This window comes from Arachis ipaensis, chromosome B9, assembly GCF_059453495.1.
Source record: "Arachis ipaensis isolate K30076 ecotype BB chromosome B9, ASM5945349v1, whole genome shotgun sequence".
Lineage (NCBI taxonomy): Eukaryota > Viridiplantae > Streptophyta > Magnoliopsida > Fabales > Fabaceae > Arachis > Arachis ipaensis.
The window spans coordinates 58,090,735-58,162,823 of NC_142444.1; the positions used below are offsets into that span (position 1 = coordinate 58,090,735).

The 72,089-nt window shown below is 36.6% G+C and overlaps 1 protein-coding gene, 2 non-coding genes and 1 pseudogene across 6 annotated transcripts; 2 read left to right on the forward strand and 2 right to left on the reverse strand.

Annotated features, from left to right (window-relative positions):
- The first annotated feature begins 16,376 nt into the window (after window positions 1–16,376).
- Window positions 16,377–20,286, forward strand: LOC107618719 (MADS-box protein FBP24). Of its 4 annotated transcripts, none has more exons than XM_016320851.3 (8): window positions 16,377–17,167; window positions 17,451–17,520; window positions 17,637–17,722; window positions 18,107–18,169; window positions 18,940–19,239; window positions 19,378–19,414; window positions 19,564–19,728; window positions 20,060–20,286. In XM_016320851.3, exons 5-8 carry the CDS (start codon window positions 19,052–19,054, stop codon window positions 20,090–20,092), a joined length of 423 nt encoding a protein of 140 aa, XP_016176337.2. In that variant the 5' UTR covers window positions 16,377–17,167; window positions 17,451–17,520; window positions 17,637–17,722; window positions 18,107–18,169; window positions 18,940–19,051; the 3' UTR covers window positions 20,093–20,286. The 4 variants fall into 4 exon arrangements, with proteins under 4 accessions (XP_016176337.2, XP_016176338.2, XP_016176334.2 ...); XM_016320852.3 differs by having other exon boundaries at window positions 17,637–17,702; window positions 18,943–19,239; XM_016320848.3 differs by having other exon boundaries at window positions 16,383–17,167; window positions 18,943–19,239.
- Window positions 16,579–16,923, reverse strand: LOC148544766 (E3 ubiquitin-protein ligase PUB23 pseudogene; annotated as a pseudogene).
- Window positions 20,287–28,295: 8,009 nt separating the features above from the next.
- LOC148544767 (small nucleolar RNA R71) lies at window positions 28,296–28,399 on the forward strand. The gene has a single exon (XR_015901756.1). It is a non-coding gene; the product is annotated as a small nucleolar RNA R71 (small nucleolar RNA).
- Window positions 28,400–50,981: 22,582 nt separating this feature from the next.
- On the reverse strand, window positions 50,982–51,089 carry LOC148544768 (small nucleolar RNA R71). The gene has a single exon (XR_015900582.1). It is a non-coding gene; the product is annotated as a small nucleolar RNA R71 (small nucleolar RNA).
- Between the last annotated feature and the right edge of the window lie 21,000 nt (window positions 51,090–72,089).

Sequence of the window (72,089 nt, forward strand, 5' to 3'; positions counted from 1 at the left end):
ATTTAAACCTCGGGTCGTCTTCTCAAGGAATTGCAGGGAGGTATGTTCTTATTATTGGTTATGAGTTTGTAAATTGGGGAAATTTGGAGTTTGGGCAATGGGCACAGGTATATTTTCAAAGCAATAAAAATAAATAAATAACTGTAAAGCAAACTTTTGGCAAGGTATGAGAAATTGGAAGTCCAGTCTAGTTATCCTTATCAATGATGATGAAAATTGAATCTTAATTCCACTTAGTTAACCTTTGTTATAACAAGGGAAGGTCAAGCGACTAGTTAGTTAGATCTTTGAATCCTAGTTAATTCCTAAGACCAATTAACAATTATGCTGTTGAATTGGATAACTCCTGAGTTACTGATTTCTTAACCAAAACCAAAAGGGAGAATATCTAAATTAAATTAAAAGCATTCATGTAAATAAAGCAATCAAACTACGTCTAAACATAAATTCAAGTCATAACATGGAAAGGTTCATAAGCCAATTGGGCGACATATCTAATACAAGCATTGAAGCATCTGAAAGTAAAAAGAGAAATATAAAGTAAAAAGAATGTTGAACCTGGGATTTAGAGGCACTCCTAAAACTAAGAGAAATCCTAAATCCTAATCCTAAGAGAGAGGAGAGAACCTCTCTCTCTAAAAATTACATCTACTCCTAAAATTGTGAATATGAGAGCCTCTTTTTGAATGGATGCAATCCCTCTATTTTATAGCCTCTAATCTGAGTTTTCTGGGCCGCAAACTGGGTCAGAAACAGCCCAGAATTCGCTGGTCTCGAATTCAACCACGCTGGATTTCCGTCACTGCGACGCGGCCGCATGGAGCACGCGGTCGCGTCACCTAGCGTCAGGGAAACTATAACATATTATATATCAAATCGAAGCCCCGGACGTTAGCTTTTCAACGCAACTGGAACCGTGTCGTTTGGACTTCTGTAGCTAAAGTTATAGCCATTTGAATGCGAAGAGGTCAGGCTGGACAGCTTAGCAACTTCTTCATCTTCTTGTATTCCTTCCACTTTTCCATGCTTCCTTTCCATCCTCCAAGTCATTCCTGCCCTATAATATCTGAAAACACTTAACATACATATCAAGGCATCTAATGGTGATAAGAGAGGATTAATAATAAGAAAATATAATATCAAAGAAGCATATTTTCAATCAAAGCACATAATTAGGAAGGCAAATGTAAAACCATGCAAATAGTATGAATAAGTGGGTAAAGAGTAGATAAAAACCACTCAATTGAGCACAAGATAAACCATAAAATAGTAGTTTATCAGTACCACTCCCTCTCCTTTCCCTTAAGAGAAAACGGGAAGGCGGTCAGCAGAATAGAAGTCTCATCTGCACCATGACGCCTAACAGTAGAACAGGCTATCTGAAAATCCCTTAGGTGCTTTATAGGCTCCTGAGCAGGTAAGCCATGAAACTTAGGTATTAAGTTGATTAGCGCTGTCTTCAGTTCAAATTCTGCAGCCAGATTTGGGTGACGCGCTTGATACGGTTGCAGTGTAAAGTCTGGAGCTCCAGCTTCTTGGAGAGTAATCCTCCTGGGATCCGCCATATTACCTGCACGTGAATCAACCGAATTAGTAGATGAGGAGCTTGTTTCTTCCTCAAATGGCGGTTCAGATTCGCCCTCATATGAGACTGGTGAATTGATAGTAACCACTTCATGATAAACCCCAATTTTGTGGTTTATCTTGTGCTTATTTTAGGGGATTTTATCACCTCTTTCCCACATTTATTCAATGAAATAGCATGGTTTTGTAATTCTCCCTTAATTTGTGCTTAAGTGTAAAAACATGCTTTTTAGGCCCTTAATTTAGTGATTTTAATTCACTTTAATTCCATTCGATGCCTTGATGTGTTTGTTGAGTGACTTCAGGTTCATAAGGCAAGTATTGGATGGAAGAAATGAAGAGGAAAGCATACAAAGTGGAGAATGCATGAAGAAACAAGGATTTGGAGTAAAATCAACCCACGCGCACGCATGGAAAGTGAAGTTGCATGGTGACGCGTACGCGCACATGACGCGTATACGTGGATGGAAATTTTGCCAAGTGATGCGCACGCGTGACCCACGCGTACGCGTCATTACTCGCACGTGACTCACTTAAAGGCAAAATGCTAGGGGGATTTCTGAACTGCCAGGCCCAAATCCAACTTGTTTCTGAGGGTATTTCATGCAGAATTGAAGCTAGAGCAAGGGGGAGCAATTATTTGTAACTTAGCATCATGTAGGTTAGTTTCTAGAGAGAGAAGCTCCCTCTTCTCTCTAGAATTAGGGTTCTTAGGACATTTCCATCTTAGATCTAGGCTTAATTCCATGTTCTCATCTTATTTCCTTTACAATTTCTTGTTCTACTACCCTATTCTCCTTAGTTCTCTTGTCAATTTTACTTTTATGTCTCTTTTATGTTTATGAATGCTTATGTTGGATTTTGTTTACATTTAATAAAATTTAATGTTTGATGTTCTTTTATTGATGATTTGAGTTGTGATCTTACTTTTCTTGCAATTGGTAGTTGGTAGATTTTATTGATTCTTGCAATTTATGATTTTTACTTCTATTGCACTCTAGATGTTTGATGAAATGTTTTCTTTAGTTTTTGATTAGTTCTCTTAACTCTTGGCCTAGGCTAAGGGAATTGAGTGACCTTGAGTCATTGGGTCTCATTGAATTGATGATTTGAGAACCCTTGGTGATCAATTTGATACACATTGACACTAACCCACTACTAAGTCAATTAGAAGCTAGGTTGGGACTTATGGGTTGTTATCAAATCTATTTGACGTACTTCAAGCTTAGGAGTAGACGTTACGTACTTAAGGCTTTTGGAGGTAGACTTAATAGGTTGGCCCCTCCTAATTATCAATATTTGGTTTGTCGACAAGGATGGTGATCTCAATTTCCCATGTCTTGGCCAAGAGTTCTTTATTTTGCTTTCTTTAATTGCTTGTTTGATTTACTTTTCTTACCATTCACTTTTCTTGTCCTATTATAAATCAAACCCCCTTGTCCTTCATAGCCAATAATTGCCCACTTTATTGCAATTCCTTGTGAGACGACCCGAAGTCTAAATACTTTGGTTAATTCTTATTTGGGGTTTGTTCTTTGTGACAGCTAAATTTTTTATTGGGAGGATTATTTGTTGGTGTAGAACTATACTTGCAACGAGAATTCATTCATTTGAGAAAATTCTATACCATCAAAGAATTCAATCATCACTTCACCACTCTCAGAGGCTAACTGATACCGAGCTCGCCTAATACGTGAGAGTCTTTTTGATTTCAGGATCAAATGTGGCTAAGCTTGGATCAAGCAGTGAACGCGTCATTCAACGAAAGAAACATACAGCTCATGGTAATAAAATAAATAAAATAAGCAAAAAGTAAAAATATGTACACCAACTAATAATTTAGCACACTATTGCAACTCCGCGGCAACGGCGCCAAAAATTGACGTGGTGGAAATTAGTCGATTAAGAAATTAATATAAGAAATACGTTGCAAGTACAGTTCTTAACCAGCAAAAATTCGCTTATCAATTTAGAAGGGTTGTCACAAATTTAGAATAAAAATACTGGGAGTAGGAATCCTAGGTCGTCTCCCAACGAGTTGACAAAAGAGTGCTATTTTATTAGTCAGGAGTTTTTCAAGAAATTTTAAGAGTTTAGAGAACAGAAAAATAAGTGATTGTAAACTAAAGCAATGAAAATTAATGAGAGAATTTATATAATCAAAATAAAAGCATTGACCGGGAGAAGATTAATTGGAAGTTCTATCCTTGTCGGATTTTCTCAAGTGTAATATTAAAAGGTTGTTGTTCTACTTAGTCATCCCTTACTGAATAAAGAAAAGTCAAGTAACTAACTAACCGACTATATTCTCAAGTCCTAATCCTCTCCTAAGGAAGGATTAGAGTTAGAGGCTAGAGAACCAGCCAACAACTTCCAATTAAAATTAACACTTGATTATTCCAACTCAAGGGTTTCCTCTTAATCAACTCGCAAGTCAAGTTGGGAGTTTACTCCATTGACATGAATATCACTTCCACAGGCATATAAAGGGAATAAGAAGAAGACATGTTAATTTAAATAATAACTGAAAATTAATTAAAAATAAAAATAGTACTTTGCATTAATAAATCCCAAAATGCAACATCCTTATCTGAACAGGGTTAATAAGTAATCAAAAGAGTAAGGGAATAAGAAAGCAAACTAGAATAATAGCGACTTCAACGGAGGTAATGACTCTTCTCAATATCCAAAGCAAAAGCATCAAAAGCATAAGAACTAGAAATCTATGAATGTGAAGGAAACCTAGAGGAAGTAGTAATTTCTCTCTAAGATTCTAAACTAAAACTAAAACTATGCGTAATGGGTCTCGAGTCTTTGCTTGTCCCCTGGCTCTAGTCTGTGTTTCTGGGCCGAAAACTGGGTCCAAACTCGGCCCAAAATTGCCCCCAGCGTTTTCTACGATTTTTGCAGGTAGCACATGTCACGCGTACGCGTCAATCACGAGTATGCGTCGCTGGTCATCTTCGCGTGTCACGCGTATGCGTCAGGCACGCGCACGCATGAGCCATGCGTGCGCATCACTTCTCGCTGGTTGTCTCCTTTATTTCTTGTGCTCCTTCCACTTTTGCAAGCTTCCTCTCCATCCTCTAAGCCATTCCTGCCCTATGTAGCCTGAAAACACTTAACACATAGATCATGACATCGAATGGTAGAAAGGAGAATTAAAATACTCAATTTAAAGGTCTAGAAAGCAAGTTTTCAATCATAAAACAAAATCTGGGAAGAAATTGTAAAATCATGAAAATTATATGAATAAGTGTGCAAAGACTTGATAAAAACCATTCAATTTAGTACAAGATAAACCATAAAATAGTGGTTTATAACTTGGATAAAAAATTTTGGTGACATTTGAAAGCTAGATTTTGGAGGGTTTCAAAATGCTACTAACTTATTTTGAATATGACCTATCTCATCTAATTTTTGCCATTTAACTAAAACTATTTGATCGTAAATTATATTTTTGTAAACTGATCTTTAATTCTAGCATTGCAAATTAAATTTTTATTTAATTTGTACATAAATTTAAAATTTTAATAATCAAAATATGCAGTCGATTTTTATATTAATTACTTATCTTTCTATTACATTAATTTTAAATGATTAATTTCTTTTCTTTAAAAAATTAATTTAAAACTACTTTTTATTTTGTTATAGTGGACTATAATTTAAAAGAATAGATATGTTATTGTCGGATTGAATTTCAAATTATGCTGGACGATTATAATTTTTTGTTTCTTTAAAGGCCATATAAAGATTTTTATTCTCTTCCATTTAATAACATTCAAGAAGCCTTAATTTATAATTTTATACTTTATTGGATTTTGTTTTATTTTTAAAAAATTCATCCTAAACGATGCTTATTTTTTATTTTAAGTTTATTTATAAATACAAATATAAAAAGATCTTATACTGAAGGAAAAATTATAATTACTGAAATTTTGCACTTGATAAAAAAACAATTTAAAATGTTGTTTTGAATTATTAAATTTTAGGTTTGTTTTTGAAATATATTTTGCTAATGTTTTGTCGATTTTTAGCAAATCGATGTGGTTCGATTCTAATGGTCTGGGAGCGAAACCACTCCTCTTTTACAAGTACCAGTTTTCTATAAGTGTATCAAAGATTCTCGAATTAGACAAGTATGAAGATAGGAAAAAAAGTTCAAAAAATGCAAAAGGATAAAGAAGTGTAAAATAAAGGATTCGAAAGGTAAAATTGACTGAAATCAAAATGGCTTGCATTGAATTTTAAAGAAAGCAATTAAAATGCCTTCAATTGGATCAAAGGACTTTAGGCATAGAAATTAAAGGTACTGAAATGTAAATTGAACATGGAAATTAAACAATGCTTGAAAGATAAATTTTCTTGAAAAATAAAGTTTTGCAAGAATCATAAATGAAAAGTAAAGACAGTGGAAGGAACCCTACAGAAATCGAACTCGAACGCAGACTCAGGAATTCGCTGGGATATGAGTGTGCTTGAGTGTATTTCCGAAATGAAGTTCCAACCCCTATTTCCTAAAACTTACTAATATTTATAACCCACTTCCATAACCGACCATTAATTACACGACGCTGCCTTGTATGCGAATTCTTAAGTAACTATTTCCGCTCCTTTGCCCATGAGCGTTACCAGTAAATTCCTAACTCAGAGAAAGCCTTCGATTTCTCTACTCGTGTAACTGCTCGATTCACCTTTCGAAAAACTATTCGATTCTTCATTCGAGTAATTGTTCGATTTGTCAATGTATTGAAATTTAGTCAATGTCCAATAGTTTCCACTTGACGCTTGCACGTGCCTCTTTTCGGCCTCTACTTCCTTCCTGACCCTTCACCAGCATTTCGAATCAGCTTAGTCCTTTGAAAATAATTATTTCGAATGTTATATTCCCTAAATCTAAAACCTAAAATTGTGAATTATGAATGTTATATTCCCTTCTCTTGATTCCCCCATTCTCTGGCTTCTATTATGTGTTTCTTGAGTACAAGATGAATCATGAAATAGGGGTTTATCAGTCATCGATATACACTTCCGTGAATCTCCCAATATACTCATGGAATATGGCATTCATTGCTCACTGGTAAGTTACACCAACATTTTTCAAACCGAAAGGCATAACCACCCACCCATAAATGCCTAATGCCTCGGGACAATGGAAAGCCATTTTGGACACGTCATCTTCTACAATGAATATTTGGTTATAACCTGAGTAACCGTCCATAAAACTTAAAATTTCATTTTCCGCTTCGATCAACATATCTGCTATTGGCATGAAATACTCATCTTTCGGGGTGGCATTATTCAGATCCCTAAAATTAATGCACGCTCTAAATTTTCCATTTTTCTTCATTATGGGAACAATATTCGAAACCCATTCCACGTAACGTGCGGTTCGAATAAATTTTGCTTTAATCAACTGTTCAATTTCTTCCTTAATCTTTAGATTGATTTCTAGAGCAAAACGTCGGGGAGTTTGCTTCACAGGTCGAGCATTTGGTTTCAATGCTAATCGATGCTCTCCGAGAGAACGATCGAGACCAGGCATCTCATGATAATCCCAAGCAAAACAATCTTTAAATTCATGTAAAAGATAAAAAAGTTTAGTTCGAACAGGATCCGTAAGATGCTTACAGATATAAGTGATTCGAACATCATCAACAGATCCTAAATTAATTTCTTCTAAGGGATCTTGAGATTCAAACCCCGTTAAGTGATCATCATATTTTACTGGATATTTTTCAAAATCCAGAGGTTCTAAATCATATATGCAATCGAAAGAGAAATCAACAGATTCATTATGAGCAGAATGAACTTGATCATTTGCTTGGTTAACAATAGCTTCATTTTCAATACAATGGACTTCTGCTATTATATCAGCAGTTTGACCAATAATATCATTTGCATTACATAATAAAGAAAAACTTATACCATGACTAAATTCGATTGAAAACATCGAATTGTTACTACTAAAAGAAAATGTTACATCCCTAAATGATTCAACTTCATCAGAAGAATCAACTTTATTCTCTACTGAAGGGAAATTACTTATATAATTATTTAAAATTACCAGGTAATTTGAGACATCTTGAGCGTGTTCCATCGAATACCATCTCGAATCCATTCTAAGATGAACAATCCCAACTAGTTGGGGGCATATCTAGGTGTGGATAACGCAGCTTCACCGTCAGGCTTTCCAAAGAGAAATAGCAACCTTCACAGTTGAAAGAATTCAACACCCTGTCAACATTTAAAGGCTTCAATTTCGGACTATATACCCTAAAATCGACCTGTAGCTGTTGGACATACAAATTCGAATCAGCCTTGATAATTTCAGGTTTTCCATCTTTTGTCCAAAGGAGGACACTTTGATGCACAGTAGATGGCACAGCTCTAACTCCGTGAATCCAGTCTCGGCCCAATAAAGCATTATAACTTGCCCTTGATGGCACCACCACAAAAATGGTATTTCGCTCAGAAGATTCCACTTTCACCCCCAAAGTAACCAGACCTTTCGCAGGAGTCAGGAGTAGAAGTACCACTAAAGTCTGTCACAACAATGTTGGTGGGAACCAAATCATCAGGATGCTTACCAACTTTCATCAACATCCTCTCTGGTAAGAGACTTATTGCTGCTCCACCATCGATTAAAACTTTATTTACTTTAATTCCACTTAAAGTAGTAGTAATATGAAGTGGGTGAAGATGAGATTTTTGTTTTTCAAAAGGCCTCAGAAAACACCCTGGTTCATCCTCATATCGGATGAAAGAAAAAGCTTCTTCAACATCCATGTCATAATCTTCTTCAAGGTCGCCTTCATATTCACCTAAATATTCGATTGGAATAATTGAAATAGTTCCAACCATCTCATCATCTCCTTCCTCAAAATACTCCTCCTCCAAATCGGCATCCTTGTCTTTATCAGCTCCTGAAGTATGAGCTATCGCCTTGCCTTTCTCCAACTTCGCAGGGGAAGGAATACCCTTTGGGCATGTTTCTCCATCAAAGGGAAAAACTATTCAGGAGTGCACGGAAGGCGTTGCCCCCTTGCCTTTGTCAAACTAAGGGTTCTTATTTTGAGGTAAACTCCTTCTCCCTCTTCCCCTCCGGTATCCTTTGGCCCGACCACGTTGATAGGGATATTGGTTTCGAGGAGGCCTTCGATGTCTCCACCGTGGGTTTTACCGATATTGAGCATCTCGATTTTGGAATTCTTGACAATTCCGAATCCATTGAACTCCTATAGCCTGAGAACGGCTCATCGGTGCAATAGCATTCTGCAGAGGAGCCCTGGAACTTTATCCCTCTACTCGCCAAATTGGTTGTCTCTTATGAGCCTGCTCCTCTCTATGAGCCAATTATTTCTTCATCCTTTCTTTCTCAAAGATCGCTGCACCCTCAGTGTCAAATACAGCATTACATCGAGGACACAGAGATACGTCCCGATCTTTAATCTTTTGCTATATTAAAAAATCTAACAAACCATCCCCTGTTCGAGGATATACTGATCAGACTTGTGGCTCAAAATCACCTAGAGCCATATCAAAATCATAAGATATCCCAACTATATTTACTCCAAAATATGGTTCAACAAAACCAGCTTCAACATCAAAAGGATCAGCATCAACTTTCATTTCTTTTTTCCCATCATCAAACTTCAAACGTCCTTCCATAATAGCCTCCTGAATCAAGTCCTTGAAACGAACACAGCTGTTAGTCGAATGACTGGTTGCTTGGTGAAATTTACAATAAGGTTTTCCTTTTAAATCTTTCACCGAAAGTAAAGTTCTACCCTCAGGCAGAATTAATTATTTATCTCTAAGCAATACATCAAAAATCTGATCAGATTTTGAGATATCAAAACTATATTTCTTTCCACTCTTTAGTTTTGAATCATTCGACTTCTCATTACTAGGGAGCTTTTTAAGTAGAGAACAGACATATGGAGGACCTTTCTTAAGTTCAGCCAAATCAACCTCCGCTTCGAAATCGAACTCCTCATCCGAGGAATCCATGGCCACATAAGCAACCTTCTCCTTTCAAGTAAAAGGTTCATTCCTTAACTTCTGTTCATGCTTATATTTCTCCTTTTCCTTTTTCATAAGTTCGACCTGATGAACTCTTTCAGCCAAATGGGCTATGTCAGGTATATGCACATTAAGCAGTTTTCGACGCATATAGAATCCTAACCCTATAACTGCTATTTTCACTACTTCACTCTCAGGTAATGCACATAACACCTACTTCTAGCATTTTTGAAACGTATCATATAATCATCAATGGTTTCACCATCTTCTCGTTTCAAAGCAACTAGATCAGTAACTGCTACATTCAACTCCCCTCGGTAAAATTGGGCGTGAAAAGCAGTTTCCAACTGATTCCATGTCGTTATCGAATTTGGTCTGAGATTTGAAAACTAAGTAAACGCATTCTTCATTAACGAAGAAGGAAAAAACTTCATTTTTAAATTCTCGTCATTGGCTAGATTCACAATCTCGACCAAATATCGAGCGACATATTCAGTAGTTGACTCTCTGACTTCACCTATAAATTTTGTGATTATCTTTGGATTTTCACCCCTCTTGGCACTTCATCCATTTGAACAACTTGAGGGAAAGCAGACACAAAATGGGGCCGATTCATAAAACTAACGTTCAAACCAACTTGATTGAGTACTTCTTCCACAATTCTTGTAACTTGATAACGTTCGCCACCATGATTACCACGTAGTCGGGCTAGAACATCATCTGCATTTTGACCACAGAGAATTATCTGAGGATTCTCTCTGTTTAAAACATTATTTTCCTTTTGAAATATATTTTCGAATCCCTCATTATTCCCTGGTGCATGAAATTGTCATCACACTTTTCACAACTCCGCACAACTAACCAGCAAGTGCACTGGGTCGTCCAAGTAATACCTTACGTGAGTAAGGGTCGATCCCACGGAGATTGTTGGCTTGAAGCAAGCTATGGTTATCTTATAAATCTTAGTCAGGAAATTAATGATAAAAATGATTTTGTTTATGAAAAATAAATAACATGAAATAAATGGTACTTGTGATTCAGTAATGAGGAACAGGTTGTGGTTCCGGAAATGCTCTGTCGTCTGAATCTCTGCTTTCCTACTGTCTTCTTCTCTAAACATGCATGGCTCCCTTCAATGGCAAGGTGTATGTTGGTGGATCACCGTTGTCAATGGCTACCATCCGTCCTCTCAGATGAAAAATACCAGGCACGGTGTCTGCACGGCTAATCAACTGTCGGATCTCTCGTCTCGGATGAAAAATACTAGGTACAGCTACTGCACAGCTAATCATCTATCGGTTCTCACTAGTGTTAGAATAGGATCTCTCTATTCGTGAGTTTGAAGCTCGTCATAGTCATCAGCTCCCCAATCCTACTCGGAATACAACAGACAAGGTTTAGACTTTTCAGATCCCAGGAATGCTGCCAATTGGTTCTAGCCTCTACCATGAAGGTTCTGATCTCACGGACTTGGTCTGTGAATCAGAGACCCAAGAGATACGCACTCAAGTTGTCGCCCAATGACTACGTTGAGCTCAGATAGAACGGGAGTGGTTGTCAGGCACGCGTTCATAGATTTGAGGATAATGATGAGTGTCACAGATCATCATATTCTCTATATTGAAGTACGAGTGAGTATCTTAGAATAGAATCAAGCGTGATTGAATAGAAAACAGTGGTAATTGCATTAATCCATTGAAACACAGCAGAGCTCCTCACCCCCCACCTATGGGGTTTAGAGACTCATGCCGTAGAAAATACAATATGAGATGTAAAATGTCATGAGATACAAAATGAATCTCTAAAAGTAGTTTTTATACTAAACTAGTAACATAGGTTTACAGAAAATGAGTAACCAAGTGCAGATAGTGCAGAAATCCACTTCCGGGGTCCACTTGGTGTGTGCTTGGGCTGAGCATTGAAGCTTTCACGTGAATAGGCCATTATTGGAGTTAAACGCCAGCTTGGGTGCCAATTTGGGCGTTTAACTCCAGTTTTGGTGCCAGTTCTGGCGTTTTACTCCAGAAAAGGGTCTCTGTCTGACGTTTAACGCGAGTTTGGGCCATCAAATCTCGAAAAATGTATGAACTATTATATATTGCTAGAAAGCCCAAGATGTCTAATTTCCAACGCAATTGAGCGCGCCCCAATTGGGCTTTTGTAGCTCTAGAAAATCCACTTTGAGTGCAGGAGGGTCAGAATCCAACAGCATCTGCAGTCCTTTCTCAGCCTCTAAATCAGATTTTTGCTCAAGTCCCTCAATTTCAGCCAGAAAATACCTGAAATTACAGAAAAATACACAAACTCATAGTATTATCCAGAAATGTTATTTTTGCATAAAAACTAATAAAAATATAATAAAAAGTAACTAAAACATAGTAAAAACTACCTAAAAACAATGCCAAAAAGGGTATAATTATCCGCTCATCATTCCCCCTGACATCATGCCTTTCACCTTCATCATAATCAATGATTCGAGCAATCCGTTCAACTTGCCTTGTAAGACGTTCGAATTTCGATTCGTGATCAGCCATCATAAGGTTTAGAATTATAGTCATTTGTTGAGTTAATAAGTTGACTAAATCATGATGACTTTCCTCTACATGTTGTTAAAATACCGCCATGGAATTAAAGGCATTCGATGTAGAGCCCATATTATAATCACGAGAAAACTCAGAATACTATTGAGAATTTTGAGAATTATTTACTCTATTTACACATTCTCGAAACGAACAGGATGAACAAAACCACTCACCGGTAGAGTATAACCGGGAGGAAGGCCATATGGAGGCCAACCAGTGGTTACTGGAGGCTGTACTGGTGGTAAGTTACCACGTGAATGAAAATTACGTCCAATATTTTCAGTTTGTACGCTAGTAACCACCGTACTTTCACTCACAACCAAACCTTCCGAATGTGAACTAACGTCCGAAGATTGCACAGTTACTGGTATATTGTCGCTGGTGGACAAACTACCATTCACATTTGACACTTCATCAGCCATGTGAATAATCTTTCCACTTCTCAATTGCATACACCAAATGACACCAAAAAACTTTTGACACACTTCAATTTAAAATTGTTCCACCGGGCGTGCCAATTTGTTTTGTCGATTTTTAGCAAATCGATGGTTGTTCGATTCTAATGGTCTAGGAGCGAAACCAACTCCTCTCTTTGCAGGTACCAGTTTTTGATAAGTCCACCAAAGGTTCTCGAATTAGACAAGTATAAAGATAGGAAAAAAAAGTTCAAAAACTGCAAAAGGGTAAAGAAGTGTAAAATAAAGGATTTGATAGGTAAAATTGACTGAAATCGAAATGGCTTGCATTGAATTTTAAAGAAAGTAATTAAAATGCCTTCGATTGGATCAAAGGACTTTAGGCATAGAAATTAAAGGTACTGAAATGTAAATTGAACATGAAAACTAAACAATACTTGAAAGATAAATTTTCTTGAAAAATGAAGTTTTGCAAGAATCATAAATGAAAGTAAAGACAGTGGAAGGAACCTTACAGAAATCGAACTCGAACGCAAACTTAGGAATTTGCTGGGATATGAGTGTGCTTGAGTGTATTTTTCTGAAAAGAAGTTCCAACCCCTATTTCCTAAAACTTAGTAAAATTTATAACCCACTTTCATAACCGACTATTAATTACACGACGCTGCCTTGTATGCGAATTCTTAGGTAACTGTTCCCGCTCCTTTGCCCATGAGCGTTACTAGTAAATTCCTAACTCAGAGAAAGCCTTCGACTTCCCTACTCGTGTAACTGCTCGATTCTCCTTTCGAAAAACTATTCGATTCTTCATTCGAGTAATTGTTCGATTTGTCAAGATATTGAAATTGAGTCAATGTCCAATAGTTTCCACTTGACGCTTGCACGTGCCTCTTTTCGGCCTCTACTACCTTCCTGACCCTTCACAAGCATTTTGAATCAGTTTAATCCTTCGAAAATAATTATTTCGACTAATAGGTAACAACTTTTATCAATTGAAATTGGACTATAAAAGAAGCAACGAAGAATGGCTAAAAAAGTTTGTGGCGGTTGTGGCAAAACCGTCGCTAAAAACCGCAAAAGTTGCCAGCGGATGATTTTTTGCCGCACTGACCGCTGCAAAATGTCTTTCGTGGCAATTTTGATAGAACCACCACTAAATCTTCACAACATTGCAACTACACCTCATTTCACTGTGTAGCCGCCACTAAATTTCTTTTTAGCAGCGGTTTCGTCGAACCGCCGCAACATCTATCGCTATCTATCGAAATTGTTGTGGTGAGTAGTTTTTTCTACTTGAGTACTTGATACGTTCTTCTTTCCTTTAATCAGAAGTTAACAATTGAATGGTGTTCCGGATTTATTCAATAACTAAATTAATCTTTAAATTTTTAAACTAATTAAGTTGGCCTTTAATTTGAAATTGCGAATTAATTAGCTCATAGTTAGTTATCTAGTTAATAATGTTAACAAAAAATTGATGAAAAATATTAACTATGACGTGGCATGTTATTATTAGACAAGTTGGACGAAGCTAATATGCATGGAAAATGTGTTTCATTAATAAATTTGATTATATATAGTAGAATAATTAAAAAAATAGAGATCAATTTAATAATTATATTTATTTAGTAACTAATTTTAACAATTTTTTATATTATTAAATTTTAATATTATGTTGAGATAACTCATAATTAAAAAAATTGAATATTAGTTTTTCTTTTATGACATAAATGGTTATATATTTAAGTAGAGTCTATAGCGTCTATAATTATATATGGTAATTATATAAATATTGTTAAAATTAAAGTTATATTTTTTAATATTTTGATAATATTTTTTCTTTTATTTTTCAAATTAAAAATATTATTAAATAATAAAAATATATTATTTTAATTTTAACAATACCTTCGATTTTAAGGCACTATAATCACCATAACATACACCACTTACTCATTGCATATTAACTCATGTACATTTTTAGTTAAATATTATTTTATTTAAAATTTACAAAATTCTCATAATTGCTTGTATCTCTATTTTAGAAACAATTTTTTTCGTTAATATTTACAAAATAAAAAAATTTATAATTATTTAATTAATCTATAAGTTTAAGTCTCAGATTTTCTGGCTAACACTGTTGAAAACCCTACTTTTTGCATTGGATTTATTTGGATTAATTGATCAGAAAACAAACAAAAACAAAACTACAAAAGTACGTAGCCGCGTACACGGCAGGGGAAGAAGCAGACAATTTGAATGGCATGCTTAGTGCTTTGTTGAATGGGTGCACATGCCTATGTGCCCTAAACTATGCACAACGTAACACTTATTATTATTATTATGGACGTCCCTTCTTATTGTTTTGTGTCATTTTAAATTTGAGACCAAGAAATTAATTTGAGCTAGTCAACTAATTAATTAATTAATTTAAATAAATGTTAGAGATTTAAATTTTATCTTGTGTGTAATAATTTATTAATCAACTAATGATAAATTTTTAAATAAAATTTTAATTTATAATAAATTAATCATTGATCTATTGAGATATAGAGATTTTAGAAAATAAAAAAAAAATTGAGGCTGGGATGCAACATTATTTATTGGCTGATTTGTAAAGCATTACATGCATATCTAGTTATCCACCAATAATAAACATATAGTACATCAAAGCAATGCAACTCATTTTCTATGATTGACTATACTTTATCCGATCCATCCATGAATAAGTGTCTTTTAATTTTATAACTTTCGGCTGAATATGTCATATCAGCTTAGGATTTTAATATAATATTAATTAATTTTTTATTTTATTTATTCTTAGTTTAATAATCTCTTTCAAATTAAACTTATTTCATAAAATTGTATAATTTCAATAATTTGTTAATGTATATGCACAGAGGGAGAGGATTATATTAACCTGCTTTTTTTCGTATTGTCTGAATAAATGAATTTTTGGTTAATAGTCAAATTTGTCTCTGAAAGATTATTTATTTTTTAAATTAGTATTTAAAAGATTTTTTTAGTTCTATTAATCTTTGAAAGATAAAATGTAAGTCAAATTGGTCCTTTCGTTAATTAGATGATGACGTGTCACATTAAGTGCTACGTGGCATGATGACGTGTCAGGTCAGTGACACCTAACACGCCATGTGTCACTTGACATGTAAAAAGTTATTTATAATAAAAATAGTCCCTGAAAGTCCAGAGGTAAGTTATTTTTATCCCTAAAATTTTAAAAATTAATCAAATTAGTCCTTATATATATTTATTTTATTTTTTTCATAATATTAAATTTAAAATATTTTTTGGTAATACTAATTTTAATATTATCTTTTAGACCTTAATGAACAAAATTCTCTTTACATAAAATAATAAAAATAATTAAATTATTATAAAGTTATTTTGTTATTTGTATTTTAAAAATTTATAGTTTCAAATCGTAATTTTTTATAGTGAATTCTTTTTATTTAAACGAGTTTATCAAATTACTGTTGATTATATATTTAAAAATTTAATATTTTAAATCTCACTAAATAATATAGTAATTATTTTAAAATTATAATTTTTATCACTACAAGATTTCTGTTTATTTATGGCATTTTTTTGTGGAGGTTTTAGAAAATCTCCACAATATATTTTATTTATGGCAAAATATAAAACCTCCATTAATTAATACTAGTTTACATTTTTTAAGCCCAATTACCCAAACAAATAGCCCATCAGACTCTAACCTACTCTAATTAAACTCAACCACCCTGTCCAAAAAAAAAAACTCAACCAAATTTCACTATAAACAAAAATTTGTCCAAAAAAGTACAAAGAGAAAAAAGAGAGAACTGAAACCCTAGATCTACTCGCCGCCGCCACATTCATCTCTTCGCCATTGTCACCGTCAAGTCGACGTAGCGTCTGAGATCAGAGGGAGAGTCAGCTCGCCGCTGCTGCCATTCATGTCCTCGTCGTTGCCGCCATCAAGCTTCTACGTCAATGTCCTCATCTTTGAGGAGCTTTGAGATCTTGTTTTTGTTAACCGGTGCTTTAGATGTGGGAATTCTTTCGATGCCATAGAAAGCGTTGATGGTACACCATGACTGAATCGATCGGCGAAAAGTGTGGTTTGGAGTTAGATCGGAGAAATCAGAAGAAGAGAGTTGTTGCTTCGTTACGGAGCAGCTCTTGTTCTTGCCGAAGAAGAGCCATGTCTCGATGCTCTCTCTGTCGTAGGTGATGCCGGCGGAGACGGTTACAGGATCCTTCATGATTTCAAGCGAGATTGGGCAGAGAAAGAACGGAGGAACATCGATCTCATTATCCATACTCTAATGCTCTATGGTTACAGGCTTATAATATTATTATTATTATTATTTTCTCTCTCTATTTATGCAGTGAGAGAGATCTTGCTGCTAGAAGGTGTTTTATTAAGAAGAGTAGAGATAGAGAACGAAAAACGTTTGCTGAGAAGAGCTTCTCAACAAGCTCAAGTTTTTTAGATTAATTTATTTAAAAAAAATTGTGCAGGAACTAATATTCAAACAAACAAAGAGGTTGTGATTAAGCTTGGTGAGTACTCTGATGTACCTAAGTTAATGTTGAAAAATCTGCCTCTGTAGTTCATTATTATTAGCTATCTATCTAGTTGCATTAATGCTAATTACTAATTAGGTATAGGTATATCATAGTTGCAGGTACTTGTGGTGGAGGTAATTAATTTATATAGTGTTAGGAGGACCTTGACTAGTGAGTTGTCGATTACTACATCGTAATGCATTACATGTTGAGTGAAAACATATATTTGTTCTTTGTGATTCTATCTGTTGATTTAGTACTTTGTGATTGTTCTTAGGCATTCTTGGTGATAGTTCAAAATAAAAAACGAGTTGGTTACACATATGAGTTGACTTTAAAGGTCAAAGGTAAGTCACTATCAATCATTTTTGGTTCAGAACTTCAATCTAACTATTAATTTTTAGTGTGCATTTCAACTACTTGCCTTTTTTAAATCGCACACTGATTTGCGAAATTGAAATAGGGGAATTGAAATTGAGAGGAGAGAAGTTGGTTGGAGGCCATATAAATGTCCCAGAATTCTTGTTTGGTGAGTTGGATGACTTGCAGGTACTTGTTATGTTAATATTTATTTGAATACTTTTGAAGCACTGATAAAATTGAAAAAGGGCTTACTTCTATGTCTAGCTTTTAGCTTTGTTTTTTGTATCTATCATCCATATTGTAGTTTGTCTTTTTGTATTTGGTCAATGACTTGATAGTCTTCCTAGAACTAATTATTATGACATAGCAAATTGGACAGCAACACTTTCTCATGAGGTGCATTAGGAATTTCTCAATACACCGCATGTCTAATTGTTTTTGCATGCCTTAAAACTTTGCCAACTATTTTATTCTATAAATTAAAAGTAAAAGGCTCAAATGATAACAATTGGTGTGCTTAATAGTTTTGTGTTCAAATGATAACATGAGATATTTTGTTACTCCTTTCAGATATTTTCTTTTGTCGTTCTCTCCTTTATAAGAGAACCTCTGTTAGCAAGGGAAGCAAGTAAAGTAAGTAAAATGAGTAAGAATCTATTTATTGATTTTTTTAGCTACTTGCAAATCATATTCTACTGTTCATTAGAGTACTCAAAATTAGAAAAGAAAAACACATATGCATCAATCTTTATTAAGTCTTGACATAACTATTTCCCAAAATTTTTTTAGATCATTAATAAATAGAGATCAAACATAGGAACAAACTTAAAAGTTACCTTGCATAAAATTTAAGTTGGGCAAGTGACAGTAGCTGAAATTTGAATACTTATAATTTAGTTACTAAAAGTAGTGAATTTTATACCGAAAACGAGTCACTTAAACATCCTCATTCCAGCTTTTTGGTAACTTATGGTGAATATATACATTAGTATTGAATCCTGCTAGTAATGGGAACATTAATTTTGTTGGTTTATTAGAAAACTTACAACTGAAAAATTGGCCCTTCATTTTGTGAGCATAGTAAAGATAAGATTGATACTATCAAACAGAGGCTTGGATTTTGTTTATTCCAGTTCAATAAAGTTTTTTTTCTTATCCTCACTCTTATTCCTATTTTAGTGTCTTCTTCTATTGTTTAATTTAATTGATCATATTATCCTTCAATTTCTTGACAGATAATATGTTTTGGCTCCTTGAACTATTTTACTTGTTGAGGTTCTTATGTTTCTCTTTCTGTACATATAACACATCTATAGTTAGAAAATTCCAGTTTATAGATAAGGAGCTCTGATTTCAATTTTACTACTCCTAAAATTTTCTAATTTCACGCATTGCTTCCTAAGTAGCTTAGCAAAGAAGGAAATCGTGGGAGAGCTGGTTAGGTGAGGTGTTGACTCGGATCTACTCTCTTCCTGGCTCCTTCTGTGCTTCTTTCTTTCAACTGTGGAATAAAACATGAGAAGGGGAAAGATAGAGATAAAGAGGATAGAAAACACGACGACGAGGCAAGTGACGTTCTCAAAGAGAAGGAACGGACTCTTGAAGAAGACCAATGAGCTCTCTGTCCTCTGTGACGCCCAGATAGGACTCATCGCCTTCTCCAACACTGGCAAGCTCTTTCACTACTCCTCTCACCCCTACAGGTATAATCTTTTTATATTCCTTAGGACTTTCCTCAATTCTATCTACTTATCCTATCATATTTAAATATATATATGAACGTCAAATTAATATTTTGGTCAGGATGGATCAAATAATTGAAAATTACCAACGATCTACAGGACTCACATAATGCGCCATGGACATGCCCATGATCAGGTAGTTATATGAGACTAAGGTGCTCAATTTTCTTTCTAATCATATAGTATAATGAATGATTTGCATGTTGGTTTTTGTCATCAAATCATCCATTTCAAAAAATGAGATACATAAAAGTTATAATTTTAATAATATCATCAATTTTGTAGGAAGATTTATTGATTGAGATGGCAATGCTGAGGCATCAAAATCTGAGCCTTGAGATGGGGATTCAGCGCTACCTTGGAGAAGGCATAGCTTTTCTCCAATACGAAGAATTGACTAAGCTTGAAGGAGAACTTCAAAGCTCTGTTGCAAGGGTTCGAAAGCGTCAGGTATATATATATATATATATACACACACACACATGTGCATTTCGAAGTGTTTTTTTTTCTTCTTCACATAGTTTTTAGAAATTTGGTGACCTAAATGAGCAGATACACATACTAATGTCAAAGAAAATAAATAAATAAAGTGATAAGGAGGTTTTTTTGCAAAATGTTTACTGAAGATAATAAGGTATATATTGCGATATGCGTGCATTACATTTCAGACAAAATTAAATGTTTTCATCACTGATCAAATACTGATTATAATTTATATAATTAAGTCAACTAATGTCAGAAATTAGTTTATGTACTAATTTGCCCTGTTTTCCTTCTCCAGGAAAAAGATTCTATGCTCATCGAATTTGTTTAGTCAAGTCAGATATATTTCGAGCAAGGTTTAATGGTGGTTACAGGATAGGCCTCGAGTATCCTTGAAAAATTTTTATAAGTTATTTTCTTTTTCTTTTTAATTATGTATGAAGTGCAGATTAACTGTGATTAAGCTCCTTTTTTTCCTTGTAAATATTCAAATATAAACTTAATATGAAGTGCAAATTTATGGAAGATTATCATATAGTTATGATCCTAGGATAATGTTACCTTAGCTAGTGTAATATTATCTTGCTTTTGGTTGAACTGGTTTTGGTTTAATTTATACTAAGAATTTTGTGCTGGGATATCTTTGTTTTGTACTTGAAATTTTGTAAATCCACTACCAAGAATCATACTCTATCAATGTATTAATATTTCAATTATTTACTTATATTTGTATAGTTATGGTTAGTTAATATGATTAGTAATGTGACTTGCTAAGAACCTCTTTTTTGGCAGTGCTCAAAATTAGGAATAGCAGCCTGGTAGTGGTTTGTCGTTGTTCAGTTTGTGGCCTTTTTTTTTAAATTTGAAAATTAACTTTGTGGGGGTTTTAAACCGCCACAAAAATGACACAAAACAGCCAGAATCTATTAACTCAAAACCCCCACAGAACAGCAAAAAAACCGCCACTAAATAACGTCGTGGCGGTTTTCAAAAACTGCCACAAATAAGCTCGTGGCACCTCCAATTTTGGAGGTTTTAGAAACTGCCACAATTCGTTTTGTGGGGGTTTAAAACCGCCACAAAACACAAAAAAAATCGCCACAAAATGGCAAGAATCTTGTAATGTATTATTATTTAATTTATATAATAGAACTCAGTAATTCAAAAATCGATTTGTGAGATTACTTGTTGAATCTTAATATTATTTAAAATAACAAACACCCTAGAATGTACATATTTCTTGGAATGATTTTGGCTACTCTCATTGGTGGCTGGATCCCTTTTGATCATATGTTTATCCAAGTAAAGCTAGTAGTGATGTTAAGTTATGTTATGTTTGAGCTGTTGATAGACTTTTGAGATTGAAAGAGTTGATTATATTAATAATGAACTGAATTTATCAATGAAATGAGATATTTCAATTTAGTGTGTTTAATTCAACATATAATTTATCTATTGAACACACACAGACAATAATACACTTTGAAACTGAAGTAAGATGAGGATCTATCTTCTATTGTTCATAATAATGTTAATCAAATCAGTCAATTTATCCATTATGCCTAATGGGTTGCTAAAAAATGTAAATTCATATATTATAACACATTGTCTTCATTAATAAGCATAATCATTATCATAATATTGTCTCAGTAGATATATAGCACAGCAGGTATCAATGCATCCATAACATGACAGACCTAAACAAAAGTTCCATAACATAATATATAGACCTAAACAAAGGGCTAAAACATAATCCTTCCAAACAAAGGTTTCATAACAAAAGATAATCAACCACATTGTTTACATAACGCTGTATAAAGAAACATAGACAACAACCATGGAGTAAAACATATGATCCTAATCAAATGGCTTTATCTTTTTTTCTTGGATGCTTGAAGCTTGGAATTGGCACAAATATCATACAACTGTAGCTGGTTTGGGTGAGGCATTCATTACAATCAAGTCGGCATCCATGGCTAGTGGTACACGGAATCGTGATCTCAACACTTCTTCACAACTCCGCGTAACTGACCAGCAAGTACACTGGGTCGTCCAAGTAATAAACCTTACGTGAGTAAGGGTCGATCCCACAGAGATTGTCGGCTTGAAGCAAGCTATGGTCATCTTGTAAATCTCAGTTAGGCGGATTCAATTGATTATGAGGTTTTGATAATTAAAATATAAATAAAACATAAAATAAAATAAAGTTACTTATGTAATTCATTGGTGGGAATTTCAGATAAGCGTCTGAAGATGCTTTGTTGCTTCTGAACCTCTGCTTTCCTACTGCCTCCTTCCAACCATGCGTTACTTCCTTCCATGGCAAGCTGTAAGATCCTCTCAGTGAAAATGGTCCTCTACGGTTTCTGCACGGCTAATTAACTGTCGGATTTCTCGTCTTGGATGAAAAATACCAGGTACAGCTACCGCATGGCTAATCATCTGTTGGTTTCCACTAGCGTCGGAATAAAATCCATTGATCCTTTTGCACACTGTCACTTGCGCCCAACATTCGCAGGTTTGAAGCTCGTCACAGTCATCCCTTCCCAGATCCTACTCGGAATACCACAAACAAGGTTTAGACTTTTTGGATCCCAGGAATGGCTGCCAATAATTCTAGCCTATACCACGAAGATACTAATCTCACGGACTCGGTCTGTGTATTAGATATCCAAGAGAATATACTCCAGCTGTCGTCCAATGACTATGTTGAACATCATGTAGACCGCTTTGTGGTTGTCAGGCACGCGATCTTGGTTAAGCGAGTAACGAAGATTGGGTGATTGTCACGGGTCACTCCTTCATTCTGACTTAACTGAATTAAGTACGAGAGTATATCTTGGAGAAGAAGTAGGCGTGAATTGAATAAAAAACAGTAGTAACCATTAATTCATGAAGAACAGCAGAGCTCCACACCTTAATCTATGGGGTGTAGAAACTCCACCGTTGAAAATACATAAGTGAAAAAGGTCTAGGCATGGCCGTGAGGCCAGCCTCCAAATGTGTACAATGGTCTCTTAGAAAATAAGATTAACCAAAGATGAAAGGCTATAAAATACATCTCTAAAAGTAGTTTTTATACTAAACTAGTAGTCTAGGTTTAAAGAAATTGAGTAACTAAGTGTAGATAGTGCAGAAATCCACTTCTGGGGCCCACTTGGTGTGTGCTTGGGCTGAGCATTGAAGCATTTTCGTGCATAGGCTGTTCCTGGAGTTAAACGCCAGCTTTGGTGCCAGTTTGGGCGTTTAACTCTAATTCTGGTGTCAGTTTGGGCGTTTTATACCAAGATATTTTAGGCTGTCTTTGAATGCCAGTTTGGGCCATCAAATATTGAGCAAAGTATGGACTATTATATATTGCTGGAAAGCCCAGAATGTCTGCTTTCCAACGCAATTGAGAGCGCACAAATTGAGCTTCTATAGCTCCAGAAAATCCACTTCGAGTGTAGGAGGGTCAGAATCCAACAGCATCTGCAGTCCTTTTTCAGCATCTGAATCAGATTTTTGCTCAGGTCCCTCAATTTTAGCCAGAAAAAACCTGAAATCACAAAAAAATACACAAACTCATAGTAAAGTCCAGAAATGTGGTTTTTGAATAAAAACTAATAAAAATATAATAAAAAGTAAACAAATCACACTAAAAACTATGTAAAAACAATGCCAAAAAGGGTATAAATTATCCGCTCATCACAACACCAAACTTAAATTGTTGCTTGTCCCCAAGCAACTGAAAACAAAATAGGATTAAAAGAAGAGAATATACAATGAATTCCAAACTTATCAAATGAATATTAGCTTCAATTAGATGAGCAGGACTTATAGCCTTTTTGCTTTTGAACAGTTTTGGCATCTCACTTTATTCTTTGAAGTTCAGAATGATTGGCATCTATAGAAACTCAGAATTCAGATAGTGTTATTGATTCTCATAGTTCAATATGTTGATTCTTGAACACAGCTACTTTATGAATCTTGGTCGTGACCCTAAGCATTTTATTTTCCAGTATTACCACCGGATACATAAATGCTACAGACACATAACTGGGTGAACCTTTTCAGATTGTAACTCAGCTTTGCTAGAGTCCCCAGTTAGAGGTGCCCAGAGCTTTAAGCACACTCTTTTTGCTTTGGACCACGACTTTAATTGCTCAGTCTCAAGCTTTTTGCTTGACACCTTCACGCCACAAGCACATGGTTAGGGACAGCTTGGTTTAGCCGCTTAGGCCAGGATTTTATTCCTGTAGGCCCTCTATCCATTAATGCTCAAAGCCTTGGATCCTTTTTACCCTTGCCTTTTGGTTTAAAGGGCTATTGGCTTTTTCTGCTTGCTTTTACCCTTTTTTTTCGCCATTTTTTTGCAAGCTTTTTCTATTCACTACTTTTTTTTGCTTCAACAATCAATTTTATGATTTTTTTTAGATTATCAATAACATTTCTCCTTTTTCATTATTCTTTTAAGAGCCAACAATTTTAACATTCATAAATAACAAATTCAAAAATATGCACTGTTCAAGCATTCATTCAGAAAATAAAAAGTATTGCCACCACATCAAAATAATTAAACTAATTTCAAGATAGAATTCGAAATCATGTACTTCTTGTTCTTTTGCAATTAAAAACATTTTTTATTTAAGAAAGGTAATGGATTCATAGGACATTCATAGCTTTAAGACATAGATACTAATGATCATGTAATAAAGGCACAAACATAGACAAGACATAAAGCATAATTTTCGAAAAATAGAAAAATAAAAACAAGAAAATTAAAGAACGGGTCTACCTTAGTGATGGTGGCTAGTTCTTTCTCTTGAAGATCTTATGGAGTGCTTGAGCTCCTCTATGTCTCTTCCTTGCCTTTGTTGCTCCTCCCTCATGGCTCTTTGGTCCTCTCTAATTTCATTGAGGATAATGGAGTGCTCTTGGTGCTCCATCCTTAGTTGCCCCATGTTGGAACTCAATTCTCTTAAGGAGGTGTTGATTTGCTCCCAATAGTTTTGTGGAGAAAAGGGCATCCCTTGAGGCATCTCAGGGATTTCTTGATGAGAAATTTCTTCATGCTCTTGTTGAGGTCTATGAGTAGGTTCTCTTGTTTGCTCCATCTTCTTCTTAGTGATGGGCTTGTCTCCTTCAATGAGGATGTCTCCCTCTATGGCAATTCCAGCTGAATTGCATAGGGTACAAATGAGATGAGGGAAGGCTAACCTTGCCAAAGTAGAGGGCTTGTCCGCCACCTTATAGAGTTCTAGGGATATGAACTCATGAACTTATACTTCCTCTCCAATCATGATGCTATGGATCATGATAGCCTGGTCTATTGTAACTTCAGACCAGTTGCTAGTAGGAATGATAGATCGTTGGATGAACTCCAACCATCCCCTAGCCACGGGCTTGAGGTCAAGCCTTCTTAGTTGAACCGGCTTGCCTCTTGAGTCTCTCTTCCATTGAGCTCCTTGCACACAAATGTCCCTAAGGACTTGGTCCAACCTTTGATCAAAGTTGACCCTTCTAGTGAAAGGGTGAGGATCTCCTTGCATCATTGGCAAGTTGAATGCCAACCTCATATTTTTTGGACTAAAATCCAAGTAATTCCCCCGAACCATTGTGAGCCAATTCTTTAGGTTCGGGTTCATACTTTGATCATGGTTCTTAGTGATCCATGCATTGGCATAGAACTCTTGAACCATTAAGATTCTGACTTGTTGAATGGGGTTGGTAATCGTTTTCCAACCTCTTCTTTGAATTTCATGTCGGATCTCCGGATATTCACTCTTTTTGAGCTTGAAGGGGACCTCAGGGATCACCTTTTTCTTGGCCACAACTTCATAGAAGTGGTCTTGATGGCCCTTTGAGATGAATCTCTCCATCTCCCATGACTTGGATGTGGAAGCAATTGCCTTCCCTTTCCTCTTTCTAGAGGTTTCTCCGGCCTTAGGTGCCACTGATGGTTATAGAAAAATAAAAAAAAAAGCTTAGCTTTTCCCACACCAAACTTAGAATTGTTGCTCGTCCTCGAGCAAAAGAAGAAAGAAAGGAGTAGAAGAAGAAGAAATGGAGGAGATGGAGGGTAGTGGTGGTTTTGGCCGAGGGGGGTAGTAGTGTGTATGATGTGTGAAATTGAAGGTAGTGAGGAGGGGTATTTATAGGGTAAAAGAGAGGGGGAATTCGGTCATGAAGGGGTGGGTTTGGGAGGGAAATGGTTTGAATTTGAATGGTGAGGTAGGTGGGGTTTATGATGGATGGATGTGAGTGGTGAAGAGAATATGGGGAAGAGGGTAGGATTTGATAGGTGAAGGGTATTTGGGGAAGAGTGTTATGGAAAGGTGTGAAGAGGGGAGAATAAGAGGTAGGGTAGGTGGGGATCTTGTGGGGTCCACAGATCCTGAGGTGTCAAGGAATTTTGCTCCCTGTACCATTCTGGCGTTCAAACGCCCATTGTGTGCCAATTCTGGTGTTTAACGCCAGCTCTGCTACCTTTCCTGGCATTAAATGCTAGCTCTGCTACCTTTCCTGGCGTTAAATACCAGTCTGCTACCCATTTCTGGCATTTAACGCCAGCCAAACACCAGACAGCCCTTTCTGGCATTAAACGCCCAGAGTGCTGCCCATTTTGGCGTTTAACGCCCAGAATGCTGCCAGGCTGGGCGTTAAACGCCCATTCTGCTATTCTTACTGGAGTTTAAATGCCAGTAAGCCTGTCCTCCAGGGTGTGCTGTTTTTGATGCTATTTTTCATTTTATTTTTTATTTTTCATTTCTTTTTGTGGCTTCACATGATCATCAACCTAAAGAAAACATAAAATAACAATGGAAAATAAATAAATATAATTAACTAACATTGGGTTGCCTCCCAACAAGCACTTCTTTAGTGTCAATAGCTTGACAGTGAGCTCTTAGAGAGCTTCACAGGGACTCAGAGTTTGATGTTGGCCTCCCAACACCAAACTTAGAAGTTGAGTGTGGGGGCTCTTCTTGACTCTGTATTGAGAGAAGCTTTTCATGCTTCCTCTCCATGGTTACAAAAGAAGATCCTTGAGCTTTAAACACAAGGTAGTCCTCATTCAATTGAAGGACTAACTCTCCTCTGTCCACATCAATCACAGCTCTTGCTGTGGCTAGGAAGGGTCTTCCAAAGATGATGGATTCATCTTCATCCTTCCCAGTGTCTAGGATTATGAAGTCAGCAGAGATGTAATAGCCTTCAACCTTCACTAAGACATCCTCTACAAGTCCATAAGCCTGTTTTCTTGAATTGTCTGCCATCTCTAGTGAGATTCTTGTAGCTTGTACCTCAAAGATCCCTAGTTTTTCCATTACAGAAAGTGGCATGAGATTTATACTTGAACCAAGGTCACACAGAGCCTTCTTAAAGGTCATGGTGCCTATGATGCAAGGTATTAAAAACTTTTTGGGATCCGGTTTCTTCTGAGGTAATTTCTATTGAACCAAGGTATTTAGTTCATTGATGAGCAAAATGGAGGTTCATCCTCCCAAGTCTCATCATCAAATAACTTGGCGTTCAGCTTCATGATTGCTCCTAGATACTGAGCAACTTGCTCTTCAATAATATCTTCATCCTCTTCAGAGGAAGAATACTCATCAGAGCTCATGAATGGCAACAGTAAATTCAGTGGAATCTCTATGGTCTCTGTATGAGCATCAGATTCCTTTGGTTCCTCAATAGGGAACTCCTTAGTGGCCAGTGGATGTCCACTGAGGTCTTCCTTAGTGGAAATCACTGCCTTACCCTCTACAGGTTCGGCCATGTTGGACGTGTTTATGGCCTTGCACTCTCTTTTTGGATTCTCCTCTGTATTGCTTGGGAGAGTACTAAGAGGGATTTCAGTAACTCTTTTACTCAGTTGACCCACTTGTGCCTCCAAATTTCTAATGGAGGACCTTGTTTCAGTCATGAAACTGTGAGTGGTCTTACTTAGATCAAAGATTATGGTTGCTAAGTCAGAGAGACCCTGCTTAGAATTCTCTATCTGTTGCTCAGAAGATGATGAAAAAGGCTTGCTATTGCGAAACCTATTTCTTCCACCATTATTATTATTATTGAAGCCTTGATTAGGCTTTTGTTGATCCTTCCATGAGAAATTAGGGTGATTTCTCCATGAAGGATTATAGGTGTTTCCATAGGATTCTCCCATGTAATTCACCTCTTCCATTGCAGGATTCTCAGGGTCATAAGCTTCTTCTTCAGAGGAAGCTTCCTTAGTACTGACGGATGCAGCTTGCATTCCAGTCAGACTCTGAGAAATCATATTGACTTGCTGAGTCAATATTTTATTCTGAGCTAATATGGCATTCAGATTATCAATCTCAAGAACTCCTTTCTTCTGAGTTGTCCCATTATTCACAGTATTTCTCTCAGAAGTGTACATGAACTGGTTATTTACAACTATTTCAATGAGTTCCTGGGCTTCTGTAGGCGTCTTCTTCAGATGAAGAGATCCACCAGCAAAGTGGTCCAATGACATCTTGGACAATTCAGACAGACCATCATAGAATATACATAAGATGCTCCATTCTGAAAGTATGTCAGAAGGACACCTTCTAATCAATTGCTTGTATCTTTCCCAAGCTTCATAGAGGGATTCACCTTCCTTCTGTCTGAAGGTTTGGACTTCCACTCTAAGCTTTCTCAACTTTTGAGGTGGAAAGAATTTGGCCAAGAAGGCATTGACCAGCTTTTTCCAAGAGTTCAGGCTTTCTTTAGGTTGTGAGTCCAACCATGTCCTAGCTTTGTCTCTTACAGCAAAGGGGAAAAGCATAAGTCTGTAGACCTCAGGATTAACCCCATTGGTCTTGACAGTGTCACAGATTTGTAAGAATTCAGCTAAGAACTAATGAGAATCTTCCAATGGAAGTCCATGAAACTTGCAATTCTGTTGTATTAGAGAAACTAATTGAGGCTTAAGCTCAAAGTTGTTTGCTCCAATTGCAGGAATTGAGATGCTTCTTCCATAGAAGTCAGAAGTGGGTACAGTAAAGTCACCAAGCATCTTCCTTGCATCTCCACCATTGTTGTTATTTTCGGCTGCCATGTCTTCTTCTTTTTCGAAAATTTCTATTAGGTCCTCTACAGAGTTTTTTTTAACTTCTCTTAGTTTCCTCTTTAGAGTCCTTTCAGGTTCAGGATCAGCTTCAACAAGAATGTTCTTATCCTTGTTCCTGCTCATATGAAAAAGAAGAGAACAGAAAAGAATAGGAATCCTCTATGTCACAGTATAGAGATTCTTTTATGTGAGTAGAAGAATAAAAAAAATAGAATGAAGAAGGGAGAAGAAGAATTCGAACACAGAGAGAGGGAGAGGGTTCGAATTATAAGAAGAAGAGAAGTGTTAGTAAATAAATAAATAAATAGAAAGAGATGAGAGAGAGAGAGTATTCGAATTTTAATTATAAGAAAAAAAAATATTTTTGTTTTTATTTTAATTATTAGTTAGAATTCGAATTTAAGAAGGAAAATAAAATTAAATTGAAATGTAAAACAATTATTTAATTAAAAGGAATTTTGAAAAAGGGGTTAGTCATTTTCGAAAATTGGAGAGAGAAAAGTAGTTAGGTGATTTTGACAAAGATAAGAAATAGTAAACCAATCAAAAAGTCAAGTAGTTAATTGAAAAAGATTTGAAAATCAATTTTGAAAAGATAAGAAGTTAGAAAAAGATTTCAAATTAAGTTTTGAAAAAGATATGATTGAAAGATATGATTGAAATTTATTTTGAAAAATATTTGAAAAGGAAATTAAAAAGATTTAATTTTTGAAAATAAAGTTGATTACTTGACTAACAAGAAACTAAAAGATATGATTCTAGAATTTAAAGACTGAACCTTTCTTAATAGGCAAGTAACAACTTGAAATTTTTGAATCAAAACATTAAATGTTAGTAATAAATTCGAAAATATGAAATAAAAATAAGAAAAAGATTTTAAAAATTAATTTTAAAATTTTCAAAAATATTAAGAAAAAATGAAAAGATTTGATTTTTGTAAAAAAATTTTGAAAAGATAGAATTTTTAAATTGAAATTTTGACTTGACTAACAAGAAACAACCAAATTTTGAAAATTTTTTACTAAATCAATTCAAAATTTCAAAAATGAAGAGTAAAATAAGGGAAAGATATTTTTTTGATTTTTGAATTTTTAATGAGGAGAGAGAAAAACACCAAAATGAAACAAAACATAAGAAATTAAAATCAAAACGACTAATGCATGCAAGAACACTTTGAATGTCAAGATGAACACCAAGAATACTTTGAAGATCAAGATGAACATCAAGAACATATTTTTGAAAATTTTTAAGAAAGGAAACATATGCAAGATACCAAACTTAGAAATTTTTAATATTTAGACACTAACAATTTGAAAATGCATATGAAAAACAAGATAAGACACAAAACAAGAAAAATTAAAGATCAAACAACAAAAATCATCAAGAACAACTTGAAGATCAAAGAAGAACACAATGACTATATTTTTTGAAAATTTAAGAAAAAGGAAAAACATGCAATTGACACCAAACTAAAAATTTGACACAAGACTTAAACAAGAAACACAAAATATTTTTGGTTTTATGATTTATTAAATTTTTTGAATTTTTCGAAAATTATTTGGAAAAAGAAAAATAAGAAATTCAAAATTTTTAATAAGAGTTGCAGGAATCATGCAATGCTAGTCTAAAGCTTCGGTCCAAAAATTTAGACATGGCTAAATAGCCAGCCAAGCTTTATGTGAAAGCTTCGGTCCAAAAGATTAGACATGGCCAAATGGCCAGCCAAGCTTTAGCAGAGTATTACATACAACAGCCAAATTGATGGGAACCAAAAGGCTCTTGCAAAGATAAGTCGAAACCTCGGTCCAAAAGATTAGACATGGCTTAACAGCCAGCCAGGCTTCAACATGTCTTCTGAAACTCTAGAATTCATTCTTAAAAATTCTGAAGAACAAATATATATATATATATATATATATATATATATATATATATATATATTTTTAATTTTTTTTCGAAAATAAAATTAAAAAGCTTAAACATAAAATAAAATTACCTAATCTAAGCAACAAGATGAACCGTCAGTTGTCCAAACTCGAAGAATCCCCGGCAACGGCGCCAAAAACTTGGTACACGGAATCGTGATCTCAACACTTCTTCACAACTCCGCGTAACTGACCAGCAAGTGCACTGGGTCGTCCAAGTAATAAACCTTACGTGAGTAAGGGTCGATCCCACGGAGATTGTCGGCTTGAAGCAAGCTATGGTCATCTTGTAAATCTCAGTCAGGCGGATTCAATTGATTATGAGGTTTTGATAATTAAAATATAAATAAAACATAAAATAAAATAAAGTTACTTATATAATTCATTGGTGGGAATTTCAGATAAGTGTCTGAAGATGCTTTGTTGCTTCTGAACCTCTTCTTTCCTACTGCCTCCTTCCAACCATGCGTTACTTCCTTCCATGGCAAGCTGTAGGATCCTCTCAGTGAAAATGGTCCTCTACGATTTCTGCACTGCTAATCAACTATCAGATTTCTTGTCTCGGATGAAAAATACCAGGTACAGCTACCGCATGGCTAATCATCTGTTGGTTTCCACTAGCGTCGGAATAAAATCCATTGATCCTTTTGCACACTGTCACTTGCACCCAACATTCGCAGGTTTGAAGCTCGTCACAGTCATCCCTTCCCAGATCCTACTCGAAATACCACAGTCAAGGTTTAGATTTTCCAGATCCCAGGAATGGTTGCCAATAATTCTAGCCTATACCACGAAGATACTAATCTCACGGACTCGGTTTGTGTATTAGATATCCAAGAGAATATACTCCGGCTGTCGTCCAATGACTATGTTGAACATCATGTAGACCGCTTTGTGGTTGTCAGGCACGCGATCTTGGTTAAGCGAGTAACGAAGATTGGGTGATTGTCACGGGTCACCCCTTCATTCTGACTTAACTGAATTAAGTACGAGAGTATATTTTGGAGAAGAAGTAGGCATGAATTGAATAAAAAATAGTAGTAACCATTAATTCATGAAGAACAGTAGAGCTCCACACCTTAATCTATGGGGTGTAGAAACTCCACCGTTGAAAATACATAAGTGAAAAAGGTCTAGGCATGGCCGTGAGGCCAGCCTCCAAATGTGTACAATGGTCTCTTAGAAAATAAGATTAACCAAAGATGAAAATGCTATAAAATACATCTCTAAAAGTAGTTTTTATACTAAACTAGTAGCCTAGGTTTACAGAAATTGAGTAACTAAGTGCAGATAGTGCAAAAATCCACTTCCGGGGCCCACTTGGTGTGTGCTTGGGCTGAGCATTGAAGCGTTTTCGTACATAGGCTGTTCCTAGAGTTAAACGCTAGCTTTGGTGCCAGTTTGGGCGTTTAACTCCAATTCTGGTGTCAGTTTGGGCGTTTTATGCCAAGATGTTTTAGGCTGCCTTTGAACGCCAGTTTGGGCCATCAAATATTGAGCAAAGTATAGATTATTATATATTGCTGGAAAGCCCAGAATGTCTGCTTTCCAACGCAATTGAGAGCGCACAAATTGGGCTTCTATAGCTCCAGAAAATCCACTTCGAGTGCAAGAGGGTCAGAATCCAACAGCATCTACAGTCCTTTTTCAGCCTCTGAATCAGATTTTTGCTCAGGTCCCTCAATTTCAGCCAGAAAATACCTGAAATCACAAAAAATACACAAACTCATAGTAAAGTCCAGAAATGTGGTTTTTGAATAAAAACTAATAAAAATATAATAAAAAGTAAATAAATCATACTAAAAACTATGTAAAAACAATGCCAAAAAAGGTATAAATTATCCGCTCATCAGCTAGCCTCTTCAACCCTTTGTCAAGGAGAACACCGGGAGTCTTCTACAATTCTTGCACATTATAACCACTGTGTTATCTGACTCATAATATAGATATCCATTCTGATATCCTTTTTAAATTTTTTACCATGGTGAAATACAAAAATTATTGGAGGACTTTTCATCTACAAAAACAGAGTAATATCATAACATAAACCCACATCACACAACCTAGTCATAATCATAACAAAAATTAGTCTAACACCAAAATGAACATGCATCAACCCCATAAACCCACAATAAAATAACCCTGAAACTTGTCGTTCCATCTTCAAAAGAAAAATATTCTACCTAATATCATAACTTGATTAGCAACATCAACAGATAAATGTATTTCAAATTAAACTCCAAACCCTAGCCTAACTCAACAGTCCATATAAACTCAGCAAGATACAACGATACACACTAACAATGCAAAGCCACAAAAAATAACAACAAAAAAAATTAAAGCTTTAACCTTCACATTTACGATGCATTCCTCCACTGGTGTTCGGTCTCCAAGAATCCTCCAACTTTACACTTTGTTAGCGCGAACCCGTCCACAAATGTCGTTTGGCAGAATGATGAACTGAACAGGCAGGTTCAGTTCTTCGGCAAGTGTCTTAGGGCAGAGCTTCAGAGAGAAGAGAGAAAACGAGAGGTTTTGTAGCGCAACAGAGACATGGTTGTTATGAGAGGTGATGATGGAAAGAACGTTTGAATATCCATTATAGAGATCAATAAATGACGCCGTATTAGGGGTTGGGGTCAACACAAATAAAACTACGTCGTTTTGGAGTGTGCCATGTTGTCAGTTAACGTTTAACGCTAGCTAACGTTAGCCACATCAACCACTGAGATAACGGAAGGACGAACTTGACCAACACAGTTATTTTTAGGAAACTAATTTGATTAATTAATTTTATCTTTCAAAAAACAAAATAGAGATTAGATCATCTTTCAGGGACGAAATTAACTATTAACTCAATAAATTTCATATGGAATCCATCCAAGACATTATATATAGATATTTGATATAAATCATAATTTTGATATAGTGAACATTAAGTTTTAGGTATTATCATTTAATTAAAGTATTTCTTGTTTTTTTTTTTTTTGGCATGACGCATGGACGGCATGGTTTCAGTTTAGAACGGCGTGAAATTCGATCATATTTACTAAATAAGTAATTAATATATATATATATATATATATATATATATATAATAAGATAATATTGTAATTTTTTTGAGTATATATTAAAATAACTTCCTAAATTTTTGCATCAAATATTTTTATCTTTAAAAAAAATTATTACATTGAGATTTTTAAAATTTAAAAAAATAAAACATATAAATTTTTATTTTAGTCAAATCTATTATTTAAATAAGTACTCAAAAATGTGATAATATATATATATATATATATATATATATATATATATATTAAATAAGTACATTATAAATTTTAAGTATTTAGTTATGTCAAAGATATGGAAGTTAGTTGACCTACCCTTTAGAGCCCAAATTAAAAAAAAAAAAAAAAGAAAAATTTACACAAACACTTAACCTTTCTGCTCCAACAGACAATTGGGATGAAATGAATGCACATATGATATAATTATATAGTATATATAGTACTAGAATTTCAAAATAAAATACACTTTGTTTGGCAGATCGAGCAGAAATGTTTGATTCATTATCGTTGGTTTCAAATTTCGAAATCCGATCCCATTGCTATATATATATATATATATATATATATATATATAAATACAACAACGTACAGATTCCATTCAATACAATACTAGACGATAATTTTGACGCTGATTTTCACTCCTTTTTCTTTAGTTTATTTTATCATTGATTGTCTCCTATGATATTGTGTTAATAGATTGAATTTGTTCTTCTTACACATACTTAATTACTGCCAAAAAAATTATAGTTAATTATTAATTAATTTTAGTAATTGTAAAAACTTGCGTCCAAGACTTGCGTGCCCTTGTCAGATCGTCATGTTAGATTCTGTTTGAAGTTTGAACCAACTGAGAGAGGCACCGGTCAAAATCCTGCTCAAATTTCTCGTCATTTTGTGCGATATACCAAACAATCGGCTATTTTTTAGAAAATAGTAGGAGTTTAATTTTTCTACACTTAATACTTATATAATGTACTATCATGTAAAATTAATTATTTTTAATTTATTATGTAAATAATTATCTAAAAGAATAAAGTGAATGAATGTGTAAAATATTTAACGTTATTAGAGAATTTAAATTAAACTCAAATTTTAAACAAAAATATTTTATAAACACTAAACAATTAACAATCATATAAATTATCATATATTTTTGTATATATATATATATATATATATATATATTTATATATTTTTTAATAAAATAATAAATTATGGTAAATAAATAAATATTTTAAAATAGAATAATCGAATCAGTTATGATAAGATAATCAAATATATATTTTTATAATAATATAATCAGAATTTTTCTTTACAGCAAATGTATGTTTGTAATTTTTATACAATAGTTGATTAATGCATGACTAATTTTATATGTATATATGTAACATAATTATATTTTAAATAATCCACCATGTGCTCCCCCTTAAAAATCACTATTCATCTTTCTATGATCATAAAACACTGAATTAGTCCTTCTAAAATTGATAATCACATTTTATTATAATAAAATATATATAATAATGACGAGTCTTAAAAGAGTTAAAAAAAGAAAAAGCAAATAAAAATCTTGCATTGGGAAGATATGTAAAGATGATATTGTGAATTGTTATGCGATTTCAGTTAAACATATTAGATTATTTAACCGAATTTGCGAACTTTTAGATGAATATGGAAAAATTATGTCATTTGAGTTATAATTCATTGACAACGGTTTACAATATTATTTTTATATAAAAATGTATTCATATGAATAACCAACTTGATTATAAGTACGATGAAACGTTAAATCTAATCACGTGGTCTCTAGTGAGGCATAGACATAATTTTAAAATTCAGATCGGTTGGCCAATTTAACTAACAACTCGGTGAAGCAGATCTCAAATTGGTCTAGTCCAGTCCAAGGACCATTTCTGCTTGAAAACTGATGAGAATCGATCAATTCGAACAAAAACTGGTCAAATCTATCGGCGAAAACTAGTCCACCCAAACTGCTCGAGTAACTCACTACGGAGCTCCAATACATCTGCAAGTCCACAATACACTAGCGCGTGTTTGCAAGTCCATAATTCACTAGGGCATCCGAGCTCCACCATAATCCATAATCCAGTGTTAAAATTTTAAAATTGAGGAAAATATAGTTCAAACACAAGTCCTCATTGTTATGGCATACATATTAATGTTGCCACAAAGTTATATTGTCACTACAGGGGAGGCGCGAATTGGCGGCGGTTTTTTTCTTGATTAGCGGCCGCAAAATCCAATGCCGGCGGTTAACCGGACCGCCATGGATATGGACGCCGGGATTGTGTTTGGCGGCGGTTTCCAGCAACCGCTGGTATAACCGCCACTAAATCAAAATTTCACGGCACACCAATAGAAAACCGCCACCAAATGAGACTGACACGATTTGCTTCATATTTACTGGCGGTTTCCAAACCACCGCAATTTATCTCAATATGTCCAAGTTCCTGCATGTTTAGCGGTAGTTTTATACCGCCGCTAAGTTGTACTATAGTTTCGCTCAAATTTACCAGCGGTTGCAAACCGCTGCCAGATGTAATAGTTTTTATAATCTTTGAACCCAAATAGAGGCGGTTTAATACCGCCGCTAATTTAAGAAAAATTTAAAACAAAAAAAGAAATTTGGGTTTTTTCAAAAAAACACGCATAATTTATTTTAAATATTATTGAATTATTTTTTTAATATTTTAAGAGTGAATATTTTCAACCTTTGAATCTAAACTTGTAGCAAAAACAAAATTGAAATATAAGCAAAACAAAATAATATATCCATCAAAATATATATAAAATAAATCTCTTTCAAAGAGGTGCTCAGTCTAATTCAATAAAATATTTGCTTCAATGCAAAATATCTCCACTCCTAATATTCTATTTTTCACTCTATCATTCCACGAAACTCATCCCTGCAGCGATGTCTGGTGGCAGCTCCTCACCCTGCTGTTGAAACAGAAAAATCAGAGCACTCTCCATCACCTTCATCTTTTTCTTATCTGCTGTTGCCTCATCCTCCATCGCCTTTCTCTTCAACTTCTTGCCTTCCAGCTCTGCCTGCAGTTCAAACAGCTTCCTCTGGGTCTCTCCTCTAGCTGGACTCCGTTGCCCAGCGCATGTGAATTCGGACCGAAAAGTTGACTAGGAGTCGGTCCGAAACCCACACCACGCACTCTTCCCAGTTTCTCTTTTCCAAAAACCTGAGCAATAGAATCATTTTGAGACAACACTCTAGCAGAGGCATCCACTTGCTCAATCTTCTCAATTCTTTCCTACATTCACAAATTAGCAAATACAATCATGTTGTGGATAGGTCCATCTCATGTCAAGAACACGCCAAACAGGAACATTAATTATATCACTTTCATCACAGTAAAATAGACACAAATGTTACGATAAAAATTGGGGCGCAACAGATAACAACATAAAACAACTAAAATGGAGCATTTGTTTCATAGGACGCCAACCACTATAAAAAGAAATAAATGATAAGTGAAACTGAATCATTTAAATTCTACCCCAACTGTCTCTAAGTTACATCGAAGTTGAAAATGTCTAGAAACATAACAAGGTAAATCTGTAACAATAATTAAAAGTAAGGTGAATTGGAAATAGTAAAGTTCTTTTGGTCCATCTTGACATAGGGGAGTAAACCATTCAGTAAAAAAATGAAAAACAAAATAAAATAGAGAAGTAGACTATAACCCTATTTGAGATCATAACTTTATCAATCAATTATAATAAATAGTACTTACACCAATTGCTCTTGCTTCCTCATTGATATAGGAGCTATCCTTTTTTTTGTGCACTGTGTTCTATAACTCTCCTCTACCGACTCTTCTCCCTTGTTGTTCTGACGGTATCAACAAAGTTCAAGCCATCACCGTATTCCACACAACCAAGGTATCTTAAGTCATAGAAATTGTCCAACAAAGAGTGAATAAAAAAGTAATGTACATCTTCTTTCATCCGCCGTGCAAAGCTTTTTGATCCGCCAGTGTGGGTATATTGTTGTTTTGATCAATTAATCGCATTTTTCCTGCACTTCTCTGATGCACCACTATTTCGTGGTACATTTTGTGCTTAAATTAGTGGATTTTATCAACTTCTTTCACACTTATTCACATAAAATACATAGTTTTGTGTCTCCTTCCTAATTTCACTTAATGGTTGAAAACATGCTTTTTAGTCCCTAAATAGGCTATATTTTAATGTCTCTCTATTGCCATTCGATTCCGTGATCTCTTTGTTAAGTGATTTCAGAGTTTATAGGGGCAAGAATGGTCTAGAAGAGGGAAAGGAAGCATGCATAAATGGAAGGAGCATGAAAAATTGAGCTTTGGAGCATTGGCATTGACGCGCACGCATGGCCGACGCGCACGCGTGTGAGCTTCGATCTGGGATAGGCGTGCAAAAGTGGACGCATACGCATGGCTAGGCAGAATTCTCATCGACGCGTATGCGTGCTTGACGCATACGCGTGAATCGCAAAAACCCAAACGATGCGTACGCGTGACCCACGCGTACACGTGATGCTCGGAACGTGACTTCATTAATGAAATCGTGATTGATGATTTCTGAGGAGCTTCAGGCCTAGTTTGATCTGAATTCTGGAGGGAAAAGACCCAAGGGATCAAGGATTGAAGGGGGGATTCACACATTACACATTTTTTTAGCTAGTTTTTGCAGTTTATGTTTCTAGAGAGAGAAACTCCAACTTCTCTCTAGGTTTTGGCTTTCTCAATTTTAATTTCACTTGGATCCTTTGGTTAGATATGAATTTAATTCAATTTTACATTGTTCTAATTTGTAGATTTCATTCTTCTACTCTCATTTTAGTGTTCTTGTTACTCTAGCATTGTAAATCTTGGATTTAGATCTTGTTACTTTGACTTCTATTAATACATTGAGGAATTTCATGTTCATTATTGTTAATTGCTTGATTGTTGTTAATTGTTTGTAGTAGATAGCTTCAATTCAAATTCTCTTCTCAATTTCATGATGTCTTTCATTATTGTTCACCAAGTGCTTGAGAAAATGACAACTATAACTATGGAGTAGATCTTCACTCTTGACTTGGGGGTTGGGTAATTGGAGACACTTAAATTGTTAATGCCTTTTGTTGATTGAGAATTGGAAATTACTAATTGATTTGAATGACATTAACTCTAGTCTTTCCTTGGGATTTGACTAGGACTTGTGGACTCAAATTGATTATCTCCACTTGACTTTTCTTCATAGTTAGAGGTTGACTAAGTGGAGTAATAACCAATTATTGTCACAATTGTTAGAGGCAATGAGGATAGGAATTCCAATTCCCACCCCTAGCCAAGGATTTTATATTGATTGATTGTCATTCACCTTTGCTTGATTTGAATTCTTGTGTCCCTTAGTCTTATTGTTACTTGTTCATTGTTTTAATTCAAGTCTATTTATATTTCTCGTATTCAATCTCAAAACACCAAGACAATTCCTAACCAATTATGTGCATCTTAAGGCAACTCCTAGGGAGAATGACTTGGGACTAATACTCTCGGTTATTGATTTAAATTGTGGACACACATTTTCTATGTTTGATGCGTTATAGCTTATTGGTTTAGACTATACTCACGACGGAATTTATTGGTAAAATTCTATACCGAAAAAATATCGCGCATCAAAATGGCGCCATTGTCGGGGAGTTGCATATGTGTGCCATGTTGTTGGTTGGTGTAAATATGTTGATATGTGAATACTTGCATTTTCCTTGATTGTTTGTTAGTTCAATTGTTAGTTAGGTTAATATTTGTTTAGTGCATTTTGTTGTCATGAGCTCTATGCTTCTTTCATTGAATGATGCGTTCATTACCGGATCCAAGCTTAGCTACTTTTGATCCCGAAATTGAGAGGACTTTACTCCATATTAGACAAGCTCGGCGTCGGTTGGCCTTTGGAGGTGGTAAAAGGGTTCCTACCAATTCACCAACATTATCCGAGGTTGAATCGGAAGCGTCATTCGAAGAAGGGACTATCTACTCTTCCATTGATACTACTAATACCGCTTCCATTGATCTAGGTACCGATACTATGGCCGCCCCAAGAAGAGTCACTATTAAGGAGGCCGGTGCTCCGGACTTTGTTCTTCAACCGCTTCAAGTGCGTCATCCGGAGTTGAATGCTAATTTTGAGCTTAAGACTGCTTTGATTAATTTTCTACCCAAGTTTTATGGACTCTCCGCTCAAAATCCTATTAGACACCTTAGAGACTTTCAAGGTGTATGTTCAACAACTAAGCGGGAGGGTTCCAATGAGGTTGCTATTTGGTTGTCTGCCTTCCCATTCTCACTTGAGGGAAGAGCCAAATAGTAGTTCTACACTTTGCCTGATAAGATTGTTAGTGATTTAAACTTGCTTAGAAGGAAGTTTTTAGATAAATTCTTTCCTCCAGAAGTGACAGATAGGTCAAGGAAAGAGATTTTGTGCATTGTCCAAGGTGAAATGGAAACTCTATACAAGTAATGGGAAAGGTTTCGGAGGCTTCTTGACTCATGCCCTCACCATATGATTGACACTCTAGTGTTTATTAGCTACTTTTGGCAAGGAATGAAACCACAAGACAAGATCCTCTTGGATGCCTCAAGCAGTGGTTCCTTGACAAAGTATAGAACGGCAGAGGAAGCATGGCAACTAATCACCGATTTGGCTGAGTCCACCCAACATGCTAGACAAAGAAACAACCATCCAAGAGCTATTAATGAAGTTTCTTCTAGTGGTGAGACCGCCGCCCTTACCAAGACCTTGGGGGAAATGACTAACATCCTCAAGCAACTCTAACTTAATCAACAACAACCTCCACCTCCTCAACAACAACAAAGTCAATAGTTGGTTCCTCAACGAGTGTACGAAATTTGCTCTTGTTACTCCTATTACACCGATGAATGCCCAAATCTCCAAGAGGATAATACCTTGGCAGCCACTAATGCCTACTACAACCGTCCAAACCAAGGGTATCACCAACAAGGAGGCAACTATAATCAAGGGGGTAATTTTAATCAAGGTTGGCAAGATAGCTCCAACCAAGGATGGAGGGACAACTATAATCAAGGAGGAAGGGACAATGGCGGGAACCAAAGGTGGAATAACAACCACCAACAAAATCGATACCAATAAAACCCTCCATATCAACACCAAAACCAAGGCAAACCATACCAAACCTACCAAGCACCTCATCAAAGACAAGCACCTCAACTCAACCAACCACAAGCCCCCCAAATCACTTATCCCTCTTCTTTCTCCAACCAAGATGAGACACTCAGCTCCATTCTCCAAGGACAAAAGGAGCTTCAAACTACACTTGTCTCAAGCCTTACCGGTCTTACCTCTACCATCCAAGCCCTTCTTTCCCGTATGGAACCGCCCTCTACCTCTACCACCCAACCCTTAAGCTCTAGTGCACTACCTTCTCAACCCTTACCCAACCCCAAGGGTGGCATCAATGCCATCACATTGAGGTCCAGCACCAAATTGCAAGAGAGGAGTCCCAATGAGCCAAGTCCAATAGAGGGCACTCAAGATGAGGATGTAGTTGAGATAGAAGAAGTCGAAGAGGAGAATGAGGTACTAGAGGAAGTTGAAAAAGTGATTGCTCAACCAAGGGGCAGAATTCCTAAGGATGGGGATGTCTTGCAAGAAGCTACTCCAATTCCATTTCCCACATTGGCAAGGAAGACCAAGAAGCAAGTTGAGTTGGATCCTAAAATGGTGGAGATATTCAAGAAAGTTGAGGTAACCATTCCTCTCTTTGATGATATCCACCAAGTCCCCAAATATGCCAAGTTTCTAAAGGACTTATGCATGAACATAGAGAAAATTCATGATTTAGAAACTATTCCATTGGGAAGCTCAAGTTTCGCTTTAATGGGTGATATACCAGAGAAGTGTAGTGACCCCGGTCCTTGCCTAGTCACTTGCACCATAGATGGGATACAATTTGTTGACTGCATGTGTGATCTAGGTGCTTGTGTGAGCATCATGCCTTTGTCTGTCTATGAGGTCTTAAAGCTTCCACCGTTGAAATGGTCGGCCGCCCAGTTTATGTTGGCGGATAAAAGCATAATTTCTGTGGTTAGTATCGCGGAGGATGTTCTAGTGAGTATAAAGGGGTTGGTCTTCCCAATTGATTTTTATATTCTTAAGATGCCCCCTAGTGACTCCGGAAGGACATCGTCTATCTTGCTTGGAAGACCGTTCTTAAAGACCTCCGGGTTCAAATTGGATGCATTTTCGGATACTTACTCGTTTGAGATCGATGGAAGAGAAGTGAGCTTTAATCTTGATGAAGCCATGAGACACCCACCGGAGGATCATTCTATCTTCTGGTGTGATTTGATTGATAATGTTGTGGCCGAAGTTCACCAAAATGATTTTGATGTAAAGAGTATGATTCAAGACTCAAGTGTGGGGAGTTCCCATGTATGTGAAGAAAACACCTTACAACCTCCGGTGCTTGATGAGGGAAAAACGATTCCACACAAACTCACCGGCAAGTGTACCGGGTCGCATCAAGTAGTAATAACTCACAAGAGTGAGGTCGATCCCTGATTTAAACGAATTGTCGTGTCGGTATAGAATTTCACACAAAAAGAATTTTCGTTGCAAGTATAGTTCTACACCAACAAACAATCCTCCCATTAAAAAATTTGGTTGTCACAAGTAACAAACCCCAAATAAGAATTAACCGAAGTATTTAGACTCCGGGTCGTCTCACAAGGAATTGCAATGAAGTGCTCAATTATTGGATATAAAGAGGTAAGGGGTTTTGATTTTTGTGTTTTGGCAAGAAAATAAATGGCAAGAAAAGTAAATGAACAATGAACTAACAAAAGAAATGGAAAAGAACTCTTGTCTAGACATAGGTAATTGAGATCACCATCCTTGTCTACATACCAAATATTGATAATTATGAGAGGCCAACCTATTAAGTCTACTTCTAAAAGCTTTAAGTACGTAATATCTACTCCTAAGCTTGAAGTACGTCAAATAGGCTTGATCACATCAACCCATAAGTCCCAACCTACCCACTAATTAGATTAGTAGTGGGTTGGTGTCAATGAGTATCAAATTGATCACCAAGGGTTCTCAAATCACCAAATCATTGAGATCCAATGACTTAAGGTCACTCAATTCCCTTAGCCTAGGCCAAGAGTAAAGAAAACTACTCAAAAACTAAAAGAAACATTTTATCAAACACTTAGTATGCAAGGAAAGTAAACATAACAAAATACAAGAATTAAAGGAAACCCATAACTATCAATAGCAAGAAATCAATAATAGTAAGCAAGATCAACATAAAAGAACATGGAAACATAAAATTGCATTAAAGAAAATTAAGATCCAACAATTGTTCATAAACATAAAAATGGCAAAATAAAGGAAATGACAAGTAAAACTAGAAGAATAGAGATGTAATAACAAGAAATTAAAAGGAAGAACTAAATCAAAACAAGAATTATAACTTGGATCCAAGAAGAATTAACTAAAACTACCCTAAAATCTAGAGAGAGGAGAGAACCTCTCTCTCTAGAATTCTAACACTAAAACATGATGAAAACTAAACTATGACTACTTGGTTCATTCCCCCCTCAATTCTTGGGTTCAATAGCATCAGAAATGAGTTGGATTGGGCCCAAAATGAGCTACAAATTGTTGGCCACATTTCATTTTTAATGGGCCATGTGCAGCATCGGCGTACACGCGTACATGGCACATGCGCGCCCTTGAACACAAAGCAACATATGGCAAATTTTATATTATTTTGAAGCCCCAGATGTTAGCTTTCCAACGCAACTGGAACCGCCTCATTTGGACATCTGTAGCTCAATTTATGGTCGATTGAGTGCGAAGAGGTCAGGCTTGATAGCTTTACAGTTCCTTCATTTCTTCATGAGTTCTCCCACTTTGCATGCTTTTCTCCTCACTTCTTCCATCCAATACTTGCCTTATGAACCTGAAATCGCTTAACAAACATATCAAGGCATCAAATGGAATTAAAGTGAATTAAATTTAGCTATTTTAAGGCCTAAAAAGCATGTTTTCACATTTAAGCACAAATCAGGGGAGAATTGCAAAACCATACTATTTCATTGAATAAATGTGAGAAAAATTGATAAAATCTCCCAAAATAAGCACAAGATAAATCACAAAATTGGGTTTTATCAAATCTCCCCACACTTAAACCAAGCACGTCCTCATGCTAAGAATAAAGAAAGACAAGAAAAGGGTATGAACATTTATTCAATGCAAAGAAACTATATAAACCTATCTACATGCATGCAACTAAATGCAATATGATTCTACCTACTTGGTTAAAAGCAAATCAATCTCCAAGAACACATATGAATAAATAAGGCTAAGTAGTATGATGATCCATGAATCCTACCAATTCAAATATCAAAATGAAGTTCAAATAGACTTGCAAGAAGAAAGCTCATAAAAGCCGGGAACAAGGAATTGAGCATCGAACCCTCACCAGAAGTGTATCCGCTCTAGTCGCTCAAGTGTATAGGGTCGATTCGCTCAATTCTCTTCTACTCATGCTTTCCATGATTTATTTTTCATCTAACAATCAATAATTATTCAATGCATGCATACATTCATCATGAGGACTTATTCATAGGTTGTAATGGGGCTAGGGTCAAGGTAGGGATGTATATGGTCAAGTGAGCTTAAAATTTGCATCTTTGATTAGCCTAAGCTCTCACCTAACACATATGACAACCTATACAATTCTAATACACAACCTAGCTACCCATGATTCTCACTTTTTCACATACTCATGCATTCTCTTTAATTCACATTCCATATGCATTGATTTTTTTTATTGAACTTTACTTTGGGGCATTTTTGTCCCCTTTTTATTTCTTTTTCTTTTTTTTTATATTTTTTTGATATATATATTTTCTTTTTCTTTTTCTTTATCATTTTTTTAAAGTATATACAAATGTATCAATGCATATGGTTTTACATATAGTGCATGAATATGTACTCAATTCCCAATAATTTCAACAAAAATAAAATTTACACTGTTACCTCAACCAATGTCCCAAGTTTCCCATACCCAAATGATACACACCTTCACTAGCCTAAGCTAATCAAAGATCCAAATTAAGGACATTTATTGTTTTTCGCTTATGGGTAGTTATGTGCTAAAATTAAGAACAAAAGGGATTAAACAGGCTCAAAATTGGCTAACAATGGTTGACGAAAGGTAGGCTATTTGGGTAAGTGAGCTAAATAAAATGATGGCCTCAATCATATAAATGCATGTATACATGGAATAATGGACATATAGAATTAAACAAATCAAATATCACAATCATAGAAAGAGAACAATGCACACAAGAATGGAAAATAAGTGGTTATAAGATGTAACCACACAATTTGGCTCAAAATTCACATGCTTGTGTTCTTAGCTCAAAAACCATGTTCCAAAATAAATTCTTCAAGCATGTTCAACAAGGAAGAAATTTTCAAATTGGTAGGGTGCCCTAAAAACAGTTTCTTGGAAAAGAGATCATCACCCTAACCAAGTGGTCCCAACATAAAAAGAAGTGATAGAATATATACAAATTACAACTAACATGCAACCTATTATGCAATGCAACAACTAACTAGCAAAGAAGATCAATAATTGGTGTTGAAAGAAAGAAATTGTTACCCATGGAGATCGGTCGGACGACCTCCCCACACTTAGAAATTTGCACCGTCCTCGGTGCATGCAAAGAAAAGCAAGATGGACGGGTAGCTACAATTGATGAGCTCCTTCAAAAGGTTGTGCGGGTGAGCTTTTTTGTTGCCCCATTTAGAAGCTTTCCATTCCTTTCCTTCTTGGTGGCCAACCTAAAAGGAAAGAAAAAGAAAGAAAATTAAGCCTACAACAAAGATAGCAAAGCAAGTAGAACATAGGCGGGGCTAATACCAAATAAGAATAGGGTCCTCACTACACGGTAGCTACAACATGTGAGTGAAAAAATAATTCAAGAAAAGGCATATTAACTGATACTTGATGCAAGAACAAGTTAAAGCATGAGTACATGACATGAAGAGCATGTTGCATCAAGCTTAATCAACAATTGACACAAACAAGATTAGTGATAAGCATGAGAGTATTTGGTCCATCCTAACTCAATGATGATGAGGTAAAAAAACAAGGGATTATAAGTCAGGACGGACTAAAGCACTAATCTTGTGTGTAGAGCGAATATTACAATTAATGCCAAACAAGTCACAAAGCACCAAGATTAACCAAGAAATTCTCAACAACTGAATATAAGAATCCAACACCATTATTAAAATAAGAAAATTAGAAAATAGAAGGGAAAATAAGTTACAAAAATAAAATTAAAATGCAATGAATGAAAACAAGCAAATGCAATAAAAGAGGATGGAAGAAAAGAAAAAAAATTTATTATTTTTTTCTATTTTTTTCTTTTATTTATTTATTTTTTATTTAAAAGAAAAAAAAATTTTCAAGAGAGGAAGAAGAAGAAAAAGAAAAAAAAAGTAGAAAGAAAGAAGAAGAATGAAGGAGAAAGGAGAAAGGAGAAAGGAGAAAAACAGGGTGCAAATCCGTACATATGCGCCATGCGTGCTTATGCACAGATGCAGCAGGTACAATTCGCGCGCGCGCCATACCTGCTCACGCGCGGATGAGGCAGGTACAATCCGCGCGCGCGCGCGCGCGCGCCATGCGTGCTCACGCACGGATGTGGCAAGGACAATCGGCGCGTGCGCCATGCGTGCTTACGCGCGGATCGCCTGGCACAAAGTAGGCATAAATTAGGCACAACTCTCGGGTTTTAATACTAGGAGTTGTGAAACCACATCGGCGCGCACGCGCACAGCGTGCTTGAGCGCTGATGCCCGTTTTTTTTTTTTTTCAAAAACAGGGCACTCTCCTAATCTACAAGCATTCTAAAACAATCAAAAATCAAATTTAACAACAAATCTTTTTAGTTTTTTGAAAAATTTTCAAATACACTAAAAACAAAACTTATACTACAAGCAAAACACTACTCAACAACAACTAAGCTATAACTTAAGGCACAAATCTAATCAAACAAACCAACAACCAAAATATTAAAACAAGAGTATGCAAAGAAGAAAACTACCTAACAATGGCAACCTAATTCATCCATTGATTATATTTACAAGAGAATGGAAAGACTTTACCATGGTGGGGTGTCTCCCACCTAGCACTTTTAGTTTAAGTCCTTAAGTTGGACATTTGGGAAGCTCCTTGTCATGGTGGCTTATGCTTGAACTCATCTTGAAACTTCCACCAATGCTTGGACTTCAAGTAAGCTTCAAAGTTCAATATCAATGGCACCAAGCTTTGATGAATGATGAGCGGATAATTTATACGCTTTTTGACATTGTTTTTAGTATGTTTTTAGTAGAATCTAGTTACTTTTAGGGATGTTTTCATTAGTTTTTATGTTAAATTCACATTTCTGGACTTTACTATGAGTTTGTGTATTTTTCTGTGATTTCAGGTATTTTCTGACTGAAATTGAGGGACTTGAGCAAAAATCAAATTCAGAGGTTGAAGAAGGACTGCTGATGCTGTTCGATTCTGACCTCCCTGCACTCAAAGTGGATTTTCTGGAGCTACAGAACTCGAAATGGCGCGCTTCCAATTGCGTTGGAAAGTAGACATCCAGAGATTTCCAGAAATATATAATAGTCCATACTTTGGCCAAGAATAGACGACGACAACTGGCGTTCAACGCCAGCTCTCTGCCTAATTCTGGCGTCCAGCGCCAGAAAAGGATCCAAAACCAGAGTTGAACGCCCAAACTGGCACAAATGCTGGCGTTCAACTCCAAGAAGGACCTCTACACGTGCAACACTCAAGCTCAGCCCAAGCACACACCAAGTGGGCCCCAGAAGTGGATTTATGCATCAATTACTTACTTCTGTAAACCCTAGTAGCTAGTTTATTATAAATAGGACCTTTTACTATTGTATTAGACATCTTTGAATCTTTGATCAGTTGTATGCTATCTTAGATCACGTTTGAGGGCTGGCCTCTCGGCCATGCCTGGACTATCACTTATGTATTTTCAACGGTAGAGTTTCTACACTCCATAGATTAAGGTGTGGAGCTCTACTGTTCCTCAAGGATTAATGCAAAGTACTACTGTTTTCTATTCAATTCATCTTGTTTCGCTTCTAAGATATTCATTCGTACTTCAATCTGAATGTGATGAACGTGAAAATCATCATCATTCCCTATGAACGCGTGCCTGACAACCACTTCCGTTCTACCTTCGACTGAATGAGTATCTCTTAGATCTCTAAATCAGAATCTTCGTGGTGTAAGCTAGAATGATGGCGGCATTCAAGAGAATCCGGAAAGTCTAAACCTTGTCTGTGGTATTCTGAGTAGGATTCAATGAATGAATGATTGTGACGAGCTCCAAACTCGCGATTGCTGGGCGTTAGTGACAGACGCAAAAGGATAGTAAATCCTATTCCAGCATGATCGAGAACCGACAGATGAATAGCCGTGCCGTGACAGGGTGCGTTGATCATTTTCACTGAGAGGATAAGATGAAGACATTGACAAGGGTGATGCCTCCAGATGATTAGCCGTGTCGTGACAGGGCATTTGGATCATTTTCCCGAGAGAAGACCGAAAGTAGCCATTGACAGTGGTGATGTATCACATAAAGCCAGCTATGGAAAGGAGTAAGACTGATTGGATGAAGATAGTAGGAAAGCAGAGGTTCAGAGGAACGAAAGCATCTCTATTCGCTTATCTGAAATTCTACCCAATGAACTACATAAGTATTTCTATCCCTATTTTATTATATTATTTTCGAAAACCATATTACTGTTTTATATCCGCCTGACTGAGATTTACAAGGTGACCATAGCTTGCTTCATACCAACAATCTCCGTGGGATTCGACCCTTACTCACGTAAGGTATTACTTGGACGACCCAGTGCACTTGCTGGTTAGTTATGCGAAGTTGTGAGGATATGTTTAGACCATGGTTCTGTGCATCCGTTTTTGGTGCCATTGCTAGGGAATCAATTTCGAACAACAATTCACAACCTGAGTATCAATTTCGCATACCAAGTTTTTGGCGCCGTTGCCGGGGATTGTTCGAGTTTGGACAACTAACAGTTCATCTTGTTGCTCAGATTAGGTAAATTTTCTTTTTGTTTTCTTTTCAAAAAATTTTTCAAAAATCTTTCAAATATTTCTCCTTTGTTTTCGAAAAAAAAAAAAGTGTTTTCAAAAAATATATTTTTCTTCAAAATTTTTAAGAATGAATTCTAGTGTTTCATATAACATGTTTTAGCTTGGCTGGCTATTAAGCCATGTCTAATTCCCAGGATTTTGATTGAGGACTATGAATTCATTACTTCCTTTTTCCCAAATATTTTCGAAAAAATTAAAAGAAAAATACAAAAAACCATAAAACCATAAAAATCAATAATATTTTTTGTGTTTCTTGTTTGAGTCTTGAGTCATGTTATAAGTTTGGTGTCAATTGCATGTGCATCTTGCATTTTTCGAAAAAATCATGCATTCATAGTGTTCTTCATGATCTTCTAGTTGTTCTTGGTAAGTCTTCTTGTTTGATCTTTGCATTTGCATGTTTTGTGTCTTTTCTTGTTTCTCATATGCATTCTCGGATTCTTAGTGTCCAAGCATTAAAGAATTCTAAGTTTGGTGTCTTGCATGTTTTCTTTGTATTAAAAATTTTTCAAAAATGTGTTCTTGATGTTCATCATGATCTTCATAGTGTTCTTGGTGTTCATCTTGACATTCATATCATTCTTGCATGCATTCATTGTTTTGATCCATAACTTTCATGCATTGCATCATTTTTCTTGTTTTTCTCTCTCATCATAAAAATTCAAAAAAATAAAAAAAAATATCTTTCCCTTTTTCTCTCATCAAATTCGAAAATTGAGTTGACTTCTTCAAAAAATTTTAAAAATCAAGTTGTTTCTTATGAGTCAAATCAAATTTTCAATTTGAAAATCTTATCTTTTTCAAAATCTTTTTCAAAAAACTAATTTCTATCATATCTTTTCAAAAATATCTTCTCATCCTATCTTTTTCAAAAAAAATTGATTTCAAAATATCTTTTCTAACTTCCTAACTTCTTATCTTTTCAAAAATTGATTTTCAAAATTTGTTTCAACTAACTAACTAACTTTTTGTTTGTTTCTTACCTTTTTCAAAACCACCTAACTAACTCTCTCTCTCTAATTTTTGAAAATATCTTCCCTCTTTTTCAAAATTTCTTTTTAATTAACTAATTATTTTAATTTTTTATTTTAAATTTTCGAAAAATTACTAACTTTTTTTCAAAAACCATTTTCAAAAATCACTAACTCTTTTTCAAAAATAATTTTTGAAAATTCACCTTCTTCCTCATCTCCTTCTATTTATTTATCTACTAACATCTCCTCATCTCACATCTCTGCTATCCTTACCCTTGTGTTTGGATTCTTCATTCTTCTTCACCCCTCTTCCTTTTCTTCTTCTACTAACAATAAGGAACCTCTTTACTGTGACATAGAGGATTCCTCTTCTTTTCTTTTTCTCTTCTCTTTCTTATAAGCAGGGACAAAGAAAAAGGCATTCTTGTTGAAGCTGATCCAGAACCTGAAAGGACTCTGAAGAGGAAACTAAGAGAAGCTAAATTACAACAATCCAGAGAAAACCTTATTGAAAATTTCGAACAAGTAAAGGAGATGGCAGCCGAACCCAACAACAATAATGCAAGGAGAATGCTTGGTGACTTTACTGCACCTAATTCCAATTTACATGGAAGAAGCATCTCCATTCCTGCCATTGGAGCAAACAACTTTGAGCTGAAACCTCAATTAGTTTCTCTAATGCAGCAGAACTGCAAGTTTCATGGACTTCCATCTGAAGATCCTTTTCAGTTCTTAACTGAATTCTTACAGATATGTGATACTGTTAAGACTAATGGAGTAGATCCTGAAGTCTACAGGCTCTTGCTTTTCCCTTTTGCTGTAAGAGACAGAGCTAGAATATGGTTGGACTCTCAACCTAAAGACAGCCTGAACTCTTGGGATAAGCTGGTCACGGCTTTCTTAGCCAAGTTCTTTCCTCCTCAAAAGCTGAGCAAACTTAGAGTGGATGTTCAAACCTTCAAACAAAAAGATGGTGAATCCCTCTATGAAGCTTGGGAAAGATACAAACAGTTGACCAAAAAGTGTCCTTCTGACATGCTTTCAGAATGGACCATCCTGGATATATTCTATGATGGTTTATCTGAGCTATCAAAGATGTCATTGGACACTTCTGCAGGTGGATCCATTCACCTAAAGAAAACACCTGCAGAAGCTCAAGAACTCATTGACATGGTTGCTAATAACCAGTTCATGTACACTTCTGAGAGGAATCCTGTGAGTAATGGGACGCCTATGAAGAAGGGAGTTCTTGAAATTGATACTCTGAATGCCATACTGGCTCAAAATAAAATATTGACTCAGCAAGTCAATATGATTTCTCAGAGTCTGAATGGAATGCAAGCTGCATCTAACAGTACTCAAGAGGCTTCTCCTAAAGAAGAAGCTTATGATCCTGAGAACCCTGCAATAGCAGAGGTAAATTACATGGGTGAACCTTATGGAAACCCCTATAATCCATCATAGAGAAATCATCCAAATTTCTCATGGAAGGATCAAAAGCCTCAACAAGGCTTTAATAATGGTGGAAGAAACAGGTTTAGCAATAGTAAGCCTTTTCCATCATCCACTCAGCAACAGACATAGAATTCTGAGCAGAATCCAACTAGCTTAGCAAATTTAGTCTCTGATCTATCTAAGGCCACTGTGAGTTTCATGAATGAAACAAAGTCTTCCATTAGAAATTTGGAAGCACAAGTGGGCCAGCTGAGTAAAAGGATAACTGAAATCCCTCCTAGTACTCTCCCAAGCAATACAGAAGAGAATCCAAAAGAGAGAGTGCAAGGCCATTGATATTACCAAAATGGCCGAACCCAAAGAGGGAAAGGAGGACGTGAATCCCAGTGAGGAAGACCTCCTGGGACGTCCAGTGATCAATAAGGAGTTTCCCTCTGAGGAACCAAAGGAATCTGAGGCTCATCTAGAGACCATTGAGATTCCATTGAACCTCCTTATGCCCTTCATGAGCTCTGATGAGTATTCCTCTTCTGAAGAGAATGAGGATGTCACTGAAGAGCAAGCTGCCAAGTTCCTTGGTGCAATCATGAAGCTGAATGCCAAATTATTTGGCATTGAAACTTGGGAAGATGAACCTCCCTTGTTCACCAATGAACTAAGTGATCTGGATCAACTGACATTGCTTCAGAAGAGACAGGATCCCGAAAAGTTCATAATACCTTATACCATAGGCACTATGATCTTTAGGGCTCTTTGTGACCTTGGTTCAGGGATAAACCTCATGCCCCTCTCTGTAATAGAGAAACTGGGAATCTATGGGGTGCAAGCTGCTAAAATCTCATTAGAAATGGCAGACAATTCAAGAAAACAGGCATATGGACAAGTAGAGGACGTGTTAGTAAAGGTTAAAGGCCTTTACATTCATGCTGATTTCATAGTCCTGGATACTGGAAAGGAAGAGGATGAATCCATCATCCTAGGAAGACCTTTCCTGGCCACAGTAAGAGCTGTGATTGATGTGGACAGAGGAGAATTGATCCTTCAAGTAAATGAGGACAACCTTGTGTTTACAACTCAAGGATCTCTCTCTGCATCCATGGAGAGGAAGCATAAAAAGCTTCTCTCAAAGCAGAGTCAAACAAAGCCCCCACAGTCAAACTCTAAGTTTGGTGTTGGGAGGCCACAACCAAACTCTAAGTTTGGTGTCAAACCCCCATATCCAAACTCTAAGTTTGGTGTTGGGAGGTCTCAACAAAGCAATGCACAATTGTGAGGCTCCATGAGAGCCCACTGTCAAGCTATTGACATTAAAGAAGCGCTTGTTGGGAGGCAACCCAATGTTTATTTATCTAATTTTGTCTTTGTTTTTCATGTTTTCTTAGGTTCATGATCATGTGGAGTCACCAAATAAATGAAAAATTTAGAAACGGAATCAAAAACAGCAGACGAAAAATCACACCCTAGAGGAAGCACCTGTCTGGCGTTCAACGCCAGAACAGAGCATGGTTCTCGCGCTGAACGCCCAAAATGGGCAGTGTCTGGGCGCTGAACGCCCAAAATGGGCATCATCTGGGCGCTGAACGCCAGAATGGCACCCTGGAGAAGAGCTGGCGCTGAACGCCCAGAACAAGCATGGTTCTGGCGTTCAATGCCAGAAATGGCCAACAAATGGGCGCAAAATGGGCACCAACCTGGCGCTGAACGCCCAGAAGTTGTGTGCAAGGGCATTTTACATGCCTAATTTGGTGCAATGTTATAAATCCTTGAACACCTCAGGATCTGTGGACCCCACAGGATCATCTCAGGATCTGTGGACCCCACAGGATCACCTCAGGATCTGTGGACCCCACAGGATCCCCACCTACCTCACCCTCTCTCTCCATTCATGATCATCCCTTCTGTTTTCCATTCACCACTCACATCCATACATCCCACTTACCTACAAAATTCAATATCTCTTTCCTACCCAATCCCACCCATATGGCCGAATACACACATCCCCCCATCTCCTCCATATCTTCTTCTTCTTCCTCTATTCTTTCTTCTTTTGCTCGAGGGCGAGCAACATTCTAAGTTTGGTGTGGTAAAAACATAGCTTTTTGTTTTTCCATAACCATCAATGGCACCTAAGGCCAGAGAAACCTCAAGAAAGAGGAAAGGGAAGGCAATTGCTTCCACTTCTGAGCCATGGGAGATGGAAAGATTCATCTCACTAGCCCATCACTAAGAAAAAGATGGAGCAAACAAGAGAGCACATTCATGGATCTCAACAGGCACATGAAGAAGCTCATCATCAAGAGATCCCTGAGATACCTCAAGGGATGCACTTTCCTCCACAGAACTATTGGGAGCACATCAACACCTCCCTAGAAGAATTAAGTTCCAACATGGGACAACTAAGGGTGGAACATCAAGAGCACTCCATCATCCTTCATGAAATAAGAGAAAATCAAAAAGCAATGAGGGAGGAGCAACAAAGACAAGGAAGAGACATAGAAGAGCTCAAGGACATCATTGGTTCCTCAAGAAGGAAACGCCACCATCACTAAGGTGGATTCATTCCTTGCTCTTATTTCTTCTATTTTTCGTTTTCTATGTTAAGTGCTTATCTATGTTTGTGTCTTCATTACATGATCATTAGTAGTTAGTAACTCTGTCTTAAAGTTATGAATGTCCTATGAATCCATCACCTCTCTTAAATGAAAAATGTTTTAATTCAAAAGAACAAGAAGTACATGAGTTTCGAATTTATCCTTGAACTTAGTTTAATTATATTGATGTGGTGACAATGCTTCTTATTTTCTGAATGTATGCTTGAACAGTGCATATGTCTTTTGAAGTTGTTGTTCATGAATGTTAAATATGTTGGCTCTTGAAAGAATGATGACTAGGAGACATGTTATTTGATAATCTGAAAAATCATAAAAATGATTCTTGAAGCAAGAAAAAGCAGCAAAGAACAAAGCTTGCAGAAAAAAAAATAGGCGAAAAAAATATAGAAAGAAAAAGAAAAAGCAAGTAGAAAAAGCCAAAGCTCTTAAAACCAAGAGGCAAGAGTAAAAAGCCAATAACCCTTAAAACCAAAAGGCAAGGGCAAATAAAAAGGATCCCAAGGCTTTGAGCATCAGTGGATAGGAGGGCCTAAAGGAATAAAATCCTGGTCTAAGCGGCTAAACCAAGCTGTCCCTAACCATGTGCTTGTGGCGTGAAGGTGTCAAGTGAAAACTTGAGACTGAGCGGTTAAAGTCAAGGTCCAAAGCAAAAGAAGAGTGTGCTTAAGAACCCTGGACACCTCTAATTGGGGACTTTAGCAAAACTGAGTCACAATCTGAAAAGGTTCACCCAATTATGTGTCTGTGGCATTTATGTATCCGGTGGTAATACTGGAAAACAAAGTGCTTAGGGCCACGACCAAGACTCATAAAGAAGTTGTGTTCAAGAATCATCATACTGAACTAGGAGAGTCAATAACACTATCTGAACTCTGAGTTCCTATAGATGCCAATCATTCTGAACCTCAATGGATAAAGTGAGATGCCAAAACTATTCAAGAGGCAAAAAGCTATAAGTCTCGCTCATATGATTGGAGCCATGTTTCATTGGTAGTTTGGAATTTATAGTATATTCTTTTCTTTTTATCCTATTTGATTTTCAGTTGCTTGGGGACAAGCAACAATTTAAGTTTGGTGTTGTGATGAGCGGATAATTTATACGCTTTTTGACATTGTTTTTAGTATGTTTTTAGTATCATCTAGTTACTTTTAGGGATGTTTTCATTAGTTTTTATGTTAAATTCACATTTCTAGACTTTACTATGAGTTTGTGTGTTTTTCTATGATTTCAGGTATTTTTTGACTGAAATTGAGGGACTTGAGCAAAAATCAGATTCAGAGGTTGAAGAAGGATTGCTGATGCTGTTGGATTCTGACCTCCCTGCACTCAAAGTGGATTTTCTGGAGCTACAGAACTCGAAATGGCGCGCTTCCAATTGCGTTGGAAAGTAGACATCCAGAGCGTTTCAGCAATATATAATAGTCCATACTTTGGCCAAGAATAGACGACGAAAACTGGCGTTCAACGCCAGCTCTCTGCCCAATTCTGGCGTCCAACGCCAGAAAAGGATCCAAAACCAGAGTTGAACGCCCAAACTGGCACAAATGCTGGCGTTCAACTCCAAGAAGGACCTCTACACGTGCAACACTCAAGCGCAGCCCAAGCACACACCAAGTGGGCCCCGGAAGTGGATTTATGCATTAATTACTTACTTCTGTAAACCCTAGTAGCTAGTTTATTATAAATAGGACCTTTTACTATTGTATTAGACATCTTTGAATCTTTGATCAGTTGTATGCTATCTTAGATCACGTTTGAGGGCTGGCCTCTCGGCCATGCCTGGACTATCACTTATGTATTTTCAACGGTAGAGTTTCTACACTCCATAGATTAAGGTGTGGAGCTCTGCTGTTCCTCAAGGATTAATGTAAAGTACTACTGTTTTCTATTCTATTCATCTTGTTTCGCTTCTAAGATATTCATTCGTACTTCAATCTGAATGTGATGAACGTGACAATCATCATCATTCCCTATGAACGCGTGCCTGACAACCACTTCCGTTCTACCTTCGACTGAATGAGTATCTCTTAGATCTCTAAATCAGAATCTTCGTGGTGTAAGCTAGAATGATGGCGGCATTCAAGAGAATCCGGAAAGTCTAAACCTTTTCTGTGGTATTCTGAGTAGGATTCAATGAATGAATGACTGTGACGAGCTCCAAACTCGCGATTGCTAGGCGTTAGTGACAGACGCAAAAGGATAGTAAATCCTATTCCAGCATGATCGAGAACCGACAGATGAATAGCCGTGCCGTGACAGGGTGCGTTGATCATTTTTTCTGAGAGGATAAGATGAAGCCATTGACAAGGGTGATGCCTCCAGACGATTAGCCGTGCCGTGACAGGGCATTTGGATCATTTTCCCGAGAGAAGACCGAAAGTAGCCATTGACAGTGGTGATGTATCACATAAAGCCAGCCATGGAAAGGAGTAAGACTGATTGGATGAAGATAGCAGGAAAGCAGAGGTTCAGAGGAACGAAAGCATATTACTGTTTTATATCCGCCTGACTGAGATTTACAAGGTGACCATAGCTTGCTTCATACCAACAATCTCCGTGGGATTCGACCCTTACTCACGTAAGGTATTACTTGGACGACCCAGTGCACTTGCTGGTTAGTTATGCGAAGTTGTGAAGATATGTTTAGACCATGGTTCTGTGCATCCATTTTTGGTGCCATTGCCAGGGAATCAATTTCGAACAACAATTCACAACCTGAGTAGCAATTTCGCATACCATTGAAGTTCCACATAAGCTAAGGGCTTCCAAAATTGGTCTTCATATATTCCCGGATCCCAAATCTTGTTTCTACACCCATCTTCAAGTTGATCATCACAATTCCAATTAGGTGAGAAGTGATCCGAATTCTCAAATAAACACCAACGCATCTTTCTAGACCCCTTTAGTTAAGAACTATACCAATCATTGCACTTAGACTTTGAGTTTCCAACCATAAGGAACCTTGATTAGCATTTCCACCTACTAATAAATTCGCTTTTGCTCTTAACCCCACAAAGAGCTCTAAGTTGCCCATCCGTCTTAATCAAACCATATTCAAGTGGGAAAGTAAAGATTAGAGATAAGAATTTTACCCACTTGAATGTTATGTTGGATGGTGACTTAGGAAGGGACTTCTCCAATGGTCTTGTAAGTTTCATTCCCTTGTGCTCTTCTTTGAATACCTCTACCTCCTTACAACTTTCCTCAACTTCAACCCCTTTCTCTTGGTGGCTCTCTTCCAATTCAATCTCTTCTTCATTGCTCACCAAGGGCATGGGAGGTTGTGCATCTTCTTCTTTGATCTCAATTTCAAGCACAATGGGAGAGAATTCAATTGTAGATAAGAAATTCTCAATGATTGAATCCATATCTTGATCAACTTCTTCCAATCTTTCATCATTCGTACTATGCCTTGGAGGTTGCGCATTATCCTCCTCAACACCAAATTCAAGCTCATTGGAAGAAGGTTCAACAACTTCCACAAGATCATCGACAATATCACTTGGAGTGGAAGTGTTCTCAAGCTTGAAATCCACCTCTTGTTCAACTTCCTCTAGCTCTTCAACCACTTCTTCTTCATTAACAATCTCCTCACTCTCCACTTGTTGCAAGACATACCCAATCTCCTTGTCCTCATGTTGAGATTCTAAAATCTCCTTCATGATCCTTTCTTTGGTTGATTCTTCACATTCATCCGTTGAGGTGCTTTGCTTGTTGCATGAGTCCCGTGAGTCCAAGGCAGCTTTAATTTTGGCAAGGTTATCCTCGATAGCTTCATAATTCTTTTGGACTTTCTCTTGCTCCTTTTGATGGATTATTGCTTGAAGTCGATCCATTGCTTCTTTGAGATGATCCATTGGCTCTTGGATGGATGGATATGGCTGTTCTTCAATGGAGAGTTGTGGTGGAAAGGGAAATTCATTTTGTGGTTGAAAGTTATCATGTATGGGAGGTGATTCATCTTGGTGATAATATGGAGGTGGTGGTTCTTGAGGGTATTGGTGGTAGAATTGGGGTGGTTCTTCATATGGTTCATATGGTTCACAAGGTGGTTGGTAGGGTGGATATGGGTTGGGGTCATATGGAGGTGTTTGGTGAAAAGGGGCTTGTGAGTAAGGTGATGCAAAATTATGTTGAGGAGGTGGTTCATAGGCATATGGTGGTGGTTGTTGACAATCATAATAAGGGTCACCACATCCATTAGATTGATATGCATTAGGATGAGAATTATACCCATAAGAAACCGGAGGGGGTTGTTGCCAAGAAGGGTGATCAATCCTTTGAGGCTCCTCCCACCTTTGATTGTTCCATCCTTGATGCATATTGTCATTGTAGCTTCCATTTCCTACAACATAATTTGAACCAAACTCATAGCCAAAGTGGTGAGAATTCATAATAGCAAGAGAAAATAAAAACAAAACTAGTAAGAACTAATAAAAACTAACTCCTAAAACAAGAAAAACTAGCAAAGAAGCATATTAACATATATACAATAGCCAATAATATAACACCATTGCAACTCCCCGGCAACGGCGCCATTTTGATTTAAGAAGATTTGTCGTGTCGGTATAGAATTTCACACAAAATGAATTTTCGTTGCAAGTATAGTTCTACACCAACAAATAATCCTCCCAATCAAAAATTTGGTTGTCACAAGTAACAAACCCCAAATAAGAATTAACCGAAGTATTTAGACTCCGGGTCATCTCACAAGGAATTGCAATGAAGTGCGCAATTATTGGCTATAAAGGGGTAAGGGGTTTTGATTTTTGTGTTTTGGCAAGAAAATAAATGGCAAGAAAAGTAAATGAACAATAAACTAACAAAATAAATGGAAAAGAACTCTTGTCTAGACATAGGTAATTGAGATCACCATCCTTGTCTATATACCAAATATTGATAATTATGGGAGGCCAACCTATTAAGTTTACTTCCAAAAGCTTTAAGTACGTAATATCTACTCCTAAGCTTGAAGTACGTCAAATAGGCTTGATCACATCAACCCATAAGTCTCAACCTACCTACTAATTAGATTAGTAGTGGGTTGGTGTCAATGAGTATCAAATTGATCACCAAGGGTTCTCAAATCACCAAATCATTGAGACCCAATGACTCAAGGTCACTCAATTCCCTTAGCCTAGGCCAAGAGTAAAGAAAACTACTCAAAAACTAGAAGAAACATTTTATCAAACACTTAGTATGCAAGGAAAGTAAACATAACAAAATGCAAGAATTAAAGGAAACCCATAACTATCAATAGCAAGAAATCAATAATAGTAAGCAAGATCAACATAAAAGAACATGGAAACATAAAATTGCATTAAAGAAAATTAAGATCCAACAATTGTTCATAAACATAAAAATGGAAAAATAAAGTAAATGACAAGTAAAACTAGAAGAATAGAGATGTAATAACAAGAAATTAAAAGGAAGAAAAAAATCAAAACAAGAATTATAACTTGGATCCAAGAAGAATTAACTAAAACTACCCTAAAATCTAGAGAGAGGAGAGAGCCTCTCTCCCTTGAATTCTAACCCTAAAACATGATGAAAACTAAACTATGACTACTTGGTTCATTCCCCCTTCAATCCTTGGGTTCAATAGCATCAGAAATGAGTTGGATTGGGCCCAAAGTGAGCTACAAATTGCTGGCCACGATTTCACTTTTAATGGGCCATGTGCAGCATCGGTGCGCACGCGTACATGACGCGTGCGTGCCCTTGAACGCGAAGCAACATATGGCAAATTTTTTTATCATTTTGAAGCCCCGGATGTTAGCTTTCCAACGCAGCTGGAACTGCCTCATTTGGACATCTGTAGCTCAAGTTATGGTCGATTGAGTGCGAAGAGGTCAGGCTTGATAGCTTTACGCTTCCTTCATTTCTTCATGAGTTCTCCCACTTTGCATGCTTTTCTCCTCACTTCTTCCATCCAATACTTGACTTATGAACCTGAAATCTCTTAACAAACATATCAAGGCATCAAATGGAATTAAAGTGAATTAAATTTAGCTATTTTAAGGCTTAAAAAGCATGTTTTCACATTTAAGCACAAATCAAGGGAGAATTACAAAACCATGCTATTTCATTGAATAAATGTGAGAAAAGTTGATAAAATTCCCCAAAATAAGCACAAGATAAACCACAAAATTGGGGTTTATCAATCCCATAGGGATTTATGGATTGAGCAACTTTAGTATGGTGATGAATTTAGTTAAGCGAATATTTGATGATTTGAGTGAGACTTTGAATAACAGAAAGTGAATTGCAGAAAGTTAAAGTGCAGAAAGTAAATTGGCAAAAAAGTAAAGTGCAGAAGAGGTAAATTGCAGAAATTTAAAGTGCAAGAAATTAAAAGAGCTGAAACTTAAATTGCAAGAAAAGTAAATAACTGAAACTTTAAGTGCAAGTAATGTAAATTGTTGAATCTAAACTACTGGGAGACTTAAATTGCATGAATAGTAAAGGGATTTGGGTATTGGGATTCAAATTGAACTAGAAAATAGAAGTGCAGTGGATTAAAGAAGTATGAGATGAAGAGAAATTGCAGAAGAACCAAAACAGAAATGAAAAGTTGCAGAAGAATCAAAACAGCAAGAAAGCTCAGCTCAATTATGGAATCTTGAAAGAGAAATTGACAATTGCAGAAGAGTAACAAGAACAGAAAGTAGATCTAGATCTCAATTACTCTCTTGACCAAACAGAAAAGAAGAAATTGCAGAAGAAGTAAAATGAAAATAGAAAAGAAGATTGAGATCCAATTTTGCAATTCATAGAACTATAAAAAGGAAAAGTAAAAGATAATTCTCAGATGAAGAGTTTCGGTGGAGTTCTTCAGTCTGAATTCAAAACCCCAAAACAAAAAATAGAAGTTGCAGAAAAAAAGACAAATGAACACAGAAAGAAAACTTAGATCTAATCCCAATTCCCCAAATTCTAAAAATTCTAGAAAGGAAAAATAAAATGAGCTCCAAAGTTTTTTTCTCAAATCAAACTTGCTCCTTGAACGATTAGATTTCTGTCAGTAAAGAATTTTTATAAAAATAATCGCGTTGTAAGTATAGTTTTTAAACCAACAGAGAATCCTTTCGTACAAAAGTTTGGTTGTCACAAGTAACAAAACCCAATAAAATTTATAACCGAAGTATTTAAACCTCGGGTAGTCTCTCAAGGAATTACAGGGAAGTATGATTTATTATTGGTTATGACATTGTATATTTTTGAGTTTTTTAAATAGAGAACAAATAATTTAAATGGCAGGAAAAAATAAATTAACAATTATAAAGAAAACTCTTGGCGAGGTATAAGAATTGGAAATTCCATCCTAGTTATCCTTATCAGGTGTGATGAGAATTGTTATTGCTTCCACTTAGTTAATCCTTACTAAACAAAGGAAAGTCAAGTGGACCAATTAACTTGATTCCTCAAGTCCTAGTCAACTCTTGTGGAAAGACTAGCTTTAGAGGGATCCAAATCAATCAGCAATTTCCAACTTTCAATCAATTGCTGAGTTTGACAACTCAAGTGTCACCAATTACTTAACCAAAACCAAAAGGAGAAAAATCTAAATTAAATTGAAAGCATCAAAAATAGAATAAAACAATCATAAATCTGAAATACCTCAAATTATATTAAATAGAATATTCAAATCTAACATGGAAAGATTCATAAGCCAATTTGGCAACATAAGTAATTAACAAATAAAAGCATTAGAGTAACTAAAAGTAGAAGAGAATATAAAGTTAAAAGAATATTGAACCTGGAATGAAGTAATAACCATAAAGCAAAAGAAATCCTAATTCTAAAACCTAAGAGAGAAGAGAGAACCTCTCTCTCTAAAAACTACATCTAAAACCTAATAATTGTCAATTATGAATGTTGTCCCTGTTGTCCCTTTTGATTCCCCTATTCTCTGGCTTTTATTCTGTGTTTCTGGGCTTGGATTTGGGGCGAAAAAGAGTCCAGAAATCACTGGGGTCGACTTCTGCAATTTTCTGCACGTGGCGTCCATCACACGTGCGCGTGGGTCACGCGCTCGCGTCATTTGGAATTTTTCCTTGTCACGCGTGCGCGTCAGTCACGCGTACGTGTCAGTTGTATTCTGCTCTAGGCACGCGTCCGCGTCATCCACGCGTTCGCGTCAAGTCATTTCGCGCTAGACACGCGTCCGCGTCGTCCACGCGTGCGCGCCGCTGTCTTTTTCTTCAAAACTCCATTTTAGTTCTTTCCTTCCATTTTTGTATATTTTTTTCTGTCCTCTAAGCCATTCCTGCCCTATGAATCCTGAAAATACTTAACACACATATCACGGCATCGAATGGTAATAAAGGATAATTAAAATAATTATTTTTAAGGCATAGGAAACATGTTTTCACATATATCATAAAATAAGGAAGGAATAGTAAAACCATGCAATTTATATGAATAAGTGGGTGAAGAATTGATAAAAACACTTAATTGAGCACAAGATGAATCATAAAATAGGGGTTTATCAACCTCCTCACACTTAAACATTAGCATGTCCTCATGCTAAATCCAAGAGAAAAGAATGAGGTAGAATGGTGGAATCATATGCAATGCAATCTATTTTAAATGCAAGCTACCTAAATGAATCATGCAATTCTAATTATCATCCACTTATATATATAAAGTTTAGATGTGGTTAAATTGATTCATATTTTCAAGGAATCATATATGTACAACTAAGGCCAGACCATATTAAAACACATTCACAATTGAGTTGAGTTAAAAGAATTTACAAACTTGCAAGACAATTAATAATTAAACATGGATATATGGAAATGAGCTATTGAACCCTCACTGGATTTGTGTTTACTCTCTAATCACTTAGTGTTTGGGGTTAATCACTCTATTCTTTTCTAGTCATGCTTTCTAAAACCTTGTTCTTCATCTAACCAATCAACAAATATATAATGTATACATGCAAACATCATGAGGTCTTTTCAAGGTTGTAATGGGGCCAAGGTAAAGGTGAGGGTATATATATGGCTAAGTGAGCTATAAATTAAATCCTTGATTAGTCTAAGATCTCACCTAACATATGCGTACTCTATACATTTTTAAAATTTGCCTAGCTTCCCATAATTTTCCCACTTTCTTATCACGTACTCATGTACCAATTTTATTTTTGATTTTTATCCCATGTGCATTGATTTTTCTATTAAACTTAATAGTGGGGTGATGTTTTCCCCTTATTTATTTATTTAATTAAAAGGTTTTTTTTAACATAAACACAACATATATCAATGCACATGGTATTTTAATTTAATTTGGGTTCACATGAGCATGCTCCCAAATTTCTGATTATTTTATTAATTTAATCCTTTCCTATCAACCTATGTTCCCATGTTTTCCCACACTCAGTGGTTACACAATCTCTATCTTAAGCTAACCAAGGATTCAACTTGGGATTTATAATTTGTTTTTCTGCTTAAGGCTAGTAGTGTGGTTATAGAATAGAATAAATAGGGATAAAAAGGCTCAAGGAGGCTAACAAGGGTGATGTAAAAGGAAGGCTTATTTGGGATAAGTGAGCAAAATAAGCAATGGCCTCAATCATATGCAAGTATGTAAATACATTCTATATTGGACATATAGACTGAAACAAAGTAAAGATTGGAAGCATAGAAAAGAAGGGCGAAACACACAGGAATGAAATTTATGGTTAAATATAACCATACAATTAAGCTCAAAAACTCACGGGCTATGTGTTCTTTGGCTCAAAAACCATATATCACTTATGTATATCATGCAAGTAGAAATTAAGAGTTTCCATTCAACTCAATGTGAATCTTTGAATGGATTTTATAAAAATAAGTATTTTCTTTGAAAAATGTTGTCAATTAACCAACATTTATTGCTATATATATACAGTGCGTGGATTGTTGTGATTCTGAAAAACTAAAATTTCTATTTTACTCTTTTTATTCTTAATTAAACCAAATTATCATATGCTAAAAGGGTAAACTAAACTAATTAATCCATATATCCTATATCACAACTAATAAGCTAAAAGTGCAAATTAAACTAAACGTCTAAGATATATACAAACCAAAGTGCAAAATGCAGAAATAAATTAGAGATACAGCAAAAGAAAAATTGTGCAAATACTGAAAGACAAATAAGATAGGATAAAATAAAAATAAAATAAAAATACATAAAATAAACAAAATAGGATAAAAAGAGTCTGAAAGTAGTTCTCCAAAAATAAAGTTTGCTAGAGATGGCGACCTCCCCACACTTAAATAATAGCATCGTCCTCGATGCTCTATCAAGTTGGGTGTGAAGAAGTGGCATCTCCGGAAGGATGTGCTGCTGGTGTCTCTGTGGTGGCTTGATGGTCTACAGTCTGTATGAGTTTCGGAGGATCTGCCTGCTAAAGCGGAGGCTTTGTCTATAGAGGGACCTCTGGATCTGCTGGCTGTATCTGATGGGGCTCCTCATGACGTGGCACAGCCTGCTCAGGTCCTGCCTGCTCAGCCTCTGCACGTGCCTCCTCCTCATGATCATCTGCCTCCACCTCAGATGGCTCAGAAGGGGTGTTAGGCTCAGAGGGGGTGTCATGGTAGCCAGATCGGATCATCAACTTTAAATGCTCATATCACCGCTGGTTGTGGCGCTCCATCTGATCCAACCTGTCAAATAGGCGATGCACGAGGTGGTAGATAGGCTCTGAAGCAGGTGGAGGTGCTGTGGTGGTGGCTGATGTGGCAGATGCTGAAGGGGCAGCAGAAGATGTGGCTGACTCAGCAGAGGCAGTGAGAAAGGGAGGTCTGTAGCCCAAAGCCTGAAACTTCCTACTGTGTGGGATAATCTTCTTGCATTCAGCGGCAGGTGGTTTCTCATCAGCAATCTCCCAGGTCACCTCAGCTTGGCGTCCCATCTGAGTAATCAAATATGGAAGGGGCAGAGTACCTCGGACATGGACCCTAGACATATGATACCGGATGAATCTGGGAAGGTACAGGTCCTTGCCCTCCATCACACACCAAATGAGGGTAATCATGGCAGCTGGCACCTCAGTCTCATGAGTGCTTGGCATCACATAGTTACTCAGAATCTGTTGCCAAAGCCGAGCCTCATCATTCAAATAGATAAGCTTGATTCCTTTTGGGGCCACTGTGGACTTGCCCATGACCCATGGGACAGTAGGATCAAGAGCTTTGGTCCGCTTCACTGCGTCCCAGTCAAATCTCATAAATCTCATATCCTCTTCAGCCTGCTGATAACCATCCGGTTTATCTGATTTAGGTAGGAGCTGGAGGATATCTTCAATTGCTTCCTCAGTAACCAGAATCTGCTTCCCCCCGAGTTGCATTGCATCCAGGGTCATTTTGAAGTAGTTACAGTGGAATTCTCTGACCCAGAATGAATTGACCTCAGTCAAGTTCCTCTCCAGAAAGAATCAGCCTCTCTGTTTAATTTGTTCTGAGGTGTATGGTTGTAGTTCTTCTGGAATTTTGAGGGTCTTTTCCAGGTATAAATTTCTTAAAGTCTGAAAGACCAGATACTTGAGTTCACAATATCTGTTGGCAAACTTGACTGGGTCTATGGCAGGCAGAAGCTGATCAGCCTTTTCCTGCGGGGTAAAATTCTCTTCCCGCCAGGAATCATCATTGAGGATATCTAAGATGGTGGTAGAGGATTCGCCTCTTTTCCTTTTGCCTGTGGTTGCCTTGCCCTTTCCTTTGCTTTTGGGTTCAGACATCCTGAAAATCAGAAGTTCCAAGATACAGTTTAAGAAACTAAAGCAAGAAAATAGGTAAGCAGATAGGATTTAAACGATGTAAGCACAGAGGGGCAAAAGAGGAATAAAAGAGAAATATAAGCTTGGAGTGAGTTAAATAGATGTAAAATGTTGGATTGTATGCAAGTTAAAAGTTGGAGAATAAAAATTACAATCCAGAATCTATGATATGCTGAATTTTTGTTAATTAGGAACAACAGTATTCATGCCTTGAAATGGTTTGAAAGTTGTTAGGTAAAAACCGAAAGAGAAATTAGAAAGTTAAAGTAGTTCGGAGTTAAAAAGTAAGGTTAAAGTAAGTGGCATGGTGTTGTGGTTCTTAATTAATAAAAAATTTCACAAACGTGAATAACAAGTAACTCACATTCAAGTAGAGATTGTAGTTTATTGATGACAAATTATATAAATAAAAGAGTTGCAAAATGAAATCGAAATCATCAATAATGCGATTTAATTAATAAGGGAATCGGAAAGAATAAGAAAGCTAGCCCATTCATCCATGAATTGGCTTGGTTGAGACCAATTAGAGAAAAACTTGAATGTACCAAAACCAATTTATGAATGGTAGTTTAGTGAAACAATTTGGAAAAAATCGGGCAGCATTCCGGCTAAAAATTGGATGTTCCTGGGTAATAAACAGCAACGAAAATCAGTTCATATGACATTAAGGCAGTGCAGAAAAGAGTAACAATTATCAAGTCTCATGAATTCAGAATAAACAGACTTAAGCTTCAGAAAGAATTGCAATTGAAATCAAGACAACAATAAACAGTAATGAATTGCGAAATAAATAAAGCAAGCAACAAGAACGGCGCAATTATCAGGCCTAAATCTACTAACCACATCCTAGCTACCTAACCACCTAAAATCCACTACGATCATGCATCTCTAACTATCCTAATTTGAATAAAATTCGAAAAAAATATGCAACTAACTAACTAACTGAAAAAGAAATCGTTGTTCGGAAGAACCTGATGGGCAGAGGAACAGAAATTGGACTCAGAGAGATGATGGTGGGTCGGGTGGTTGAAATGGCGGCACTGGGGGTTTTGCGGTGGTGGAAGGGCTGCGCGGCGACGGTCCTTGGCGACGGTAGGGGTTGACAGAGGGAGAGGGGAGAAGAGAAGAAGGGGGCAAGGAGGGTGAGGGTTGTGGGGGTCATGGTCACCGGCGGTTCTGGGTGAGGCAGCGAGGTGGTGGTTCGGTGATGGGGGGAGGGCAGTGGAGGGAGAAGAAGAAGGAGGGGAGAAGAAGAGAAGGGATGAGGAGGATTCGGTGAGGGCGGCGCAATAGTTGGTGCGCGGCGAGGCGGGGTGGTGTGGTTGGTCGGCGGTGGTGGTTGCAGAGGGGAAGAGAGAGTGGAGGCTGGGAGGGAGGAGAGGGGGGAAATGTTGATGCGGGGGGGAGGGGGGAGGCTAGGGTTTCGCGTGGATTGGGTTAAGTGAATTCAAATCCACGCGGATGCGTGGGTCACGCGATAGCGTGGTTGAGGCGGAACTGCAATGATGCGGACGCGTCATTGACGTGATCGCGCGAATGAGGGATGATGAAAGTGACGCGTACGCGTGGGGCACGCGTACGCGTCACTCAGAATTGTGCTAAACGCACAATTCCAGCGTCGTTTTGGCGCAACTCTCTGCTTCAATTGAGGGGGCAATAATTTCCATGCGACGCGTACGCATCGCCCACGCTTTCGCGTGGTGTGTGTGAAGTGAAAGTGACGCGAGCGCGTGGCCTAAATTGTGCGTAACGCATAATAGCCGCACGATTCCAGGCCAACTTTCTGGGCGTTGGATGTTGATGCCGATTTGCAATCGACGCCCACACGTGGCCCATGCGCACGCTTGGGGTGCACCATTTTTTTTATATATGTAGTATGCAGAATGAAATGCTGATGCGGATGTTATGAATAAATCCAGGTACAATAAAAATAAAATAAAATAAAATGAAAAACAAACAAAATGAAATAAAGTTAAAACTGAAAAGGGAACGATCATACCATGGTGGGTTGTCTCCCACCTAGCACTTTTGGTTAAAGTCCTTATGTTGGACATTTGATGAACTTCCTTCTATGGTGGCTGGTGCTTAAACTCATCGAAAAATCTCCACCAACGTTTGCAATTCCAGTAGCCTCTGGGGTCCCATACTAGGTAAGTAAAGCCTTTGAGCAAGTTAAAGCAGGTTTTCAGACTCCAGGAGTATTGACTATCAAGATAAATTCCAAGATCCCAAACCTTACTTCTGTACCCATCCTTGTCTTGATCTACATTTTTCCAGCCGGGTAGTACGGAATATGAACTCTCACTAAGATGACCAAACATCTTCTGAGACCCATTCAATCGAACTCGAAACCAATCCTTGTACCTCAAATTGAAGCATGGAGCTTTATTGAATCTGGCATACCAGCTCTGAGTGCCAGCCACTTCCCTCTTACTCTTAAAGCCGCAAAGAGCTCTAAGCTGGCCATCTGTTTCAAGCAAACCATATTCAAGTGGAAAAGTAAAGATAAAGGCTAAGGATTTTACCCACTTGAAGTTTGTATTGGGTGGTAATGGCCTTGGGATACGTGTTTCCAGTGGTTTTTCAAGCTCTACTCCCTTGTATTCTTCTGTGAATTCCTCCACTTCTTTGCAAACTACTTCAACTGCAACCACGTCTTGATCAAAGTCTTCGATATCTTCTTCATCACTCAAGTCATAAATTGGGGGTTGAGAAAAGTCTACCTCCGCATCATCCTCGTATTTACTTGGGGAAGATTCTTCAATCTCAAGGAATTTACTTGCGGATGCAAGTTCATTACTAGGAGAGCTTAATTCATGATGATCATTACCAAGGAAACTTGCTTCTTGAGTTGTTCCGTCCAATTCTTCATAAGATATATGCTTCTGGGGTTGTGCACTATCCTCCTTAGCATTAATTGAAAACTACTCGGCGGAATTTTCCATAATTCTTGATTCCCATAGAGGTTCAGCATCTCCTAAGTCTTCAACCAATTCTTCTTCTTTGATAATTACAGCTTCCTCCACTTGTTCCAGTATAAAGTCATGCTCCATACTATCCACTGGAGTTTCGAGTATCTCCTTCATGCTACGTTCTTCATTAGATTGTCCACATGAAGCCATGGGGGTTCCTTGAGTGTCCGAACGTCGGGAAGCTAATCGATTGATCGCTTAATCCAATTGGTGAAGGGTTGCATGAAATTTATTCACTATTTTCTTGACACGTTCCTGTGATTCTCGGGTTGATGGATATGGACATGGTGCATATGGAAGTGGTGGTTCTTGGGGGTAATTGGATTGGAATTGGGGTGGGTAAGGGTTAGGGTCATATGGAGGTGAATGGTTGTGGGTGGCTTGTGAGTGTGGTGGTTCATAGCTATGTTGAGGAGGTAGTTCATAGGTATATGATGGGGCTTGTTGGTAACTATAAGGGGGTCCACCATATCTATTATCTTGGTACGCACCTCGGAATGGCTTTTGACCATAGTAATTTGGTGGGTGTTGGTTGTCACGAAGGGGTCCACCATATCTAATGTCTGGGCATGCATTGTAGCATGGTCGTTGTCTATGGTATCTTGGAAGATGTTGTTGCCAAAAGGGTTGATCAGATCCTCGTGGCTCCTTCCAACTTTGATTGTTCCGACCTTGATGCATGTTCCTGTTATAACTTCCATTCCTTCCAACAATATTAGAACCAAACTCAAAGCGACTGGGGTGAGAACTCATAGTAACTAAAAAAAATTAAAAACAAAAATAAAAACAAATAAACAAGCAGAATAAAATATTTACAATAACCAATAATGAGGCACACAGTTGCCATTCCTCGGCAACGGTGCCATTTTGAACGATTAGATTTTTGTCAGTAAAGAATTTTTATAAAAATAATCGCGTTGTAAGTATAGTTTCTAAACCAACAGAGATTCCTTTCGTACAAAAGTTTGGTTGTCACAAGTAACAAAACCTAATAAAATTTATAACCGAAGTATTTAAACCTCGGGTCGTCTCTCAAGGAATTACAGGGAAGTATGATTTATTATTGGTTATGAAATTGTATATTTTTGGGTTTTTTAAATAGAGAACAAATAATTTAAATGGCAGGAAAAAATAAATTAACAATTATAAAGAAAACTCTTGGCGAGGTATAAGAACTGGAAATCCCATCCTAGTTATCCTTATCAGGTGTGATGAGAATTGTTATTGCTCCCACTTAGTTAGCCCTTACTAAATAAAGGAAAGTCAAGTGGACCAATTAACTTGATTCTTCAAGTCCTAGTCAATTCCTGTGGAAAGACTAGTTTTAGAGGGATCCAAATCAATCAGCAATTTCCAACTTTCAATCAACTGCTGAGTTTGACAACTCAAGTGTCACCAATTACTTAACCAAAACCAAAAGGAGAAAAATCTAAATTAAATTGAAAGCATTATAAATAGAATAAAACAATCATAAATCTGAAATATCTCAAATTATGTTAAATAAAATATTCAAATCTAACATGGAAAGATTCATAAGCCGATTTGGCAACATAAGTAATTAACAAATAAAAGCATTAGAGTAACTAAGAATAGAAGAGAATATAAAATTAAAAGAATATTGAACCTGGAATGAAGTAATAACTATAAAGCAAAAGAAATCCTAACTCTAAAACCTAAGAGAGAGGAGAGAACCTCTCTCTCTAAAAACTACATCTAAAACCTAATAATTGTCAATTATGAATGTTGTCTCTGTTGTCCCTTTTGATTCCCCCTTTCTCTGGCTTCTATTTTTTGTTTCTGGGCTTGAATTTGGGCCAAAAAAGAGTCTAGAAATCGTTGGGGGCGACTTCTGCAATTTCTGCATGTGGCGTCCGTCACGCGTGCGCGTGGGTCACGCGCTCGCGTCATTTGGAGTTTTTCCTTGTCACGCGTGCGTGTCAGTCACGCATACGCGTCAGTTGTGTTCTGCTCTAGGCACGCGTCCGCGTCATCCACACGTTCGCGTCACTTCCATTTCGCGCTAGACACGTGTCCGCGTCGTCCACGCGTGCGCGTCGCTGTCTTTTTCTTCAAAACTCAATTTTTGTGCTTTCCTTCCATTTTTTTATGTTTCCTTTCTGTCCTCTAAGCCATTCATGCCCTATGATGCCTGGAAATACTTAACACACAGATCACGGCATCGAATGGTAATAAAGGATAATTAAAATAATTATTTTTAAGGCATAGGAAACATGTTTTCACATATATCATAAAATAAGGAAGGAATAGTAAAACCATGCAATTCATATGAATAAGTGGGTGCAGAATTGATAAAAAGAATCATAAAATAGGGGTTTATCACTCCTATTTATACACTTTCTATTTCCATCATTAAGAAATTACAATGGGCTTTTGGGTTGGCCTTGAATGAAAGTGGGTTTGAGGTGCTTGGTGGCTTGGGTCAGGGTGCTTAGTTGCTCCCTCCAGTGGAACGCTCAGTTCACTAAATGAGCATTGCGCTCACTCTCCTTTGGTGCGCCAATTGGTTCGCTTGTTGCCCACTACTAGCGCTCCCTTATTGAGCGCTGCGCTAGCTATTTGAGCGCTACCCTTTGCTGAGCGCTGCCTTCATTGAGCGCTACGCTCACTTGTTTGAGCGCTGCATTAGTGAGCGCTACGCTCTAATTTTGAGCACCACGCTCACTTTGAAAGTGAACGCTAACCTTGTTTGCTATTGAGCGTGGCGCTTCCCTTTTGAATGCAACGCTTCCCTGATTGCTTCCCCTTTCTCTTCATTTCTTCACCTACAAGCAATCAAAGTCTCACCAAAATTATAAGATCTTTGCATCATTCATAAAATCAATTAATTTTATCATAAACCTTATGATTTTGTGTAAAATAAATGATGATTGATTGATCCAAGATAATCATGAAAATCCACTCCAATTACTTACTTATTGTGCAAGAAAGTGCATAAAACATAATAAAACAAGTGAAAAATGCTTGTAAAACTAGCATAAGATGACTTGTCATCACAACACCAAACTTAAATCTTGCTTGTTCCCAAGAAAGCACTAAACAAGAGAAGAAATTAAACAAAACAGAGAAGTATATATGTCCTTATTTAGCAGGTAATAGAATTCGGGCTATCGGGTTTTATGCAGACAAGATGCGGCTCAATTATTCTTAGCTGACAGATATGAAATGTCTCTTTGAGGATTCACTAGAGTGCTGCTATAATACCTTGTTCTTTTA

Coding starts and splice junctions, on each gene's coding strand:
- LOC107618719 (XM_016320851.3), top strand. CDS start 19,052: ATGAGAAGGGGAAAGATAGAGATAAAGAGGATAGAAAACACGACGACG. Junction 19,240..19,377: donor TACTCCTCTCACCCCTACAG/GTATAATCTTTT, acceptor AACGATCTACAG/GACTCACATAATGCGCCATG. Junction 19,415..19,563: donor ATGGACATGCCCATGATCAG/GTAGTTATATGA, acceptor TCAATTTTGTAG/GAAGATTTATTGATTGAGAT.